The sequence below is a fragment of the Myodes glareolus genome, chromosome 7, assembly GCF_982192425.1.
Source record: "Myodes glareolus chromosome 7, mMyoGla1.1, whole genome shotgun sequence".
Taxonomy (NCBI): domain Eukaryota; kingdom Metazoa; phylum Chordata; class Mammalia; order Rodentia; family Cricetidae; genus Myodes; species Myodes glareolus.
Window position 1 is genome coordinate 1,526,644 of NC_142032.1, and position 72,089 is coordinate 1,598,732.

Sequence of the window (72,089 nt, forward strand, 5' to 3'; positions counted from 1 at the left end):
TTTAATCTGGGCCGCACTTTCTGCTGGAAGCCTATATAAGACAATGGAAGAAGGAAGGGTTTGTTCTTTCCCCTGCTTGTCCATCCATGTCTTCTTCAGGAACCAACTGAGACACCCAGCCCCGTGGCACTAAACAGCTACTAGACTCTTCCCTTCACAGCTAGCCATTGTTGGACTGCAGCAATGAATTTATATATGGAGAGAGAGGGGAGAGAGAAAAAGAGAGAGAGAGAGAGAGAGAGAGAGAGAGAGAGAGAGAGAGAGAGTGGTCTGTGACTCTAGAGCACCCCAACTAATATAAATACAAGGATAATAAGATAATAACCAGGAGTAGAATGATAATGACATATTCCAGAATCTCTTAGGACTGAAAAACACTGTTGTAGGAGGCCGCTTGTTGGTTCCCAGCTGTTCAACCCCGAAATAATCACACAGAAACTATATTAATTAAATCACTGCTTGGCCAATTACTTAAGCATATTGTTAGCTAGCTCTTACATCTAGAATTAATATTCTAGATTAATCCATATTCATTATTTTATATTTTACCATGAGGTGTGTGACCACCGGCAAGGTTTTACTGTGTCTGTCTTTGGTGGCAGTTCCATGACTTCTCACTAATTTCTCTTTCTTTCTCCCAGCATTCAGTTTAGTTTTCCCTGCCTACCTTTACTCCCTGCACAGGCCCAAGACTGTTTAATTAACCAATGGTATTCACAGCATGCAGAGGGGAATCCCACATCAAAACACCAGGTCTTTTATTTGACTGTCATCTAAAAAAAAATCTTAAGGACCTGAGTTCGGGTTCCCAGAGTTCATGTTATAAGCCTGGTGTGCTGGTGCATGCTTGTAACCTCAGCACCAGAGTTGGGGAGCAGAGATTCCTAAAAATCATTTGTTAGTCAAGATAGCTGAATAGACAATCTTCAGGATTAATGAGAATAAGAGAATAAAATGAGTATCAAAAGAACAAATCATGGAGAGTAATAGAAGACTCCTGACATTGACCTCTGTTCTCAACACACATGGTCCCCTTGTAATTTCACACACATGTACATACACCTACACCTATATTCCACCATAACCAGAGAATGATGACAGTATCATGCAGGGCTTTATAAAATGAAATTCTCTTAGGAGACGTAAATTGTCAATTGCATGGTCTGAACTGTTATATAAGAAATATCTCACAGCTTGTATTCTGTTAATAATTTACGATTGTCTCGATTACTGCTTATCATGGAAGAATTGCAAAGCAGATGTGACTATCCCTAGTCCCCAGTCTGTAAGTAGGACATCTGTGGTGTAGCATGGCATGTGACTCCCTGTAAACGTAATGGGGACTAATCTATGCTTTCCAGTTTCTACTTGAGCCATCATCATGCCATAGAAACTGTAGCAGGGAGCTCAAAGTCTCTAAATGTAATTCTGGCGTCACTGGGTCATTGGTTGGAAAGCATTGAGCATAGGGCAGTGAGCTGTAGAAAGGAATAACAGTCTTGCACCAGGGCGTGTCTCCATATCACATCTCCACCCCCTTGAAACACTTCTCAATACAATCCTCACATTAAAGGGAGTAGGGAGATGGCTCAGTGAGTCAAGCTCTTACTGTGCCAGGGTGAAGGTCCGAGTTCAGGTGCACAGCATCCATGTAAAGTCCAATGTGGAAGTGTACAGCTGTAATCCCAGCACTCCTACTGGCAGACACAGCCCAGCATCAATGTAAAGTCTGATGGGGAAGTGTACACCTATAACTCCTACTGGCAGACACAGCAGTGAACAGCAAAAGACCTTATCTCAGAAAAAATGGAAGGATAGGACTGGCCCCTAAGTTTATCCTCTGACCTCCACACGTGCACCAAGGAACATGAAAATCCATGCTCATAAATGAACAGGCATCACGCCACACACTCACTAAATGTTTTTTCTATAAAGCCAGGCCTGCAGAAACTCCATATTGTAAATGGAGGAAAGAAATAAACCAAAATAACTTTGTTTTATCGACAGTAGTAGTGAATTTTCATAATAAAAGCCTCCACATTATCATAAGGGAGAACGAATGTACCAAACTTTGAGCATTTCCACTTCAAAGAAAGAAAATCACGCCAAAAATGTTACCACTCCCTGCTTCTGCCCAGACTTCTATTCTACAGGTACTTTGCCTTACAACCAACCTAGTTCTCAGTGTCAACACTTGAGAAAGAATTCATATAAGGAAAAACTATTTTTGCTCCTACTGAAGAAAGCATAGGATGTTTTCCTAATAAGAGTTTCATTTCAAGGACCTATCCTATGGCCCAGTTCTATAGATGATATGGTGATGCTCCATCCCTGTCTAGCCAACATAACATCCATTTGTTCCCAAAGACTCTTCAGTGTAATGACCAATGACTCTTGTTGACAGAAGTTTCTGTACTGCCTTGTCCTGTAGCCATTCAGTCCCAAAGAAACAGGGAGGCTTATATCAATTATAAGCTGTTTGGTCTATTAGCTCAGGCTTACTTTTAACTAGCTCTTACAACTTGAATTAACCCATAATTCTTGTCCACATTAGCTACATAGTTTGGTACCTTTTATCAGTGAGGCATTCTTTTCTTGCTTCCTCTGCATCTGGTTGGTGACTGCAGACTCAACCTTCCATCTTCCCAGAATTCTCCTAGTCTAGTTCCCCCACCTATACTTCCTGCCCGGCTACTGGCCAATCAGCATTTTATTAAACCAATACAAGTGACAAATCTTTACAGAGAGCATTGTCCCACAGCAGACTCTGGTTTGCATCTTCTTTCTTTTGGAAATATTCTTAAGAACAAACAAGCTTGTTTCCAACAAGCATTTCCAGCATTGTGAAACCTTCCTATTAATATGAGGTGAGGTATTCCTGAATTGCATTCAAAGACTGTTAGTAACAAGCCATGCCCACACACCCTGCATTCATTGCCTTGGCCTGACCTTGAGTTGCATCAAGATACATTTATCTCTGCTCAGTTCTCGATGGGCTTTCTCATAGGGAAAGGAAAGCAGAGCTGAAACTGTGATTACACCCTGTCTTTATGGATTTCATGAAACTTTCATGAGTATCATTATTATAGAGAAAACCCAAGTAATGAGTCAGACCTAATATGGGAAACCCCAAGGAGCCGTTTTCAAGATGGCAGATGCTTCCTAAACTACAGAATCGGGTAGAGATGGTGAGCCCTTGTCTCCCAGGTTGTGTTAACGACTTCACTTCTATTTGACTTGTTCTCAGCAAGGTTTTGTGATCTTCCCAAGGAGTTCATACTCTGCATCAAAATTTTCACATTTACTTTTCAGAGTTATAGAAATGAAATCATTTTGATGATCTGTGCTTCTGGCAGTTAGATCTGTAGTTAGAGGAGGGTCAGCAGACTGACCAAGAATATGTTACTTTTAAAAACACAGTAAGGGCCACAGTAGAAGAAAAACAGCCCAAGGAAGAAGGACAGGCTAAGAATTCAGGTTTCTTATTTTTTAAAAAATAGCTGAAACCAATGACATTTGATTCTCTCTTTGTTTAATCTTGTAGATTTTTGCCATTTTCACAAACACAGATCAGTGTTTGTTTTAGGGGAAGATAAGCAAACTTACACATGGCTGTTTTACGTTGTGCTTAAGAACTGTGCCACAGGCAGAATTGTTTTTATAGGATCAGTGAATAGTGTTTCCGAAGTCCCTGTGTGGAATCAAGATATCCCACTTTTCTTAAAATGCAGGAAAGTTCCTGCTATGGATGACTTTTGAATGTTTGCCTTTGGCTTGCCAGTGATAGTTCAAAGTCTCAGTGCATGTACTTCACTAGTTGGTCACCAGTTATGTGAAGGTTGAATCTGCCTCAAGGAAGCAAAGTTCTCCTTATGGCATGTCTGCTGAGAAGGTTAAAAAGTTCATATAGCCCAGGTATGGCATGGTGGTTCTTCTTGCTGTCGTTGCCTGACCTGCCAGGCCTTGTAGCCTGGCAACACCAGAACACTTTTTGCTTGTTCCACACTTGCTGACCTATTTGGAAGGCTGATTAATTGGTAATTTGAATAGATAAAAATCGTGAATTTAGAGTTCGATCACATCCTTTAATGGAAGGAATGCCCTGACTGCAAGGTGCCCAGCATAGGCTATAACTGAGTGTGGAAGGGCATCCTTTCAAATCTGGAAGTGACTTAGAATGCCATTTCATACTCAAACCTGTAGGCTCTCTTACCCCATCCTCCAGAGAAAAGGTGCTTCACCAAGCTTTCTCATATAAGGCTACTGTGGCAGAATGCTGAGAGGATTCAGCTGGGCATATCAGAATCGGAACAGCATCCCAATAGGGATCGCTTAGGCTTTTAGTCTGGTGATGAGATTGACTTCTGCGTGACACCAACACTGAACTTGTGACAGCGCCATAGGTCTCAGGACAGACCCAAGTCAGCTGAAAATGAAGAGCAGCTATTTTCTCAAGCTCTCTCCTGGGCCCATTCCAAATTTCACCACCAGCCAAATTAAATAATCACCAAGACCCAGTGCTGTCCAGTTCTGAAGGAGAATAATTCTCCATCTTAACTAGGGCCGTAGGCTATGAATTCATTGGTAACCACATGATAGCTATTGCTCTGGCAGAGTAATCTTGATTTCTCTTCCTCAAGAAGCTGCATCTGAGGTCAGGGAATGTAGTGTGATTGGCTTCTAATTGGTCTTAATAATAAAAACCTGCGGTCAGATATTGGGGTGAAACTGAAAGATCAGAGAGGCGGAACAGTCAGCTGCTAGTTCTTACCTCTACTGAATCTTTAGACCGAATGGGCGATCCTGTCTCTACAAGTCCTCAGACTCAGTGCCTTGAGCTTGCTGTCTCTTCCTGCCTTGTATTCCTCTCTCCTCACAGCCATATCCCTTCCTGTCACCAGCTCCCTAGTGTTGGGATTAAAGGTATGGGACCCCCAAATACTGGGATTAAAGGTGTCAGCCATCACCATCTGGTTCTGTTTCTCTTTTAGACTGGATCAGTCTAGTGTATCCCAGGGTGGCATTGAACTCACAGAGATCTGTCTGCCTCTGCCTTCCTCAGTGCTGGAATTAAAGATTTGCACCACCTGTGTCTAACCTTGATGGCTAACTAGTGTGGCTAACTCTGCACTCTGATTTTCAGGCCAGCTTTATTCGTTAAAGCACGAACAAAATATCACCACATTCCTTGCTGAAGGAATATAGACACCTGTTTTATTCCTGGGCAACTTCCAAAGGGTTCTGAGCCTTCCTCTGTACACATTGATCTCCAGCTAGCAAAGTCTTCCATGCCCCATCCACTAGTAGAAATTACCGTTGCCACAACTATACGTGGTATTCCTTTGAACTTCACTTGCTACTTACTTAAATTACTTACCGACAGAGTCTTGCTAGTCAGACTAGGCTGGTCTTGAACTTTGAGAATCCTCCTGCCTCTGCACCACAGTGCTGTAATTATAGGCCAAGCGTACTTTGGCTTCTTCATGTTGTTTTACATAATACTGAATCTTTCATAGGCTTCACTTAAAGATCTTTGTTTAGCTTTCCAGTGATGTAACATAATTTTTTTGTTCAGTTTCATACAAGTATACAAAGTATACTCACACAAACAGACATATAATGTGTTGTATCAATTTCATACACATATACAAAATATTCTCACACAAATAGACATATAATGTGTTGTATCAATTTCATACACATATACAAAGTATACTCACACAGACAGACATATAATGTGTTGTGTCAATTTCATACACATATACAAACTATACTCACACAGACAGACATATAATGTGTTGTATCAATTTCATACACATATACAAAGTATACTCACACAGACAGACATATAATGTGTTGTATCAATTTCATACACATATACAAAGTACATTCACACAAACAGACATATAATGTGTTGTGCTCACACGCATCCCTCATTATGCCCTTTTATGTCCTCCCACCTCTGTTTACCCCCCCCTTCTTCTCAATTAGATCCCTTCCCCCATTTTCACGTCTTTTTTGACTGTGAACTTGCTTAGCATTGCTTGCATGAGCATGATCCTCAGCCTCAAAATTCTTTCAGTAGCAGGAGCCCTGCAGACCCCATTTGTGAGAAGAGGACCAGGTAAGGATCTTCCTTCTGGTCAGAACAGTTTTGCCCAAAATGGAAATTCCCTTCAAGATACATTGATTAGAAAAATTCAAATGATCTCTAATTACTTCATACAGTATACAAGCAGAAGTAGAAATCCTCAATGCCTTTATAGATCAGGACTGAATTTCTTAGGGCAAACACAAGGAGAAAAAGACCTGCTTAATTGTCTCCTACTGACAGATCGGTACCACACTCTGAGTGATTGATTCCTTTGTGAGTGTTACCCAGGGCTAGTGAAATATGTCTTTTAAACAAGATATGTGGCACAGAAAACATAAACACAGTTATCACAGTTAGCCAAAGAGGCCTAATTCTAGAGGATTCTTTTCAAATGGCCTCATTTCAAATATTCATTTATTGAATAGTTTCTCAAATCGAAGCCCTGTAATTGTTTATGACCGAGAATTTATCTTTCTTTCCAGTAAGGCTTAACTTACTTTGAGTTTTGACCTGACATCCCTCAATCCCAAAGAACTTTAAAGAGTTCCTGGAGGAACCACCTGAGAGCTGAAAAGCTATGAATGTATTTGCACAGAGATATTTGATTCCTAAGAACATACAGTAATGAAGCTCACTGCTTATTTGGTGTCAAGTTTGTGCCGTGTGATGTATTGTTCAGCCACCACCCTCCTAGAAGAATTGACACAGGTAGAGATCTCCCATCTGACTCTGTTTCTAATTGTGTGTTCAGGGATGCTAACATGTCTTTTAATGAAGGAAATCTTTGCTACCGAAACCTACTTCGCGTCCTCTGGAGCTAGTATCGAGAACGTGGTTTAAGATGGAAGGAGGCTTGGCATGGGCTTCTTACAGAACTTTGCTGAAGAAGTCCTGAAAAACACCCTGAAGTGTGACCATGACATCTGCATCAAGTTATGAAAAAAGGAAGGCTTGTTAGCCCGCTGTTTGGAAACCAGAACACTTTTATCAGTTCATATAATTGCTAACCCCTTATTCACTGCTCAGCACTGGAGAGTTCTTTACCTCCTAAGACCTCACTAATTGCTGACAGATTTGATTTCTCCCTGACAGCAGGAGTCCTGTTTCTGGCCTTTACATCAAGTAATTGCTTTATTTTTCTCCCTCTGCTCTAAAAAACGGAATTCCCTTCTCCCCTGCTTGAACCCCCTTAATGGCTTCTTTCTCTGTTATTAAATCCTTGCCATTTAAATCACATTTAGCGATGTTTTGAATAACTGATTCCAATTACTAAGGCTCTTACCAAGAAGCAGCTGAAAACGCAAGTCATTACTTGCCCATAGACAAGCAGTTACACCTTGCAGCCGAGTCTCTGGCGAACTGTATTGTGTTTCTCCTCACTATGGGGCAATTTATACTCATAGGAGGCTGATGCTCAGCAAATATACAGCCGCTGGAGTTCTCCCTCAACATCATTTGTGCATAATGGATATTAGATTTTATATTTATTTTATAAATAGCCTGATTCCTTAAAGAAACGATTCTCTCCTTCCCAGGGCTGGATGGGCCAGTTGGGATAACAGCGTAGATGAACAGCTGACCACCCTGTGACCTCCATCAGGGTTGCTTCAGAGAGACCCTAATGAAACCCACAAACAGGTGACAGAGACACCCTGCCTGCTGAGGACAGTGTGTCTGCTACATTTCACTTTGACACACTTCAGTTTGGCTTTATTTGCCAAAAAAAAAAAAAAAGTTTTAAAAGTACTGAGAATTCTCACCACCCTGTCTTCACCTCGTTCCTACAATTCCATCAGAAAGTGCTTTCTTCATTGTCTGCTTACTTGGCAAAGGGTTTCATCTGGTAAATCCCACAGTGTGACTGCTTCTGTGTCCTGCGTTCTCTTTGAAGGCTTTGCAAGAAGATCCTAGTTTTCAGCCATATTGGATGAAGGGGACAAAGTTGTGAAATCTGTTGGTTAGGGGAAGCAATCGGACACACTGGCCTGAGTTTCATGTATTTTCTTACCACGAACTGAGGAGACATGGTTGTGTTGGGTACCTCGGATGCAGGAAAGCCTCTGTTACACTTGCTGTTTTAGCAGGTATGGCACCACCGATGCGCCTTTGATTTTCTTATCTTAAATATCAAATAACTAATGAATTGTATAAACACGTGTGTCACCTCTGGTTTAAATGGCTCTTCAGGAAACTGACCTGGCCCCAGCCATCTCGCCTATCAGAAGATCTGACTTACTGAACTGGCAAACGTGAAGGCCAAGCTCCTGCTTCCAATTTTATTAGTCGGTTGTGCACCTCAGTCAGATCTGGGGCTAAAGAAGGTTATCGCTAATTTCAAACTTGAGAGTTCTTAGCAAAATTGAAAGGTCTCTCAATTTCATAATTACATCTACATGTGAAAATAGTTTTGCGAGTGAGGTTAAATTCAAGAGGCTTAATAAATACCACCCCTGTGAAAATAAGGGACTTGTGCCGTGATTCATTTGCTCTGCTATTCACGGCCCTGACCATTCTCTACTTTTGTGGGGGCCTAGAAAAGATTAAAGCACATTTTATACGCAATACGGCAATGGCTTTCTTCTTAAGCTCGGAATGTTTGGGTTTTCATCTTTTTGTTAAAGTAAGGAACTTAAGGAAAAAAAAACTTTTGAAACCCATTTTTCTATTATTTGACCCTCTTCAAAACACTGACCCCAGAACACAAGTAGTTAAGAGAATTTAAAGAGGTGTCACCAGGACAGAGAGCTTCAAAGGCTGCTGCTGCCCACCATATGCCCACAGAGATTCGTGGGAGACTTGGGTGCACAGAGACAGGCAACCGGCTGGGGCCCCAGGGATTTTGTATTTCCTATTCTTAAACATTGCCTCTTACATTATTTATGTGTGATATTTGTGAAAATGCTACCTCGGATGTCCCAGAATCCCCAGTCTTCCATTTGTATGTGGAGAGTGCTGGATAGGGACACTGCCCAGCCCAGCATCTGTATTATTCATGTGCTTCTAACCTAAAGGCCATTACTTCATTCCCTCAGAACCAGGGTGCTGCTTATTCTTCCACAGAGACAAAAAAAAAAAATCTTGTTATAAGTCCGGGGCTGAGTACTTAACAGACAGGAATAGCCCAGCCTTCCGGAACATCTATTATAAATAACTAGCCTTCTGCTTCTGCTCAGTCCTTCACCTGCCTGTCTCTCACCTCATCTCTTTGTTGGGAGATCCATTTGCAGAGAGGGGCTCAGTGCCCAGTCTTCTCCTGTGAAGGTCCCCAGAGGAGCCCTCTGGGGCATAAAAATGTGGAGGAGTCAATAGGGCAATGTAGCTTTGGGGCTTTTAATACCAAACACATCTCATCAGACAGATAGGGGATCAGCAAGAAGCTTAGCGCCACTTCCGTGGTGGGGAAAACAGGAAACAAGCCAGGCCGTGGCAGTGACGACAGTGTGAATAGAAAAATGGTCACTACAGTTGCCGCCGGGGACTCAGACTCTGGAGCCAGGATGCTTGGATTGGAAATGTCTGGTTTAGCAACTGTGTATCCATGGGCAACTCACCCTGCCTGTCTGTCTCTGTATTCTACGGCATGGAGTTTACTGTAATTATCTCCATTTCACCCAAAGAAGCTTCACACAGATTAAACCTGGAGACAACATAGAACAGTTCAAACGTGCCAGGAAGGCTGCAGAAGTCCGGATTTCGTCATCAACCTCAGCACTGAATTGGCCTTGAGCTCCCCTCCCAGGTGGTTTTCCTTCTGGGCGCTGGAGGACCCAAGGACTTACTCCGGTGCCCCTCCCTCCCCTTTTTGTTTTCCTCTTCAGACTCACGCTTCAAAACTATGCAACATAAGGGAGAAATGATGTCATCTACAACTGCTCTAACTAGGGATCTAAAAGTCGTGAACGAAACATCGACCATCACCTTGTAAATGTTAAGAGGTTTATTTTGAGCGAGGGAGAGCACAGACTCTCTCGTGGCCCCCAAGTCGTGCTGGTCTGAGCTATTCCTGTCTCTGTGTGGGTCAACCTGACTGTAGGACACACCATGTAAAAGAGGACAATCACCCATGGCACGGTTTTACTGAAACCCCATGATTGTAATTTTGCGTTTAGTTTTTAAGTTGCTCTATAAATGGCTTCATTGTTTTCATAAATGTGTATCATATATTTGCTTGTATGTACCCCCTGGGGTCCTTTTCTTATTCCCCATCCCCTCTTTCCTTGGTTCTCCTTTTCTCCTAAATAGCCTTCTTATAGCTATGAAGATCTAGATCCCTCAAAGAAGTAGAAACTTGAGATATTTGTCTTTTTGGGTCTGGCTTACTACACTTAACAAGATGACCCCCTTTACATGGATTTTCCCCAAACAACATAATCTCATTCTTCTTTGTGAATGACTGAAACTTCATTATTTCATACACTATATTTTATTTTATCTGTTCACTGGTAGTGGTAACTGAACTGATTCCATAACCTGGGTACTGTGAATGTTGGTGCAGTAGCATGTATATGTGAGTATATGTGTTATGCTTAAATTTCTTTGGATGCATACCTAGTGGCTCTGTGACTGGGTCCTATGGTAGTTCTATTGCTAGCTTTTTGAGGAATAAACCTCCATAATAGTATATAGGATTTCTCTTTCCCCACATCTCCTCCAGCATTGGTTGTCATTTGTTTATTCGTTGTTGTTGTTTTATCGTCATCATCATCATCATCATCATCATCATAGACATTCTGGCATGAGTGGGAAATCTCAATATAGATTTGATTTGCATTTCATTGATGACCTAAGGGTGTTGAACATTTTTCATATATTTATTGACCAATCTGTATTTTTTGAGAACCATCCATTTAATTCATTTGTTCAATTATTGATTTTATGACTTGCTTTTTTTGTTTGCTTGTTTGTCTGTTTGCCTTTTATTTTGTGTTCTTTGTAGGTTCTGGATATTGACCAAGTGTAAGATTAATATAGATGAAAAAGATTTGTATAGTTCTGCTGGCTCTCTTTTCACCCTGTTGTTTAATTTGCTGTGCACATCTTTTAATGCTGTGCAATCCTACCTGCCCGTTCTTATTTCCTGGGCGATTGGGGTGCTTTCAGGATGTTCACACCTGGGCTCATATATTGAAGTGTTTCCACATGTTTCCCTCTGGCTGTTTCAAAGCTCCAGGTCTTACATTAACGTCTTAGATTCATTCTAAAGCAGATGTTCTCAACCTGTGGGTCATGATCCCCCTTGGGGGGGGTCACATATTGGAAATCCTGAATATCAGATATTTACATTACAATTCATAGCGGTAGCAAGATTACAGTTATGAAGTAGCAATGACATAATTTTATGGTCGAGGGTCACGACAACATGAGGAACTGCATTAAATTTCCTCAGCATTAGGATGGCTGAGAACCACTGTTCTTCAGGGTGAGAGATGGGGATCTAGTTTCCTTGTTCTACATATGGAGTTCCAATTTTCCCAGCACCCTTTGCTCAAGAGGCTATCACAGGAAGCTGGCTGGGTATCAAGATTGTTTTGCTGCCATGACTCTCTCTATAGTATAATTTGAAATTAGATATTATGGTACCTCTATTTCTTCTTGGAAATTTTTCTGATGTTTGGTTTTTGAACTGTATTTTTTTTTATTAGTATGAAGAATGCCACTGGGGTTTTGTTACTGTGCATTGGATCTGCAACTAGAGACCTTCTAGGGCAATTTGAAAAGTCTGGGTAACTTCCTGGGCCTGAATTGGGTCCTATCTTTTGATGGTTATAAAAATCTGATTTGGAGTTCAGATCTCCTTCGGGGGACCCATGGTGAGGGAGAGGGTGACTTGAAATGCTTTCACTTGCTTTTCATCCTGGCAAGTCTATGACGTTTTAGCTTTGTGTATGGCAATGTTTCCTTTTTGTTTTTAAATATATTCAGAGTTGTATCAACAAGGCAGGGGAATTCACACCTCTCAGAACACACAGTAGTGTTCATGTAAGCATTGTGTTAGTTTCTTAGTTTCAGAAAGATGTGGACTCAGAAGAGTGATTGTGGTGGAGCTGGTGGCACACTGTCCTTCCTCAAGAAAGTGAACCATCCTTGAAGGTCTCAGAAAGGAGTCCTGGACTACAGACCTGGCCCCCAAGTGAGGAGCAGAGTGATTGGGGCAAGTCTTTTCAACTGCCCCAGAGTCTTCTTCACTGCAGATGGCGAAAGGAAATGATTTCTTCCGTGCCTTCCATTTTCAACAGTTAATGGGTTTTGCTGTTGGGCTACCAACAGACAGGTTCTCACTATTAATCCAGGCTATCTTCAGACTCACTGTATTTTCCAGACCAGGCTCAAATTCATAATCCTTCTTCCTCATAGTGATTTGCATGTACACGCCATTATACTTTGCTAACACCTAGTGTTTTGAACTCAAACAGTCTTCATTTTTAGGGCATATTTACCCATAATCGTTTATTCAAAAATAGCCCTACTGAGACCCTATTGCTTCTCTAAAGCCAGCCTTAGTTAGAGGTTTACAAATAGCATGCAAGAGAGATTCAAGGGCGATAAAAGTGCTTCAGAGGTACAAAGTTCTCCTAAGCACTTGCGGTAATTTATGAGGAGGGAGCTGATGAACTTTGCATCTCTGTTTCTGAAATTCTCAAAAGCAGCCCTCACTTCAAAGGTAACCTTAGGACACAGAAAAGAAGAATGCTTTTCCTCAAAGGTAAGTATTCTTATTCTTTGAGTTTAAAGATCAACCAAACATACTATCTTAGTTAGGTTTTTATTGCTGTGAAGAGATGACCACCGAAAGAAAAACATTTAACTGCGGTGGCTTGCTTACAGATTCAGAGGTTCAGTCCATTTTCATTAGGACGGGGAGCATGATTGCCTGCAGGCAGACATGATGCTGGGTCTGAGAGTACTGCTCTTGCAGGTAGCAGGAAGCCGACTGACTGTCATGCTGAGGGAAGCTTGAGACAAAGAGACCTCAAAGACCACCCCCACAATGACACACTTTCTCCAACAAGACCACACCTCCTAATAGGACCACTCCCTCTAGGGGCCATTTTCTTTCAAACCACCACACATAACACAATATAACATTTATTATTACGACTCCTCAAGATTCCGCTATACATAATGTAAATAACAAAACACTGTAAGTATAGACCAAAGTGGTTGGGTTCTATACTTACAATTACAAAGTGTCTGACAGTTCTTTGTAGCTTACTAAAACTATCAGAAATTCATGTAAACATTCAATAAGCACTCAGTGCCCTTAATGAATGGCAATTAAAACTCACAGCAGCACTACGGAGTCATTATGTACTCTCCATAGAACAGATGGTCTCTGGACCTAATCTGCCCTCTAGGTGGGTGTCAGCTCTCAGAGAAAGTTGGGACTTTCTAATTTGTCTGTGTCTAGAAGTCCAGCTACTCTCCAAAATAACTGCTAAGCTTGAGAGCCCTAAGCTTTCCTTAAACTTTCTAAAGTAGGATGGCGGGGTAGAAAAGTATCTGTGGCAGATTCTGTGTCCTGGGACTTTAAGTGGTGGTGTGATTATTCCAGGGGTAAGATATTTGTCCTTTCTGACCCTCGATTCCTAATCTGCTGCAGAGGAAAGATGACATACTGTCTAGGAACAGAGATGGTTCAGTAAGTATTTGATGCTCCAGCATCAGCTATGGTGACCAGTGACATTTCCCTGTCCCTGAGAATCCAGCACTTTTTGCCACAGCACATCTGAAGGGTCGCTTAGTGCCTTGGCCTGTGGTAGCACACGCCTGTAATGTCAGCGCTTGAGAACTAGAGGCAGGAAGATCAGGAGTTCAAGCATAGCTTTGGATACATGGTGTGTTTAAAGCCAACCTGGATATCTGAGACTCTACCGCAGCAAAACAGAACAAACCTCAGAACTTCAGTTCTTCTTGTTAGAGGATCTTGTGTCTGTCTTTCTCGCTTTGCCAGCCTTGTGGTTTTTGACCTTGGGCAACAGACTCAATCGTCTTCTGTTGCCAATGTCTCCTGCACCCAATCTTCCCCCAATCAGCAGACTCTAGTCTACAATTTGCAACAAAGTTCTTAAGTATCTTCTGCAGCAAGGAAGTGTGTCTTATGTGATTTAGAAACAAGGAAATGTAAGTCATTTATCTGGGAGACAAGTAAAGTGGGAACAAGGACACAGAGGTAATTCAACAACTGTTGTGTGATGTTTTACTCTACTCTTTTGAGGAGGGACACCACCCAGGTCCCAGATAAATCACACACAGAGGCTTATTCTTAATTATAAATGCCTGACCTTAGCTTGGCTTATTTCTAGTCAGCTTTTATAACTTGAATTACCCTGATTACCTTTTGCCCCTGGGCTTTTTCCTTTTCTTACTTCCTTAAGTCTTTCTTTCCTTCTTACTCTATGACTGTCCAGGTGACTGGGTGACTAGCCCCTGACATCATCTTCTCCTTGTTCTCTTGCTCCTCCTTTTCCTCATTTCTACTTCTATTTATCCTCTCTGCCTGCCAGCCCTGCCTTGCTATTGGCTGTTGAGCTCCTTACTAGACCATCAGGTGTTTTAGACAGGCAAAGAATCACAGCTTCACAGAGTTAAACAAATGCAGCCTAAACAAAAGTAACACACCTTAAAATAATATTCCTCAACAAACAACACCATCAACAACAAAAAAGAGTCATCAAGCAAATAACCAGTGAATACCTGGACCTCAAAACCATGAGGAACTCCGGAAGCCAACAGGGCAATGCTGAGTGCCGGGCTTGGGTGGAAAGGGAGAGGAAGTGTTGTGTACCAGCTCCCATTGGTAGCCAGTCACTAAATTTTCAGGTGCTTCCTTCCTGGTAGTGCTTAGCAGAGTGGATGTGTGCTTAGAGAAGACCCTCAGGGAGAGGTGCCAGGATTGTTCTAGAGAGACAGAGACTATGTAGGGACACAATAGCACGTTTCCCACTGTGGAGACTCCAGCACTCAATGAACTGTAATCATCTCCAAAGAGCCTAGGGATGAAAGCCCATCAAAGCTTCAGCACCAGCGTACACCCCTGACTGGTCTGTCCCCACCCTTTCAGGCCTCGTAACCCTTTGGCATTCTGAACGCATTCTTCTGCCTGTCTGCTCATCACGCCTGCTCTGAGCCTCAGTCCCATGTTTGATTTCTTTGCTCCAAAGTATCTGCCCATTGCTACTGTGTCTGCTTGCACTCTCTGTCTCTCTGTTGAGCTGATCTACTGAAAGACCAGTGGTTTCATTTTCCAATCTCTCTCCTGTGTTTTTTTTTTCCTGGCTTTGGCCTTAGGATGTCAGGAGAAATTTCAAAAAGCTCTGATCATGTAATGTCTCCCATCTGTAAGGCGCTTTAAATTTATAGAGGAATTTCATGGCACCTTCTGGAAAGAGCTCAGGGGTTGGAGTGGAAAGCGTTAGCTCCTTGATTCTCTGCCCGGTGGTACTGGGTGGACCACTTCCCCTTGTTTTGCTAAGGGTCTATTTTGTTATTTTCTCTGCTGGTAAAATAGGAAAATTCACTGTGATCCCTGCAGTGGTATTCAGCCTTTCGTTACTATAACAAATATGTAAGGTTTTCTTTTTGTTCTGTGAGGCTCCAACCCAATTCGTTGGCACCATTGCTATGGGTCTGTGGCAACACATCGTGGAAGAACATGTAGAAGAGCAAAACCACTTTAATTTGTCTATTTGGGAATCAGGAGAGAAGAGCCTGGGGTCCCATAATTCCCCTTGAGGGTATGCCTCCAGTGACCTCAGCAGGAAGTTTTGGGTCGCTGATAGTCCCCACCATCTCCAGACAACACCATTGTGATGGTTTATATTGATTGCTAGCCAATTTGTCAGGATTTAGAATAATAAATTCCTGGGCGTGTCTGTGAGAAATTAGGTCAGGTTGTTGATGTAGGAAAACCCACTCTAAATGTGGGTAGCACCATTTCATGGGCTACAGAGTGTAGTATGAGGAATGGTGGGCTGTGTCCCGCTGCCTGGCTAGCTTAGCCCCAAAATAATTACACAGAAATTGTATTAATTAAATTACTGCCTGGCCTATTATATCTAGCCTCTTCTTGGCTAATTCCTACATCTTGATTCAACCCATTTCTAATGTCTGTGTAGAACCACGAGGTCGTGGTTTCCCAGGAAAGATTCAGCAAGTCTGACTCTGGCGACTCTGTGGCAGCTCTCTCTCTCTGCCTGACTTCTTCCCAGCATCCTGTTCTGTCTACTCTGCCCACCTAATTTTCTGCCCTATCAAAAGGCCAAGGCAGTCTCTTTATTTAACCAATGAAAGTAACACATAGACAGAAGAACCTCCTACTCCAAGGGAGTCTAGTTGCATTAAAAAGGAGAAAGGGAGCTGAGCACCAGCGGACATCTCTCTGCTTCCTGACTGTGGATACAATGTTACCAGCTACCTCAACCTCCGGCTACTATGACTTCTCTACTATGATGAACCACAATAAACTCCTCCTCCATTCAGTTCCTTCTTCTTGGATATCTTGTCACAACAAGGAGAAAAATAACTAATATATCCACATAGCCTTTAACAAATAGATATATGGAAACATTCCAGACCTCAACAGAAGAATCTGTCTTTCTCATTTTGTGAAGCTTGTATAGTTGCCTGAGAGAACGTCCAAGCATTCATTCTTCTCTTGGGAATATAGATTTTCATAATGCCAGTCTTCCTGGTATCCTCATGAGAAGGTAGCTAGGATTAAAGAGTAGGGATGGCAAGACAATGCTTGCCACATTTGGGGGATGGGAGACAGAGACTCTCTCCCATATGTGCTGCCAAAATATCTGCTTCTCACATGCGTGCAAAGAATTATTGCAGCTTCGAACTAAATCACACTGAAAATACACTTGGAATGTTACATTCCTGCAGACAAAAGCAAATATACAGCATTCTTTGAATAAGTACAGTCACACCAACTGACATCTTAGTGTCACGGAAAATGTATGATACTTGAGCCAGTTAGACAAAGCTTTGCTTTCTCCCTGGAAATTAGCCACACACTTAGTAGGATCGGCCATTTGAGGTCTGAAGAGGTACTAACAGGGTTGGGCTGAGAAACCAAGCACTATGCACTTATCTGACGGTTCTTTGAAAAAGAATCCCCCAATGACTTTTAATTTCCTAGATAGGGGGCATCCAGCCTTGTGAAGAAACTCAATTATTTCAGCACCACTCTGAGTTCCTGATGTGAACGTCTTGAGGTTGATTTGGAGGACGTAGGACAAGATGCACAAGACATCTCCGCTATTGCCCGAAGTCAATTTGCATCTTTTAAAGATGAAGAGACGGAGGTTAAGCATAAGCTGAAACTCATCATGACTTACACACCACGAGACTTTTTATATATCATTTCACACAAATCCATTTTTAAAAGTTGAATGTGTGATTTTTAAAGTCAAATATCTGCAAAGGAAATTGGACTGACCCAAATCTGCCTTCAATGTTTAATGGTAAGGATGTTGTGAAATCTGAGGCAATTTTGTTTTCCATGCACACATTCTTTCCTATAAGAACAATCTTTCTTTGCTTCACATTCCTCTTTGTGCCCACAGAAACGCTCGATTCGGTTTGGTCTGAGTCAAACAAACTATTCTCATCATAAGTGGGGCAAAGAGAGAGAAGGAAAAGAAAGAGAAAGGGGTTTTTCGTTCAAGTTATGGGTCCTGGAAATTTTTCTATAAGAGCATTCTGTGTGACTGTAGTTGTTGGCCACTCTTTTGTGAATTCTCTGTAGAATAGTTATTTTTCTCCTGCACCCAGCAGGAAAATAGTGGGGCATGAAAATAAATTCAGCTTATTAAAGCATAGAAAGTACAGGAAAGTGCTTTCAGGACCCCATCCTATGAGTGTTCACACATGTCTATGGAGGATTATTTCTCTTCTCTCCCTGTGTGCCTCTTTAGCTGGTACCCTACCAGCCTAGGCAGCAGAAGAGGTGAACGCAAAGTGGAAGCTGTCTAAGGCTGAATTTCCTGTGATGATGTATAACACATATGAATCACCCCAACAGTCTCTGATTTGATCAACACACTTCAGAGAAATAATTACAATTCCCCAATCATAACATTTAAATGAGGGCATTAAAGGCTGAAAAGATGAATCAGTAGTTAAAAGCATTTACCACCCCTACTGAGGACCCAGGTTTGGATCCCAGCACCCACATCAGACAGTGTACAACCATCTATAACTCCAGTTCTGGAGGATCTGACACTCTCTTTTGGCCAGTGAGGTACCTGCACACATCCTGTCTAAAAAGATACACGTTAATTAAACAACATTAATTAAACAAATCAAGACAATGAACCAGAAGGAAGTTTAAAATGACTCAAATTTAGAAATGCCTTCATTAGTCATTTTCTCTGACACAGAAAGTTTACTAGCAAATAAAAATATAAAACAGCACTAATGATGATAGAGGAATGAAACGGAAACCTTAAGAAAAAACCCAGACAATCAGCGTGGTGATTCAGAGATAACACCAAGACTCTGAAAACCCCCACTGATCTTGCAAAGTCTGCCTTGGTGGTGCTATCCTACAAGACACCTCAAGGAGCCAGGAAAGAAAGATCATTTATCGTCACCCGGGAAGTTGGCATCAAACTACAAGTGTTATTGATGACTCTGACAGTTTTCTTGATTTCTCAAATGTGGTTCAGAAGAATGGGCAGAAGCTCTCTTGATACCTCCCACTTTTCCAACAAGCTTTGGAAGCTCTTAGGTCCTGGAGGTTCTGTCATTCTGGTTTGAGATCCTGAATGACTTAAAAACACTAGCCAACAAGTTAATGTCAAAGATGAAAAAAACCCTTCACCACATTCTGTTTTTCATAAAAATATAGATTTAATAAGTTTCTAACAGAGAACAGAATGGCCATGTTAGAACACTGCCAAACTTATAAGCTTTGACAGCCCCACATACTGAGATGAACACGAAAATGCATTTCACAAGAAATAAAATGTACATATATTTGTCTTCTGGATTCGTTGAAGAATAAGGAAAAACACATCTGTCCTGAATTTCTTTGAAGGAACTGAATAGCATTCAGCTTTCCTGAGTGAATAGACTTATTCTTCGTACTGAATCATCCTAGATTTCTACAGCACGACTTGAGGTGTTAGACTCAAACAACAATCAATATGACAAGGTACAAAAAAAAAATCTTTGTAACATCTCAGGGCTGGGAACCCAAATTCAGGTTGAGAAAGAATGTTAGTCATTCATCCACAAAGGAAATAGTTAAAAACATTTCATAGTTTTAAATGATTGTTTTCAAATGGGTATAACTTCTGCGAGGGTCGTATGAACATAAGGTCTGTTACTCAATTCATGTTTGCTTGTGATGTTGCAGAGAAATGGGTAGAAGCACGTACCATGGGCACAGTTTGTAGTTCTGGTTCCTCTTGCAAGTTTCTGAAACTGCCTGTGCCTCAGTTTCTCTACCTGTAAAAGGCAGATAAGACCTGTGTTGAAATAACCAGGTCTAGCTAAGGATGAAACAATTACAGAAACGGAAGACCCAGCCTCTGCTCGATCGTGGGGGAAGCTACCCAGAGAGAGCGCATATGGGTGGTGCACAGGTTTTTATCTCCCGGGTCGCAGAAAGCCACGCCTAAACTAGGTTCCACCCCTTAAAGTTTATTGATTAACAAGGCTTTCCCCATCAGATCTGCCTCATACAATTTTTGTGAAGATAAAATGTGTTCATGTATACAAGGGCTTAGTATCTCGCGTATGGAAAGCAGGGGGCATGCTATGTTCACTTATGTGTTGCAATTGTGTGGTCAGTAGCAGTGGTGATGGTCGTAATAGTTGTATTATAAGTCCCGTGTAGCTAGCCTTTTCTTGAGATTGCTAACGATAGCCCAAGTCACAAAGGTTATATAGATGAAAACGTCTGAAACCATTCCCAGTCCTCTTTATGTTAGAGGTGAGGAAATGGAGACCGGGCTACCTACAGAGACCAAAAGGCCCACAAAGTCGGGTGGAGGCTGGAGCTGGGGAGGATGTGCTGATGGCACTTCCAGGGCCTTGCATTCTGTTGCTGAGATTTGTGTTCAGGGGATGGGGATCCTGAGGACTTCAAAGCACCACGAATGAAGCAGTGTCAGGGAATCCTATGTGTTTACCATCTTCTGAAAAATTATAAGGTCTTATCTGGCTTTATAGACTCACAAAACATCCAATTGTGAAATCTTTATATGGCAATCCTCTAAAACGTCAAAGAAATCTAAATTTGGAGTTCATAGAAAGTCTTCTCAGCAGGTATAGACATGAGCATCCTTCCCAGATGAGTTTAGTCCTTTGGCCCACCAGACCAGCCGTGCCCAACCCAGGAGAGAGTCTTTAGGGTGAATAAACAATTGCATCTGCACCTACTTAGTTTAATTGGTGAATGCTGTGAGGAAAAGGAAGCCAGATCACTGAAGAAGGTAGTAAATCAAAGTGGCACCTTTCTTACCTGGCGCCCGATTTACCCTGACTCTTTGCAGACCAGAGCTCGGAAGCATTGATCCGAAACTGTGTGCATGGTCTATACAGAAACAGAGTATGACTTTCTTGTGCTTGCATATCAGCCTTTTCTTCTAGAAGGCTATCATTTAAAATGTAGTGGTAGGGCCAGAGAGATGGCTCAGCAGTTAAGACTACCGACTGCTCCCATGTCCAGCAGCTTGGGAGTTCCATCTCCAGAAAATCCTGCAAGCTCCTCTGGCCTCTGTGGGTACCTACACACACACACACACACACACACACACACACACACACACACGTTAAAAGAAGTAATGGGCGCTGCCCATTTTATTTTTCATTTACTTTTCTTTTCTCTTGAGAAAAAGCATTTGGAAGAAGGTCCCCTTGGATGGTACCTCACATACATTAGCAGGTACTAGGAGGCTTCACAATGCTTGTTTAACAGTTCAGATCTTTAGGTCCCATCGTACCTAAAGAGTCAGCATCTTTGGATGTAGGCAAATGTACTAGTTATTTTTTCCTTGCTGTGACAAGAAAGAAACAAAAACCAGAAATACCCTTACAGACAATGTAGTGGAAGAACGGTGGGCTTCAGCTTCCTGAGCACTGAGGGATTTCAGACCATTACTGTGGGAAAGGCCGAGGAGCCTGACCCCAGCATGAGGTAAGAGCAACTGTCCACAGAACTACTGAACAGTAAGCTGACAGCGCACACTGAGAGTAAAGCTGGGCATAATAATCCAAAGACCCACCACCAATCTCATATGTCTGTTGTCCAAGTCCTTCCTCCTGAAGCCTACACTGCCCCCAAAATTATGCCACCAACTGGGGTGAACATTCAAGGCTGCAGTCTGTACAGGACATTTTAGATTCAAGTTACTCAAGACATGAAAAATGGAAAGGAATGAAAAAAATGTATTTAGGTCAGAAATGGCTTTCCAAAAAATTAGTGATACATAGATTACTTCTTCATTAAATAATACCAAACATTATTATTCTGATGTGTATTATATATGTGCATATATGTGTATATATGTGTGTGTGACTATAGATAGAACACACACATACACACACAAGCCTAGTTCCAAAAACCAAATTCCATAATGATATTTTTGTTTCTATATTTTGTTGATTATGTAAGTTCTGTTTTTCCTTACAGTGTGAATTTAGTGTGTTTTTAAAGTACATAGTTTTATGATAAGCTGTTCTTGGGGAATTAGTATATAAAAAATGGAATGAGTGACTAAAATAATAGAAAAACATGAATGCAGAAACGTACAGAGACAGCTCTTCCCTATTTTTAATATCTATGTTTTACATAACAGGAAATCCTCTGGTTTGTTTTCAGAAGGATGTAACACTTATGCTTCAGGGAATAATTATAATCTTTCCTTCATAAGAATACAGAGAAAACCTGCTGAACTTCCTGAGTGCCACATTTCTGGAAAGTTCCCAGGAATCACAAAGATGTCCTCGGCTGAACAAAGTGAGTACTACCAGCGAGCAAATCCCTGACGATCACAACTTTCACAGTGGGGCACAGTCAGCTGCTCGAGCTTCCGAGGAGCAGAACACTTCAGTCCAAATGGCCTTCCCTTTGCCTCTATAATGCCAATCAACCCTCAGATTGGTAAAGGATGGTGGACTGAACCTTCCCAAGGGGTGATTCGTGCTTTGTGTGATTTTCTTCTTTTACCTTCCTCTTCGGTTTATATCACTTTGAGGAAGGTTTCTCTCCCTTTTCCTTCCTTTGTTATTTCCCAGCCACTGGACAGTAGTCAACATTGAGTGTGTTCTTAAACTAATAAACCTTATATATGACCTAAATAGATATAAATCTTCTCTATTGGTGTAAAATTGAATGACGGGATGATACGGTCAAGCAGAAGTAATTCTAGTGGCTCATCAAGTGGGAAAATAAAGTTGTATTAATAGGCACCACTCAAAAGAGTCATTGTTTTTTAAACAAAACCATAACAAATCACAATGAAGAGAGTGAGAGGACATGTGGTATCTAGTCCAACTGACACATCGAGAACACAATTCCTGAACCTAAAGTTTAGTGGTCACAGCAGAAAGGGGGACAGAAAGATTGTACAAGCCAGAGGAGCACAAAGTTCGAAGTGTCTCTCAGAAATGTCAGCCAGGGCACATCCATGAGGTCTTATCAACATGGCTGCTTAAAAAAGACCCAGGCTGCGACAACACCAATGGACATGCTAGCACAGAGGAGGAAAGAAAGCTCTAAGTGCTTCAATCCTAGACAAAGAGCTACAGGCAATGGGGGAAGGCTGAGCATGAAGCAGGCAGCGAAGAGCCCACAAATTGGTTATCCAATACCAAATAGTCAGCCCTGAGAAGACAGGTAATGTCCTATCACCTGAGCAGGACATATACGTGTATACATATTTGTGTGTGTGAACGTGGGTGTGTGAGCCACAGGACAAATATATATGAGTGTGGGTGTGTGAACCACAGCATGTGTATCAGGAGATATCCTCAGATGTTGGTTCTCATCTTCTACCTTGTTGAAGGTAGGCCAACTGTATCTTTTGTGCTGTGCCTGCCTATCTGGCTTGTGAGCCTCTGGGGATTTCTCTGTTTCTGCCTCCCTTCTTCCTGTGGCATCTCTGGGATTACAGATACTAACATTGCACATATGGCTGATATGTGAGTTCTGGGGATTCAAACTCAGGTCTTCATGCTTGCTTGAGAAGTACTTTTACCCATTGAGCCAACTCCCAACCCTCAGCCAAATATTTAAAGTCTCCGAAATTCATTTCCCTGGTGTGCAAAGTGAATGAATGAGATGAATCATTCTCAAAGTCACCTCTGGTTTTAAGGCTTTAAGATGAACACGAATCTTTCTGCTTTCAGGTGTGTGACACAGGCCCACAGACACTTGCATGTGAATACAGACCTGTGGACACACATAAGGCCGAAGTATCTCAAGTACCGTTGCCATATCCTGTAGTTCACTTCCTTCTGTAGATGAAGATGTTTCTCTTAAAGTCATCATTGCTCAGGCTATCTTTTCATGTGATGCCTAGAATCCTTCTGAGACATGCCATCTCAAACACATGCAGCCGCTGTTCTGAGGAGTGTGTTTCATTGTCTGGGTTTCGGAGTTGTAAAGAAGGCAGCTCAAGACAAGGGTCTCATATACTTGTAATTTTGTTGTTGTTGTGTCTCTTGCTGACCAAACCATTCCTAGTGCCTGGAATGTAGTCCTCGCTATCCCTATCTACCTCTCGATGTCCAAAATAGTTCCTTCCTTCCTTTGAACTGAGGTTTTCTCCCAGAGAGACAAAGTTGACTGTTTGCTTGAGGTTCTGATTCTTTATTACAATGTTAAAATCCTTGTGTCCCTTCTCAAATGTTGTAACTCAGTCTTCTAGATGTTTAATTTCATACCAAGGTTTTCACTTACTTCACCATTCTATTGACTGTGGCCTGCAGCTCATTAGGACTTTCAGCAAGCAATGCTGTATCATCGATGAAAATGCAATGTTATGAGAATGAATGACAGCAGATACCCGAAGATAGCACTGCTTGGAGGAGTGCACGGGATAAGGTGAAGAGGAAGGATAAAGCACTAGATAGACAGCATTAAGGAAGGGTGTGGAACCTTGGGTATGACAATAACACAAGCATCTATGATTGTCCAGGATAGGAATAACCAGAGAACCGTCATAAATGGACTGCCCATGAATGCTTCAGCACTGCGGGGGATAAATGATGATGATGATGATGATGGACACACATAAGCAAACACACACAAACATTTAAACATAACTCAGACAAACTCATTTCCTTCTTTACAAAGCTTAACAGCAAACTGTCTTTTTCTCCATGACTACCAATAAAACCAACCAACAATGATTAGAGGAGTAATCTAATTACTCCAATAATGATTAGAGGAGTAATGTATACAAATAAGGATAATAAACCCTATGCAAGTATTGATCACTGCAGTGAAATGCCTCTCATTTGTGAATTACAGGGATTGAACATAATAACAAAGTTAGACTTGTGGCACATTGGCTCCACTCACCAATTAGATGGACACAATCAGTGAGAATTTTCTTGGTCTTAACTGGTGAAATAGCTCTTCAAGGGAGAAAAGGAATCCAGGTGCTTTTCTCTGTCCAGGGTCGTTTGCAGCGGCAATGGAAAAATACCTTTAATATAGCCAAAGTCATTTTGGGAGGTTGGGGAGAGGCCTAGGTGGGGAAGAATGCTTGTTGCACAGGAGGACCTGTGTTTGGGTTTCTAACACTGAACGCCTCAGAAAACATCCATAATTCAAGCACTTCCATGCAAGATGGGAGACAGAGACAGAGGACTTTCCTGAAGTCCCAGACCAGCTACCCTGGCATATGCAGTTGACAGCAAACAATGAGAGACTCTGTCTCAGACAAGATGGAAAGCAAGGATCAACAAACACCTCTACACATACATCATGGCACACACAAGTACACGTGTGTGCACATGCACACACACAGAGAAAGATGAGAGAGACAGAGACGCAGAGACATAGAATGAGACACAGAGAATCATAGACAGAGAGAGATATAGAAAGAGACACAGAGAGACAGAAACAGAGACATAGAAAGAGACACACAGAGAGACAGGAGACAGAGAGATCAGTAAGAGGAAAGCTGAGAGTTGACCATTAGTAATGCTGAAGGTCATGGTGACCTTGACAAGACCTGCTCTTGTGGAGTGATTTATCTGCCTAGACTCATGAATCCTCTGTGTGGCTATGGAAATACAAAGATGAAGGCAGCAATCTCCTCCATCGCTGCCAGGAAACCTTCAAATCCCCCTTGGTAAATTCCCTAGGCTCTCTTAGGTTGCAAAAGAGGATGCCTTCCTGTCTAGGGTTATCCTGCCCTCTTCTGTTTCCTCTGTCTTTGCCCCCCTCATTCTCTTTTTCTCCTAGGTATTCAGTATCTTTCTCTGTTGAGCTGTTCCTCTCCTGAAGCCACTAAGGACCCTGGGCATAGGATACCTTTCTGTATAAGTCTGAAAGGCAATGGATGCATGGCCACAGAAAGTGGCTCCTTGGCTTGGTCCTCCAACAGTCCCAGGTATCCTGGCAAATCCAACGTTCTTTTTCAGCCCTCCCTTTCCCTTGAAAGTTCCTGCCTTCACCCACCCTGTCACCTACTTTTCGTTTTCTTGCTGTCCGACTTCTACCTCCACCCACATGGAAACACCTGTGACCAAGCTTACCAATGGCCTCACTGTTGATCGTCTAAGGAATTCTTCCTCTTCTGACCTTTTCCATCATCACTTACCCTTTTCCCAAATGCTTCTAGCATCTACCCTTCTTCCCTGATCCCTTTTTCCTATTTATTTTTTGTAAGCATGATCACATTATGCAGCCCTGACTATGTGCTCGCTAAGTAGCTCATGCTGTCTTCAAACCTGCAATGCCTCTGCCACCTGAATGCTGGGATTCTAACCACCATGCCCGTTCTTTGCTGCTTCTATGTGACCTGTTTCCTCTGCTTGCCTCAGGTGTTCCCTCCACCCCCAGTGTCCCCTCTGGTTCCCCCTTCTTCCTGATGCTCATCTACTTTTCCTGACTCTCAGCACCCTTCCTATGGGCTGGAGTCACAAATCCGTATCCCCAATAACCTGGTTATGCTTGTACCTTTGTTTATAGCTTTGTTCTGACTAGACTCTCTTCCCTTCCCTGTCATCCCAGCCAGCGACCTGGAACTCTAGCTCTCAAGCTGAGCTCATCCCTCACCGTCCTCCACAGCCAAGCCCCAGCTGCTCCTCCCACATTCCTCACAGCACACTGTACCTTTTTCACTGAGATCTTTTCTAGTAGTTCCTCATTTATTTATTTATTAAAATCTCATTATCTACCTATAATCCACATCACTTAGACTTTTGGCCTCACCACTGTGGGGATAAAACACACACCAAAGTCGCCATGCTGCCCTACCCAGTGAAGCATCTAACACTTTTTCCTTAATAGATTTGCAGTTATGACAAATGCTGCCTTGAAGAACTGTGTTCACATGCCCTACTGGCATGATTATGTTCTAGTTTTATCTATTCTTTTAATCTATTATTTTAAACAATGAAGCTTATGTAACTTGTTATGATATAACTTGTAACATATTATATCATACAATATTCAAATTAGAATTCTTACATCATTTCCAAACTTCTTCCTCCAGATATTCCCACTATTGGTCAATGTGCTCAAATCCACCCCAATCTTCAGCCTGAAAGCCATAAGCATCATCACTGGTTCCTCTCTCTTATTCCCATTTCAAGTCCCAACCTCTACTTAAGAAAAAAATCTACCTCAAACATTATCACTTCTTATTGAACCCACCCACAGGAGCCATTATTTCTTAAGAGACTTATTTTCCGATTTCTCCTATTCTTGAAATGCTGAAGATGAGTCTTAAATTCATATTGTACTTCATGTTGTATAAGGCTAAAAGTTTTCAGAGTTTGCCCAGGTCCTAGAACTGCAATGGATAAATGGGTCCTGAACATCCGGTCCACTGCTATTGGCCAACTTTATCTCCCATCATTCTCCAGCATGGTCACCCTGTCTCAGCCATTCAAAACCAACAAGCTGCCATCTCAGACAAGATCTTTGTCAACATTGCCCTTGTTTTATACTTCTCTTCATACTGTTTCTTTACTTTTTGCCTTAGAGCACTAATTATCTAAAATGATATCAGTCTGTAATTATTTATGAATGATCTCTCTTAATGAAATATAAGCTCCATGAGGAAGGATCAGTTTCATCATCAACAACCCAGAGTCCAGACAATATCTGGTGTACTCTCACTATATGATGATTGAATGAATGTATTTTTACCTATCTCTTTGCAAATATTCAGGGCTGACCAAAAGCCATGACACTTTGTGTATTAAATTACTGTGCGAACTCTTTCAGCCAATAGCCTTTAAGATACCAGCCCACTTTGGGCATGGTATCATTACTATAAATGCAGGCAAAAAGCATGCTTGGGCCTCTTGGGTGCTGGATTTGATTCCAGTGCCCAGCACATGCAGAGGACTGCAGACCATAGACCATATTCGTTCTGTGAATTTATTCCCAGATAAACAAGCCTTTGTTATACTCCATTCCAGGCTATTGTGGAACTCTTTTGTACGCCAACAAATTGGCACCCAATGTGGACCATAGATCCACATAAGACCTAAAAAAGCTTTAAAAAAAAGAGGGCTTCTAGATCCACAAAAAGAGAGCCAAGCACAGCTTCTTGGTAGCCATATTTTTTTTTCAGATAGAATCTGCTCACTGTCTATGAATAGTGGCATGGCTGCTTTGAAAGCCAGCTTCCTGGTTCATGCTGGCATCACGGACTGTCCCTGGCTCTTTGGGGGAGGTGCTGTTATGGAGTATTTAGATGGGGTTTGTGAGCAGAATGTTACAAGTTGCTTAGTGGCAATGTAGAGCCACTGCCTCCCTGGAGCTGCAGTGATTAGCATGGTTCACAGAACTGGTGGTAAATATAACTCAGCTATGCTGGACTGGGTGAAGTCAAATGGCAAAGCAGCCTTAGTCCTAGCCACACGATTTAGCACTACTGGTCAGAAGATGATTACAACTATGTAATAAAGACAGATTCAGACATAAAAGACCTCTAAATGAGTCACAGTGTGTTTAAAAATGAACATAGGCTTGAGAGAGAATAGAAAGAGAATATAGGCAGGTATAAAATGAAATAAATAGTCTAAAAAAATAAAACGAAGTCTTTAAAGAAGCAGTACCAAGCTGTTTTCAATACTGTAGCTCTGTAATAGAGCTTGAAGTCAGGGATGGTAATGCCTCCAGAAGTTCCTTTATTGTATAAGATTGTTTTGACTATCCTGGGTTTTTTGTTTTGCCATATAAACTTGATTATTGTTCTCTCAAGGTCTGTGAAGAAGTTTGATGGGATTTTGATGGGGATTGCATTGAATCTATAGATTGCTTTTGGTAGAATTGCCATTTTTACTATGTTGATTCTCCCAATCCAAGAGCAGGGGAGGTCTTTCCATTTTCTGGTATCCTCCTCAATTTCTTTCTTCAAAGACTTAAAGTTCTTGTCAAATAGGTCTTTCACTTCCTTAGTTAGAGTAACCCCAAGATATTTTATGCTATTTGTGGCTATCGTGAAAAGTGATGTTTCTCTGATTTCTCTCTCTGCTTCTTTATCCTTTGTGTATAGAAGGGCAACTGATTTTTTGGAGTTGATCTTGTATCCTGCCACATTACTAAAGGTGTTTATCAGCTGTAGGAGTTCTTTGGTAGAGTTTTTGGGGTTGCTTATGTACACTATCATATCATCAGCAAATAACGAAAGTTTAATTTCATCCTTTCCAATTCGAATCCCCTTGATCTCCTTATGTTGTCTTATTGCTATTGCTAGAACTTCAAGCACTATATTGAAGAGGTATGATCCCAGGTCCAAGGAGAGATCCCCAGATTGTTCTCTGGACAGAGGAGAGGGTGCCTGAACTGGCCTTGGCCCATAACCATACTGATGAATATTCTGCTTATCACCATAGATCCTTCATCTGGCGATGGATGGAGATGGAGTCGGAGACCCACATTGGAACACTGGACTTAAATCCCTAAGTCCAAACAAGAAGCAGAAGGAAAGAGAACGTGAGCAAGGAAGGCAAGATCAGAGGGAACCTTCACCGACGATGGATGGCGATACAGACGGAGACCCACATTGGAGCACCGGACGGAGTCCCCCAAGGTCCAAATGAGGAGCAGAAGGAGGAAGAACATGAAAAAGGAAATCAGGACCGCGAGGGGTGCGATCACCCACTGATACAAGGGGACTGATCTAATGAGAGTTCACCAAGGCCAGTTGACTGGGACTGAGCGAGCACGTGATCCAGCCAGATTCTCTGAATGAGGCCGGATTCTCTGAATGTGGCTGGCCCGGAGTCTTTCTGAAAAGCCATTGACAATGACACTGGGACTTGTTTCCTCTGCATATACTGGATTTCTGGGATCCAGTCTGTTTGGATACTCACCTTCCTGGACCTGGAGGGAGGGGGGAGGAGCTTGAACTACCCACAGGGCAGGAGACCCTGACTGCTCTTGGGGATGGAGAGGGAGGAGGGGAGGGAGTGGGAGGGTGTTGGGAGGAGGGGCAGAAACGGAGACTTTTGTATTTTAATAAACTTTGAGAAAAAAGAAAAAGAAAAAAAATAAAGAAACAGTAAAAGTACTATAAAAGTACAAACAGTCATAGATTAAATGAATAAAAAATAAGCCACATAAAGATGGAATATACATAGAGAGTCTGGATTATGTATATTATTGTGTTTTCTTTAAAGATTTTGACTACAGAGATATTTGATTCTGGGGACTGCTAAGCTAAACCAACTTGTATATTTTAAAGGTGTCACACAGAAACTATATTATTTTAATCAATGCTTGTCCAATCACTTAAGCATATTTTTAGCTTGCTCTTACATTGTAAACTGACCCATCTCCATTAATCTGTGTATCGTCATGTGACTGTGGTTTACAGGGTAAAGTTCTATCAGGCATCTCTGTCTCCAGCAGGGCTACATAGTATCTCCCTGACTCTACCTTCTATTTTCCAGCATTCAATTTAGTTTTTCCACCTAGCTCTGTTCTGCTAAGCCAGAATAAATTGGCTGAAAGCAGCTTATTTATTCATTAACCAATAAAAGTAACACATATACAGAAGGGCTTCCTACACCAGGGAACCAAAGACCTTCCACTTGGAACTTGTTTTCTTCTTGGCAAAACTGGCCTTTGGGAAAAGAACTGCCCCTGCCTCAACCACTGAAAAAAATACATTGTATCTAGACCAAACAAACAGAATACAAGCAAAAAGACTGCCAAGCCTTACTAAGACAGTGTAAGATGGTTTTTCAAATTTTCCTGCCTCTAAAAATGGTCTGTCAGATACTCTAAGCCTTAGCCAAATTTGAATGCCTCATTGTTGCAAATGAGACTTTGGGTGATTGCCCAAGTAGTCAGTTTTCTCTGTCATTTCTTGCACCTTTTGGAAGTTGTTTGATTGCACTTCCTGTTTACTCAAGTAATATTATTTCTCCCTTCTCAGGTCTTTGATGAAGTTGAAGACTAGATAGTCATAGTTACTTTCCTCTCATGAGTTAGCCAAGCCATTTTAAATATAAGGCTTAGACTCCTTAGGATAGGTTATCTATTAAAACATTTAGCATATGTTTCTTGCTTGATGTTGTTAATGCTGGTTGTAATTCTAATTTTTATGTATGTTTTTGCTTCTTCTTTTCCCTGGACAATACTTGATATTTGTTCTTATTGTATATAGTTTTGTAATTAGACTTAAAACTCTCTTATTTAGACAAAAGGAGGAGGTGCTGTAGGAACTCCTTCAGCAAATAGCCTTTAAGTACCAGCCCACTTTGGGTGTGGTCTCATTTACTATAGATGCAGATGAAAAGTTTTCATGGGCCTCTTGACTGCTGGATTTGGTTCCAGTTCCCAGATCACACAGAGGACTGTGGATCACTACTCTTTCTGTGAGTTTATTCCCAGATAAATAAACCTTTGTTATACTGCATTCCAGGCTACTGTGGAACTCTTTTGTATGCCAACATTAAATCAATAGCTGCACACATGAATTAACAGTATTTATGATAGAAGGTACAAGATCTGTGTAAACTCAAACCAGACAAAAATCACAACATGGACAGAGGGATGGGAATGAAGCCTCAGCCCTAGCCAAGGAAATATTGTCAATTATCAGCTGCTGGGAGGTGGGGGGGGGGTCAATTTTCTTTAAGACTGTACCTCCTAATAAATAGGCAATGCTCCAGTGGAAGACCACATATCTATGACTAGTTGGGTATCACAAATTGGCCCTAATGGGGTAAAAAAAATTAAACATAGTTGAGTGGATAGGAAGGCTTGTGGGATGGGTGAAAATAATCAAAACATATTCTATGTAATTCTCAAGGATTTCTTTAAAACTATGAAGTTAGATATCATATGGAAAAATGTAGATAACTAAAGCCAAAGATTTACACTTTCAAACATAACCCAAATTTTTTTCCCAGTGACTCAAAATCAAATATAGCTACTCTCTTCTCAAGATTCACCTTAATAGCCAAGGTCATATTCTATCTGCTCTCATATGTCTGACGTCTTCATTAGTTTTATTGAACATGTAATTTACTTATTAAGTCACAAATTCCTTTCTGACTATAAAGGAAGTCAAACAGGAAAAAGTAAAAACCAAAAACAAAAATGACAATACACTCCCAACAAAACAGTGGATGGAGGAGCGGTTGGATATACTTTTGACCAACCCAGCTGGAAGGAATCTCGCCTTCCTCTGAACTAAGTACAATATCATTTTCTAGTCAACACGTTATTTTGCTTTTGAACCCATTCATTTCAACATATTATCTCTGCTATTTGGTATAATAAACTCTTCCAGAACAAGGTTAGGAGATCTCTCATCTTTATTTCCCATGTGACACATTTAGCCATCTGTTATAGGGAGTCATAGATATTCGGTGAGTGGTGGGACAAATAAATACAGGATTGAGTGACTTCATTTTAAAGACATGGGTTACTTTACAAGAATAATGTGGAAATGTCCACGCACCCAGGAATGTGGAATCCATCCTTCCTTGTGCCAGCTTTGGTGTTACTTTCCACCAAATTCACCACTTGAAGTCTTAGAAAATCTAAACATTTCATTTTTTTTCCCTCTGAGCCATAAATACAACAGGCGGCAAGTATCAAAACCCTCACGACACCCCTGGGCCCACTGGACTCTTTTCTTGGGCCACCAACTCACTTAATTTGGTGTAGTTTAACACATTACAAGATTGTTCAAGAGCGCTATAAATGATGTCAGACATTGTCGGAAACCACTTCAGAAAATCACTGCCAGGGAGCTGGATCAAAGGGCAAACACCTGGCAGCTAGCAGGGCCAGGGAAGCAGAGTAAATCATGTTTTTCTTTTCTACCTCCTTGAGATTTGCACCTTTCGTCCCTAACTGTTGTGTGTTTCATAAAATTTAGACCACTGTAATACAATTATAAATCATGCATGTGCTTATAGAATGTTCAGTCCATGGGGGAAGAGAATTTACCCTAGATTCTCTCATTCTCTCATGTGATTATCAGGCTCGTTGGCAGTTATTTTGTTTACTTTGGTCTTTCACTGAGCTTAGTTTATTTTGTGTGATCTTAAGTAAATAAAAGAAGACACTTACTTTAATAAATGAATAAATCAGACTGCAACCACAGGAGACGACTTTATGGAATTCAATATTTTACATTATCTTTGAAAAGCAATCTGGTAGTGCCATGCCGCTGTTTTAAATGCTCTCATTCAGGAGAAACAACGCGCTCAGAGCTGATATCAAGGAAACACATGCCAAAAATCAGTTTGGCAAGGCGGTTCTCAGAGGAATGATATTAGCAAAGTGCCTAGGTATTTAGGGCGTTAATACCTGGTATTAACTGAGCCTCATAGACCGGCAAATATGGTGGAAATGATTTTATCCTGAGCCATAAGCATGCCTTGACAAGGGGACTTGCTAAGTGTCTGAATCTGTCAACCAGCATGTGGCAGAATTTAGGGGAGGGGAAGAGGAAGAGGAATAGAGAATGAGAGCATGCGGCACTCGGGGCTTCCTAGGGTCTTGTGCTTCTACGGGAAAGGAGATGAGATGTGGGAAAAAACTTTTCCTGTGTGTGTGTGTGTGCGTGTGTGTCACACACGCACACACACACACACACACACACACACACACACATATCTTGAACATGGTTTATCCGAAATTTTCTGAACTCGATATGCTGTTGTGTTAGTGCTTCAAGACTGCAGAGTTCAAAAAGGGATGGTTTGTTTGAAATTATGGAACCAAAATGTGTTTCCATTTAGAATTTTACAAAACAAATGCCTTGGAGATTCAGGGGACAGACAGCACAGAGGGGAAGGGCTTTCAAATTTTATTTCAATATTCAGCTTCTAGGATCCAGGGCAATGCAGACTTTAAGCTGCTTTTGGACTCATCAGCCCTGTGTAGAACAATTTAAAGAGGTTTTTTTTTCCTTCCTCTGAAAAGTAAACTTGCTTCATTCTGGAGACACTTCTCAAAAGCCATTTACCTCCCTGACGTGTTTCTAGGTGAGAATACACTATATACTATACTTTGGGATCTATTGTTCAAAACATGCAGGGACACAGAATTAATCAACTGAATGAAATGTTTTTATTTGAAGCTTTTAAACATTTTCTTTTAAACATACTTAAAAAATAAAACCGTACACATTAATGGGGTGCCATTCAATACACAAACATGTTGTGTAGTTTGTACGTCAGGTTCAGCATCAGATTCAAGTAATGTCATGCCTTTGTAGTGAACCCACCCAGATACGGTGTCTTTAACTTTGTGAAATGTCCTGTATTCATGGTTACTCTCAGTCACCCTGCTGTATGACAGTACCACTCACATGTGCTTTTTAGAAAGTGTGATGCCCGTAAGTTAATGTTTCCTTCTTCATCTGAAAAGACAGATTTTGTAAGGAAAATGTGTGTGCGTGTGTGTGTGTACATGTTAGAGTAAGTGTGTACCTGCATGCTAGCTGTCTGTGTATACATGCTAGAGTGTATGTGTACCTGCATGCTAGTTGTGTGTATACACACCTGTGAGTACATGCTGGACACACACTTGTATGTGTGTGTGTCCTTTGCTATCCATGAAGGATTGGTTTCAGTTCACTCCAGTATATCATGGATACCAAACCACAAACCCCAAGGACGCTCAAGCACCTATATACAATAGTTTAGTATTTACATATAGCAATTCTCTTATGTACTATAAACCGTAGAGTATTTGTGTTATACAGCCTTATCCTCTTACCTGAACAATCACCATCTTCATAATTTCCTCTGTGTCCGCTTGAGGATCTCCACAGCTGGGCTTGCTGACTGGTGATATTCCCTCAGATAAGGAAGAGATGCTGAAGGACATTTGACCCTCACTTGAGAATCCGGTCATTCCGCCTAACCAGTTGTATGCAATTCCGCTGAGAATGCACATGACCTTCTGGAGGCCTAATATATGGTGAGTGGAATTGAGAGGGTTCTGCTTGTGAGGCCATGGGAGAGTCATCATCCCCTCTGAATGTATACTTTCTAGTGTGGCTACCTTAAGGTCACAGCCACCTATGCTCCTTCCCTTAAGCCCTTACCAATTCTCTTGTAAGTCCAATAAAATCTCTGGTTCCCAGGAGAAACTCTGGTAAACTCAAACTTCAGTTTGCCTTTGTGACCTTAAATAGAGAGGAAGTAGGGTTTATGCAGACCCCCTCAGGAAGAAATTTCTGGAGATAATTTGTATTGCCTTATACAGTGTAATTGGTATAGAAATAGTTGCTAAGTTGTGTTCTTTAGGGAATAATGACAAGAAAAGAAAGTTGGTCCTCAGTCTGGAAAGACACATTTCTCCTAAATACTCTTAATCCATATTCAGTTGATCATTTGGACCCAAAGATAAGGTTGTCAACTATATACTTATTTTATAGATAGATAACTTATCTTCCTGGTCACCCTAACTAAACACAGGACAAGAAACAGGTTAAAGGAGGATTTGGAGGATTTCATAGTAGAAAGGCGTGGCAAGTGACTCCATGTTGGCAGGCAGATTCCAAGTGTTGTTCCCCATCAAAGCTGGAAGGCACGGCAAATGGAGAAAGAATAGGCCGTGGGCCGTGGTATAATCTTCAAACCAGTCCCCTAGAGATTCAATTCCCCAATTAGGTCCCACCTCCATGAGCTTCTATAACCTCTTGTCTTAGTTAGGGATTCTATTCTATTCATGGGGAAGAGACACCATGACCACGGTAATGCTCACAAAGGAAAACATTCAATTGGGGTGGCTCGCTTCCAGTTCAGAGTGTTAGTCTATTACCATCATGGAGAGAAACAAGGCAGCGTGCAGGCAGACATGGTGCTGGAGAAGGAGAGTTCTTACATCTTGATCCACAGGCAACAGGAAGTTGTCTGTTTTACTGGGTGTGGCTTGAGCATATATGAGACCTCAAAGCCCACCTCCACAGTGACACACTTCCTCCTATAGGGCCATCCCTGCTCCAACAAGGACTTACCCCCTAATAATGCTATTTCTTGTGGGTGACATTTTCATTTAAACCATCACACCTCCCAAAACAGTGCCACCAACTGAGGACCAAGTATTAAAATACATGAGGCGATGTGAGCATTTTACATTCAAACTATAGCATACATTTATAAATCTATAATTATTATATGTGGATATAAAATACATACTTGTTTTTTATTGTTTTATACATAAAACATTTGTCTAAAACATTATATATTAAGTACACACACATATATAATATTTCCTACCTAAAAGCAAAGCATTTTTTATTGAAAATTCTATTTCATAAAATGTATTATCACTATTTCCCCTCCTCGAGCTCCTCCTAGGTCCTCCCCACCTCTGTACCTAACTTCGTGGCCCATTTTACTTCCTTTTTCTTTAGAAAACAAACAGGTTAAAAAAATGAAGATGGGAGAAAGAAGAAACATACATAAACAACCCATGAAAACATAAAATCACAAGACCATAATACACAACAAAAGACGAGTAAGTAAAAAAAAATGCTCAAATAATGCAATATGAGACAAAAAGTCTACACAAACACCACTGAATTTGTTTTGTGTCCATCACCTATTGCTGAGCATGGGTCTTAAATGTGGTTGATATGCCCAATGAGATTCCATTGGGGAAACTGTATCACCACGAAGTATGATGTTAGAAACACAGAAGACTCAACATTATAGGCGGCTTGTCTCCCTGCCCAGCAGCACTTCTCACAGATGCTGCCTTGCTTGTCATGACTCCTGTCTCCCCACACCTCTGCTCCCCTCTGCCTTGATTCATTCCTGTGTCTCTTCCTATAGACTCGTTTGGTTGCCATATCTTTATTTTTTTAAAGTAAAATTTATGTGCGATCTCTAGGGGTTGGAGGGAGACAGATATGGCAACCGAAGAGATGACTCAATGATAAAGAGTGCTTCCATCTATTTCAGAGAAGCTGAGTTCAATGATCGTCACCTGCATGCAGTGGTTTGCTGTAACTCAAGTTCTAGGGGATCTGATGTCCTCCTCTAACCTCCCTGGGTACTCTTTCATGCATATGCATGCAAGCATGCACCTGCACACACACAATGAAATAAATCTTTACAAACAACTAAAAAGTCCAGGCTTGATGCCTTACACCTATGATCCGATCACTCGAGCAGCAGAGGCCGGGGGATAGATAAAGAGTTCTATAAGAGTCTGGTCTACATAGAGTGACAGGTTAGCTGGGGTGGTATAGCAAGTCCTTGCTTCAAAAACAGCATCAAGCCAGGTGTGATGGGGTGTACTAGGAAGGCAGAAGCCTGTGTATCTCTATGAACTGAAGTCCACTATGGTCTACAAAGCCAACTCCAGGCAAGTCAAGGCTACATAGTGAGACCCTGTCTCAAAAACAAAATAAAACAACATAAAAATCCATAATAATACAGCTGTAGCATAGTTCCATATCCAAGGGACAGCAAACAGCTGATAGAAAATCGCATTTCACACTGGCAGAAGTGGTCTCTTCTCCTGCTCACCTTCCTCTGGGGAATTTCATGGTAATAACCGGGGTTCACCCAAATCCTAGAGGCATGAAATCCTATTTAAAAATTACAGTTAAGATGTTTTAATATTTTCACTGAAACAATGAATTGAGGCAAATTTTTATCTTACCGTGAAGGGGTCTACACCTGTTAACAGAGGGATTAAAAGCACCCCCATTTCACCTAACTCCAGTGCACAGAAAATATCAGCTGCCTTAGATGCTTGTGCAGAATAAATTAAAATGTGTATCATTTGTGTCCTTCCATTAAAAAAATTCTTCTTAAAAAACAGCTGCATCATAAAATAGAAATTTTTTGTTTGAATTTTAATGTTTTTGAAATGAAGATTAGAATTTAAAGGTGTTTCAAAGCCTAGTAATTCTAAAGGTGTAAGAACTAAATACTTTCAAATGTTTCCTACTTAGCAAGCTCATCAATGATCCAACTGAGAAAAAAAAACTCACAGGTTTCAGCAAGATGACAGCTCCTTTTGAAATCAGCCCCAAACGAACTATTTTGCTTATAAAGTATCCAATCCAGAGACAACTGACCCATCTAAAGCAATCCTTAGTTTGTGAAAGAAGTGAGCACGAGAAGAGAGTCTGAAACTCCTCTAGCCTTAAAACTTTATGATTTTGAGGTCCTGTATTTTCCAAAGTTGTCAAATACTACATATTAGTGAAAAGAAACAAGAATAAACTGAGATATTGAGAAAACTGTGTTCTTCTTTGTTTATTAGATTATGACTTTATACAAAGTACATGTGTGTTCACGATTTTTTTAACCTTGAAATGGATTCAAAGTCCAATGACCCTTCCAACTAATGTTTTACTCTTTGTAGTGTACCAAAGGGGCATGTGGTGGGGACAAGCTCACACATCCCCTGTGTCCTGTTCTGTGTTTGACCCAGTCTGAGAGGAAGCAATGTGGCTGCAACTATGTACATTGTAGCAAGGGTGGCTCTTTCTTATTTGACACAATGTTTTAATGTTGTTACAGTGTTGTACATGTTCCTTAAACTTAAAGATAAAACCCAGCTTAGGTCAAAGTTTAGACCATGTGTCTCTGAGTTTGTTCTAGTTTCATTTCTGTTAATGTGATAAAATATCCATACAAAAGAAACTTAATGGGGAAGGAGTTTATCAGGTTCACAGTTCCAGGTCCATCAATGCCAAGAATTCAAGGTCGCAGGAACTTGAGGTAACTAATCATATCCACAATCACAAGCTGAGAGAGAGAGAGAGAGAGAGAGAGAGAGAGAGAGAGAGAGAGAGAGAGAGAGAGAGAGAGAGAGAGAGAGAGAGACAAAGACAGAGAGAGACACACAGAGAGAGACAGAGAATGCATGCACACCAGCACCAGGTCACTTTCATTTTTTTAAAAATATAATCTAGAACTCAAGACCTGGGAATAGTGCCTCTTTTAGGCGTCTTTCCCCCAACACTAAATTAAGATTGCCTGCCGTGAATACACCTACAACCCAACTTGATCTAGACAGTCCTTCACTGAGACACTCTTTCCAAATGATTTTAGATTGTGTTGAGTTGAAAATTAAAACTGACTACTGCAAAGGATTTTCCTGAACAAAGGCTGAGAGTGAAAGAAGAAAGGGCCTTATTTTGTCTGAGAAAGGGCAGATTATTTGTCTATCTGCTTAGGGTGGGGTGAAGCAGGTACTGCTGATGAGGAAACTCTTGGGAATTCTTCATGGCCCAGACTTCACGCGCTCAATTTTGAGATTATTTTAAATGAGATTAAATATACCATTATTCTATATTTTATTTAGCATCAATTTTTAGAACATAATTTGAAATGTGACAAGGCACAGGAAGTCTGCCTTTGCCATCCCTTATTCTTTTCATCTGCTCCCTCTTTCTTCTGTTTTAGGACAGAATTTCACATAGCCTAGGCTTGCCTCAAGCTCAAGATAGCCTAGACTGGCCTTGGACTCAGAATCGTCCTTTTAAGCACATGGTACCACACATTTGGCTCCATTTTGTATTGAATTTTAAACATACATTCTGAAGTCTTTAGAAATAAAAGTACCTGGGCCGTAGTTTCACCCCAAGCTTCTGAAAAAGGGTGCTTCTGTGATCACCAGAGTGTGAGTTTGTGGGAGCTGGATGTAATCTGATCCCTAGAGACTGCAGCAGTCACTGCCCCTGCCCCACAGCTGACACACAAAAGTGTTGTCAAAGAAACAGATAAAGTAAATCAGTGCATCTGTGAAGCTGTGTCCTTGGGATGCCTTCAGGAAACCCCCAGGAACTGACCCCAAACTAGTGAAGACTCACTGAACCTGGACAATGATAGGCCAAACACATGAACCCCACTCCCATGCCTCCAGCTAATTGTTAGGTCTGAAACTTCATCTCATTCCAGGCCATCTATTCTAGATATAATGGGATGGATGGATGGATGACAAAACAAAAAGGGAATGAATGAATGAACAAATAAGATTGGGAAAAGCCAACAGATTCATCTTTGTTTGTGAACTTCATGAGATCTGAACAGTATGGCAGCCTAAAAAAGATTTGCAAAATGACAGTACCTGCTGACATGCCAGTGTGAGTGGATGAGATCTCACCGGGCACCACCAGCTGAGAAACTACAGGCAATAAATACCTGCTAAGAGAGAGTAAGAGAGTCCATCTTCTCCAGTGATGAGACCCCATAGATTCTTCATCCCAATTGATCAGCCCTAAACACATGTACGTATGAGTAACACTAAATGAACTCAGTGGGTTGTGTGTATGTGCGCTCTCTCCCCCCACCCCGACACACACCAATAATAATTTAAAAAGAAGAGGTCAGTGATTTGAGAGGAGGGGGGACCATGGAAGGAGTTAGAGAGAGGAATGGAAATGATAGAAATATGGTTCTCATATGCAAAATTCTCAAAACGTTTTAAATTAAAAAGGATTGCAATGATAATCTGTACAAATATGTAAGCATTCCTATAAGGTACCTATTTTAGTGTCTGTCCTAAGAGTTTATATACATCAACACACGGAACTATCATAATTTCCATGACAGCTGATACGTTCTGGCTTCATTTTGCCAATGAGGAGTTGCAGTTTTATCCCCTCAGTCAGGTAGGGCCTGCATGGATGGAATCAGCTCTCCAGCTGCTGACTACTGGCTCTGGGGCCCTGCTGTGACTTGGCAGAGCAGCAGCTTGTGCTCCGGTTAATCCGCTGCTTCCTCTCTCTCGATTATAGCATGCCAATCAATATCCTTAGAACACAGTTTGGCCAACACAGAAGCACATTACTTCCTTGGCTTCTTCCAGTCAAGTACATGACCTTGTAAACAGGAAAAAGAGCTACGAGCAGAGAGAATCTCTGAATTTTAGTACAAAGTTGATGAGAGGGGAGTGTGATCCTCCGCAACTCTCCTAAATAATACACATTGCTTTGGTGATTTGAATTTGTGAGTTTCTAACCAAATAAATCTGAGGAAAAAGAGTTTGGTTGGCCAAACAGCATAGCATGTGATACCAAGAGGAACGGAGGATAATAAACATTCAGTTCTCTGAAGTGAATGAAACTTAAGTCTTAACGTTCATCTCAAGCCATTATAGGTGATAGAATTCTCTCAAAACCACCACCAGATTTAAATAGACCTGGTACAAAATATAATGTATGATGCTACTTTATTGTACATATCTGTGAGTGACCTCTGGTCGAAGAAATTGGATTTCCTGCCTGCCTTCCTTCCTTCCTTCCTTCCTTCCTTCCTTCTTTCCTTCCTTCCTTCCTTCCTTCCTTTCTTCCTTCCTTCCTTCCTTCCTTTCTGTTGTGCAATATTACTTTAAGTAGGTGAATATGTATTATATTTGTTTATATTGCAGAATGTTACTTTAATTGTGTAAAGATGTATTATTTTTGTTTATACTGCACGTGTTTAATTATGAAATGATTTGTTGCATTTGTTTCACCTTGACTGCCTAAGGCACCTGATGGATTTACTAAAAGGATGAATGGCCAATAACTAGGCAGAGAAAGAATAAGCAGGGCTGGTGGGCAGAGAGAATAAATAGGGGGAGAAATATAGGCTCAGGAAAAGGAGTCAGAGAAGAAGAAGAAGAGAGGAGAGAATGAGGAAGATGCCCAGGGCCAGAAGTGGGGGAACTGCCAGACAGCTAGACATAAGAAGCAGTGAAAGTAAGATATACAGAAGAAAGAATGGAAAAAAGCCCAGAGGCTAAAGGTAGACAAAGAGAAATGAGTTTCTTTACGTTAAAAGAGCTAGCCAGAAACAAGCCTAAGCTTGCCCGAGTATTCAAAACTAATAATAAGTCTCTGTGTCATGATTTGGGAGCTGGTTGATGATAAAGAAAAAGCCTGTTATACCTTCCTTCCTACTTTCCTTCCTTCCTTTATTCCTTCCTTCCTTTCTCCCTCCCTTTCTCCCTTCCTTTTCTCTACCTCAATTCTTTCCTCTCTTTCTTTTCTTTCCTGATTGGCAGGGGGTCCTATAGACCAGGCTGGCCTGAGACTCACTGTATATACCTATATACCCAGGGATGAGCTTGAATTTCTCATCCTCCTGCCTCTACCTCTCAAGGGCTGTAATGACAGGAGAGCACCACCATGCCTAGTTTAGGTGGTACTGGGAATTGAACCCAGGGCTTCATGCATGCTAGGCAAGTACAATACCAAGTGAGTTACATCCAGAGCTGCACATGTAGGAGAGTAGAGAAGACAAACTTATTCCTCTGTGAGGCACCAGGCTAGTCCCAGTCTACCCTGAAGAGCAGGGCTCAGAAAATCATTAGCTGCCCTGTGATTTCCCAGTCCACTCACCAAGAACACATTGAAAGTGTAAAAGGATGGGTGGGTGGGATGATGGATCAGCAAGACTCACAGCTAGAAAAAGAAGTCAAGGTGTCTTTTCTCATTTCTCGTCAATGCCACCTTTGCCCTAAGCAAGAGCCTTGGCTGTACAGAGGCCCCTGGATCATCCTGATGGTTTATCTTTCCTGCTGGACCGTGTGGAGTGTGACACACACACTCACAGAAAGAAGGCTTGCAGAGCTGGGACTGTCTAGGATTTTTTGGGGGGATGTTTTATTAAAATTCTGATTAATGATAGTCTGCAAGTCAGAGAGTAAGAGAATCCAGAAATACATAATCATGTTTTGTAAGTCCCAGCATGTAAACGTACTGCTAACTCTGCTCTTGTGGATGCAGAGAGCAAAGTTGACCTTTCGTGATTTCACTTCTAAGCTCTAACATTACTAAATATAAGCTTTAATGTTATAAATTGACATAACTTCTGAACAAAGGAAATAGTTCATGTTGGTGACTGTAAGGAAGCATACACATATTCATTCTCAGAATCTTTAGAGTTAAAGGTATACCATGAGATATTACAACTGAATACATAATGGAACCCTGAGTGGGCCAATGGATGGCTTGAATTAATAAAATCATAGGGAAATTATTCCTTAAGACCATGAATTCATAACTACAAAGCCTATTTTTGCTTTGCTATTATTAATACAATAAGAGGTTTGACTTTGACCCTGGAATCGTAAACGTGGAAAACATTAACAGTATTATATTGACATGTCAGAGCCTCTCTTTTTTCTGTATTAAACTGAAGCTTCTGATAAGTATGGAAGAGTCCCTGTGGCACCAAATGAAACTAAACAATTCATGTAGACTAAGATCAAGGAGGTCTAGTGGGCCCAAAGTTTCCAGCTCTTTGATGAAAGGAGGTCTGTTGGAGACCACTGGCAGTTATTAATCTGTCGAAACTATAATTTTCAGGAATCGTTCTTTAAAAAAATAAATGTTAATCTCTGAGAAAAATCTGTCCTTTATAGTAAACTACATACCAAGGTTTTCAAAAAACATTTCAAATTCATGTTGATAATATGTCTTCATATTATTGATTTGATCTATTTGCTTTAACCACAACAGGTTCAAACTGTAGGGTGAATTAGATGGCCACAGTTGCTTCAGTGTGATGGTTTATTCGCTATGACAACAGTTTGTCACAGAATATGCTATTTTTTCTTAGTATCTCATTCTTAGGATTGGGTTTAAACAACACAAGATAAAACAATATATTTTGTATTGGGATCATCAGTTAGTCTCCTTTTCTGAGAAGGGAACAGCAGTATGTTGTAACTTGTGACTTTTGCAAGCTATTCTGCAACTCTGCAAAAAAGAAAAATTGAGTCCAACGTTGCAACCAAAGACACAATTCCAATACCAAAATATAAACACTACAAAGATGACCATGTAAGAAAAAGAATGACTAGATATTCTTACTAGTCATCTGGATAGTGAGATGATAATCCAAGAACATATTAAAAATTAGCTTTCCTCTCCCAGATGGGATGGGCTGGGTGGGAGTGCACGCAGGGACTCCTGCCTTCCTAAGCATAAGTGAGCTTGTGTGACTGAATACTCGGGCAACAATACTGCGGGATAAAACTCTGTAGATCCCTACGCTTTCTGTTCAAAGCTCTGATGTGGCCAAGCTTGCAGGATGAACTACATTCCTGGAGATCATTTTTATCAGATAAATACAATAAAAGTCACTGTGAGTCCTAAAGAGCATGTTTTCTTTTTAAGGCTAATTAAAGGATATGTGATTAGACTAGCAAGATGCAGCACAATTTACAGGTCAGTATTCAGTGTCCTTCCTGGTTGCTTTTACACACTCAAAAGACTGCTTCTCTTCTTAGGTTTGAGTTTCACTCTCTTCTGTTTCTGTGAGGGGAACCTTAAAATCCAGGGTGGGTTGTGGTGTCAAAAAATCCACTAGAATTTTTGTCCATCAGCTCATCCTCCTTGATGTCCTGCTCACAAATCTTTTCAGTCTCAGGATAGCAAATGCTAATAGCTTTTCAATAAGGTTTTGATTAATATTGGGTTTTATAGTTAAATACATTTGTAGACAGAGGCTACTCATTCGTTTCCTGGCCACCCAGACCCAAAATACTCACACAGAAACTGTATTATACAACACTGCTTGGCCTACTAATTCATGCTTCTTATTGGCTAACTCTTATATTTTAAATTAACCAATTTCTATTAACCTGTGCATCGTCACACAGTTGTGGTCTACTGGTAAGATTCCATGCAGAGTCTGTTTCCTGTGGCAGCTACATGGTTTTTCCCTGAATCCACCTACTCACTCCTCCTCTCTCTGCTTGGAATTCCTACCTTGACCGGTTCTGTGCTGCAATAGGTCCAAAGCAGCTTCTTTATTAACCAATGGTAATCATAGCATACAGAGGGGAATCCCACATCACATCCCCTTTTCTGTCTAAATAAAAAGGAAGGTTTTAACTTTAACATAGTAAAATTACATATACCAAAACAGGTGTCAAGCAAAAATTACAATTATAATATTTATATCTATTTTATCTTTTATCATAACTAAAGAAAACTATAACTATCTATTCTTCAACTCCACCAAAGACCCCAGAAGGATATAATATTACCTAAGTAAATAGGAAGTGCATTGCAAACTACTTCCAAAACTCTAGAATTGACAGAGACCTCTCACTACCCAGACAGTCACCCAAAGTTCCTCCATAATGCTGTGGCAACCATCTTCAGCCTACAGGCCCATAGAATATGGCAGACTTTTCCATGAAGCAGGAAACTTGAAGATCTCTTATACCTTGTACTGGTCAAATTCTTCGGTTGCTTTCTCCTGTGTCTGCAAAATGTCTGGCAGTTTTCTCATGAAGCAGGAACCCCAAAGGACCATCTCACCTTCTTTTGGCAAGTTTAGCAGTCATTTTTCTGTAGTCCTGCATGTCCAGTCAAGAGACAAATACCATATGGACTCACTCATAAGTGGCTTTTAGACATAAAGCAAAAAAAAAAAAAAGCAGCATACAATTCACAATCCCAGAGAACCTAGAAAACAAAGATGACCTTAAGAGAGACATACATAGTTCTAATCTATATGGGAAGTAGAAAAAGACAAGATCTCCTGAGTAAATTGAGAGCATTGGAACCATGAGAAAGGGTAAAAAGGGAGGGGAGACTAAGGGAGAGGGGTAGGAAAAATATATAGCTCAATAAAAACAATTTTAAAAAAAAGCACACATATCCCTCTTGGTGTCTTTGCCCTTTTGCTTTTTGTGGTATGGATGGCCCAAACATGTTGGAATAATAAACGCTCTTATTGATTGCATAAAAAAACAAAAGAAATGAGGAGTGTCTCTGATGGGCTCCAAAGCAGACAGACTGTACACAGCTGGGGAAAATAATCTCGGAGCTTGAGATATGCAGTTAAAAACTTCCAAAGGTGAAAATCAAAGAGAAAGACGACAGAAACAAAAGCAGAATGGACCAACCAGACGATGGGACAGTGGCAGGAGATGTCCATGAGACTCTGAGAAAGAGGAGCGAGAAGGAAACATGGAACAATGATGCCTATGCATCCGCCACAAACTAGACCACCAGATCTGGAACCCAGAGAGCTGCAATAAATTAATTTGAAACTAACTCGTTAGAAATAATTTTTTAAAACACTACTGCTACCACAACAAAACAAAGTGAAATAGCAAACAAACAAACAAAAACAGACAACACCAAGGCACCGCATATTCAAACTACAGGCAAACAAAGATTAAAAATGTCTTGAATGAAGCCAGAAACATGAACTACTGATTCACATGCCAACACGGATGAACCTTAAAAATGTGGTGATAAGAATGAGTGACAGAGACCACACTGTAATTCTGACCACGTGAAAGGCTGGAACAGGAAAATTACGAAGCTGGAAAACTGGCTTGTGCTTCTTTAGGCCTGGCCTGGGTAGAGGGCCACAGGGAGGCAGAAGACGGACAGCAATAAGGTACAGGATTTCGTTCTGAGCGGACAAAACGTGCATCGGAATTGACCAGGGTGTTGGTTTGCTCTTGCTACTGACTTGTAAATTTCAAATTCTGAATTTTTGGCAAGACTTTTTAACATTTTTGAATAATTTAACCAATTTTCCAAGTCAAAATCAACTTCAGTTTGTCATCCTCATGCATCGGAATCTCCAATTTGATTCACCATGTAGTAGGTGCTTATACCTTTCTTTCTACTTTATATATCCTGCTTTATGGTTCTTTTTACAGTCTTTGGGGAATTGTCATTGTTCTACTTTTCTGCTATGATTATTGAGGGCAAATGTATTTCATCTCTGAGGTTCCACTCATTTTAAGTACAGTAATCTTTTCTCTACACTTTATTTTGCCATTGCTAAGAAGTTGCCATCAATAGTGTATACCCCACCCATCCCAGCTCAGTTATAGTTATATGTTTGTTTTAATTATGTTTTGATTCACTGTGTTTCTTTTACTCCAGTCATTGAGGTGCATGCTTCTGCACAGAAAAGTATATGTTAAGTTTGTGTGCATTTAACATTTGAAACCAGAAGCATTTCTCAATGCTTGGAGGGAACGTAGTAGACTCATTCATGTTGCACTGGACCGGCTGATTAAAATTTGTTGAAAAGTTTGTCTTATTGTTTATACATCATAAGACATTTGAGACCATTATGTTTGGAACATGCTTCTACTCCTTAAAGTTGTACTGTATTAGTTGCATTTACATGGCTGTTACCAACTATGTAATAGAATTGGCTTAAAGAAGGGAGGGTATATTAGGATGGGTTCAAGGAGATACCAACCCATCACAATGAAGCAGACATAGTAGATGGAAGGATGGAGTGGCTCAGAGAGTGTTGGCAGGATTTTCCAGTCTTCCTTACCTCCTGTCAGACCCAGAACCAGAGGCCAGAAGCAGCAAGGGCTTTAACCATCAAATGCCCACCCATGGCCTCCAGTGACCCACTTTCTCTAACCATTTCCTTCAACCCCAAAGTTCCACAGTGTCCTAACCAGCTGGTCACCAAGTATTCAAATGCATGAGTTTATTGAAGACTTTTCACCTTCAAACCCTAAAACAGTGGATGCCAAGACCTGTGCTAGCCTATTTGGCTATTCACCGGTGCCGCAGAAATACAGACATTTAAAGGGAGGATGTGAAATCACCTCCCTGACAATACTGTCGCCTTCTCTCATCTTCCACATGGTGGTTACTGAGAGGATGAGACTAAGTGAGTGGGATGGAACCAATTTGAATTTCACCAACTTGTTCATTGAACAAACTGGTTTTCCAGCTTGTTGATTTTTCTTCTCTTCTTTTGTGAATACATATGTACCAGACATGAGTTGATGCAGAAGTTTAAGAAGGGAGACAAAGACCCTCAGTCCTTGAGTGTTTTATAGCACGTGGTCTCCATCACCAAAGCAGAGGATCACACCCTCTGCCCCATCCCATCAGAGAACGCATTTACCATCTGAAGAGGTGACTTTCAAGTTTGAAGAGTTTTTAGGTTTCACCGAAATTACAAATTTAATCTCTGCATCTCATCAAAAACTCAGCTCCCCCCCATCTTTTGCCATAATATACTCACTAGGAAGAAGGCTATATTCAGCTGGACATTCTAAAGCACTTAGTAAAACAGTCACTTGACATTTAACATTTCTCCCTCTTGGAAACAGATTTATCTTGGTCGGGATTTGAAGTGATAAATACGCCGAATGTAAATGAACACCTCGCAGTGGCTTTGCGCGGTTATCTACCCTGTACCACTGAAATGTAATGAATAGATGCTTTAAATACTTCATCCTAAAGGTCTCTTCTTGAACTCAAGTGTAAGCTATCTAAACAGTTGAAAAGAGATTTATAGTTATGAAGAGGCCTCTATGTCAAGGAAAGTTTTATGATACATTCTATAATAAATTAGCAATAAATGGATACAGGTGACTGTGGAATTTATGAACTCTAATGCTTTAATACTGCACTAAAGAAAAACTAATTATTAAGGTCCTAAAGGGTAATATAAAAATATCGTCTACAAATTGTCAAATTAAGCCATTAGTCCTCGGTATTTGAGGTAGATTTTTTTTTAATATGGCTCAGTCAGAAAGACAGAAACAAATAAATTGGAAAAAAATCAGTGTTCCAACTAGCACATAAGCAATGGTCAGACTTCTTAGTGGAAACCAACAACTTTAAACTTAAATTCTAAGATTTATTTACCCTTCTACTTAAAATAATCATTCCTTCAACACATTAACAAAGTGCCATTTATGTTGCCAAAAGAAGATTAATTTCATTTGATTCTCACATAACATTTGTTGAATACTTTTCCCCAAGATGTCTTTGTACAAAAGGTCCCAGAAAAAAAGTTATCTGAGAAAAAAAGTCAAATTTAGGCAACATGGAGTTTTTTGAATGTACTTTTTTTTTTCCAAGAAATTCCAATCAAAGCCCTGATTGTAGGGAGGCATCTCCACTTTCATCTTCAGTTTGTCATAAGAAAAGAGAACTCACCCTTTTATTCCTAATTTGAACCTCACCAGGAGGCAGATGGGTTTATTTCCTGGAGGGAAGATGCTATTGTAAGAGTCTGCCTCTTAAGCGACCTTCCAGTTTCCTGTCTCTCGCCCCTTTAGAATCCTTTCTCCACACTCCACACCAGAATGGTTTCACTTTTCAGGGGGAAGTGGTGATGCTCGGAACCCTTTGATGGACTGTAACTGCCTAGTCCCGGGTCTGTAGCAAGGCTGCTCCCTCCTGGCTTTCCAGCATGGGTGCTCCTGTACAGGGGCGACTCATGCTGGGGCCATGCCCCGCTGCTTCACACCCTTTCCCCTCATTCCACTTCTTATCAGGATAGCCTCAAGTGTACAAACTACCCTGTCGCAATCAATTGCATTCTGGATGCTTCCATGCCATTAGATTCCTTCTCTTAAATTTAGCTGCCTGCACAAAGGTCAGTCTCACTACTCGGTTGGAAACTGGGAGGCAGGGATCTATTTCCCCCTCTTTTTGTTTCCACTGTCTAAGAATATTGTGAGAAAACAGTGTCAACCAGTGGTTTATTGAATCGAAATCTGGGGAAAGGATATTAAACGGGGAAGGGATTGACTGGGAGACTGGTTGGTATGCCTTCCTTGAATATATCGAAAGCTAAGGCTAAAGGAAAGTCTTAAGGAATCAAGGAGTTACCAGGGATGGGAGCTAGAGAGACCCAGAGCCCAGATGCCACATTTATCCGTGTTTCCAGGTTCATATCACTCTCCAAGAAAGGCTTCAGAGAAAGCACAAAGCAAGGAATTGGAGGAAGCTTAACCCAGAGTGAAAACACAAACTCCAGGGATGAGCGAAAGTTTCTTGAGAGAAAGATGCCTTGTCTTAGAGTTTAGATAATTTCTATGGAAAAACTTATAAGAAGGGGAGGATTATTCATGAGTTAAGGCAGGGAAGAAAAAATATATACATACATATATATGTATCTATGTATATATATACGACATCCATCTACATATACGCTATGGAATACTAGTTTAAGATGTGTTACATTCATTTATGCTGTGGAATATTTGTTTGATGATGCAAAGATGTGTTGCATTCTTTTGTATTGCATTTGTTTAACTCTGTAAAGCTGTGTTTCTTTGCCTGCCTAAAACACCTGATTGGTCCAAAAAAGAGCTGAATATATTAATGATACCAGTAAGTAAATGGATTACATCTCAGTAGGGAATATTATGCTATTGGTTTAAGATATTTTAACTGATGATTTTCATAGCTAGTGGCCTCTTAATATATTTAAAAAATGTCTTATGTTTTCGTTTTATGACAAATTCTTAACATTTTTAAAGATCAACATATGGTTAGTTTCCTCCTTCTCTCTCCTCCCTTGAATCCCATAGCCCTCTTATTCCTTCTCAAATTCGTGACGTATTTTTAAATCCCTTTTTCTTCAAGTATTGTTGATATATATGCATAAATATATAAATACAGCCTGTTGAGTTTAGTGTTGCCTGTGTAAATGTGATTTTAAGCCTGAACACTTGGTGTTGGATACACAGTTAGGGGGCATATTCTAGGGAAGATTAATTCTCCCTTTCTGGACTCTCTTTTGTCCCATTCCAGGTTGGTATGTCTGTTGGTATTGCCATTATTCAGCTCTTGTTTGAGCAACTATACTGTTGAAGTATCATGGGTGTTGTCTGCCTGTTATTTCTAGAAGATACAATCTCAAAGCAGACTTCCTTGTCCTCTGGCTTTCACAGTCTTCCTGCCCCCTCTTCTATCTTGTTCCAAGTCTTAGGTATAGGAGTTGTGTTGTAGTCGTATCCTTTGGGGTTGGACCCTCTAACTAGTTGTTCTCTTTATTTTGACCAGGTGTGGTTTTCTGTAATGGTCTCTGCTGCAAAGATAAGCATCTTTGGTGAAGGTTGAGGAATACTCTTATCTGTGGCTATGTAAGGATAAATATTTAGTATGCAGTTAGGAGTTATGCTGGTTTAGTGATGGTAGTGGGGGTAATATTGAGTTGAAAGTGTCACTACAACCCCTGGTCTGGGAATTGTCCTGGTCCAGACACCAATTCCCAGCCTGCCAAGTGCTTGGACTACTCTCAGCCTGCCAAGTGCTGACCCCTCCCCAGGGAGGGTCAGGACCACTCCCACAGGGTATTTAGGCTCCTGCCAGAAAAAGGAACATGTGGTCTTTGGGGTTTGCATGGGCTCCTCTTCCTACCATGCTGTCCCCATTCACTCAGGAGTGTGGCATTTATTAAATGTGGGCATTTTTTATTTGGTCTAATCTGGTTTGATTGGAATTCTTTGTGCCGGCAGAGAGGATCGTTTTAAGGATTATTTTTAACAGTGGGCTCTCCCCTGAGATCAACGACCTCACTAGCCCTGGGTAGTTGGCTAGATTTTCAATACCAGGCATGATAAGAATCATGCTGATTGAGCCGTAAGCATGATTAGATAGCTATTGATTACTGCCAAGATATGAGTGAGTGCCATTATTGCACCCTTAGGGATATCTTGCCATGTTGGTCACTGTTATGGTTAATAGGTATCACATCTGGTTTGGACTATTAATTGTTTCCCTCCCTTGTCAGTTTGCACAGCACCTTCTGATACTCCGAAAGCTAGTCCTCTGGGAGGATCCAACTCAAATCCTTCAAAAGTGCACGGTGTCTTCACCAACAGGGATTGACCTTCAACTTCTGAGAGATCACCAAGGGCAACAGCAATAGTTTATATTGTTTTGGGGGGTCTCTGGGACTTCTCTGACAACTCGGAAGACAGTTTCTCATATCCATCCCTGGGATCTTTGCTAGATGGTCTCCGGCATAACCAGCAAATCTTATAAGAAATTATTTTAAATGTATGATGTGAAGTGGGTATCTCAGGAGCTTTATTGGGATGGTTCTGTACAGGATAGTGAAGGCAATCACATAGCTGAATGTAGGTTAAATCTGAAGGGGTCTATGGAATATAGATAATACTACTTACCAACGTCACTTTCATTAGGTGTCATCATTGACAGGATTTTACCAATCAAAGAAGCTTTGAAAAGGGTGAGTGATACACTGAAACTGCTTTTGCAAGTACTTAGGACTCTTGAATTGTGTGTGTGCACGCACGCATGTGTGTGATTATGTATTCCCTCATCTGAATCAGTTTTCTAAAGTCTAAAGCTTAGTTAGCAGTACTGGTAGAAAACACTGAAGAAATGGATTGGTTTGCATGATCATTGGTTGCACAAGCAACGAGTACCTGAGTTGAAATCCCCAGAACTGTGCATGACTGTAACCCCAACAGTGGTTGTGTGTGTGCGTGCACATGTTGATAACTGTCTAAGCTTCTTTGGCAAATGAAAAACGAGCAATTTAAAACTACTATTCTTTCTTTTCCACCTTCTGACATCATCAATCCACAAAGTGTAGATCACATGTCTTTAAGTCATTTACATTCTAATGACCATTCCTCAGTTTGATCATTTATTCAAAACCTCCCGTTTGCAAAGCACCATCCTAGGTATTCTGGGAACTCTCCTCCAGAGGTGGAGGACCAGGTACAGAAATAATAACATAATGTGGAAGGTGAAAAGTGCTCTGTAAAGTTGGGAAGATGAACTGGGAATTTATTCTGACACCTATAAACATGGGTACGGCTGGAAAAGGTGAGAATCGAGATGTCAAGGGGCTGGGAAGCCATGGCTGTGTCTTTCCATCAAAAGGAAGCTGTGTGTCAAGATTGACAAGGGTGGAAGCTGGAGAAAGACAAAGTCTGCTGTGCTTGAAATAAATCTTCTCCACCCTTAAACAAGTGTAAAGGAACGTGCCAGGAAAGAGATCACTCATCTAAGGGACTCTTGACAACATACGAGAAATGGACATTTGTCTGTGTCTGAGGTTAACAGTGAAAGATTTTTCCACAATGAATCTGAAAGCAAAATCTATCGAGCTGAATACAGAATCTGATGATAATAGATCTTTAAAAGTTTTACCCTTAAAACCAGGGGCTAACGAAATGGCTTAGTGGTTAAGAGGGCTTGTAGTTCTATCAGAGGATCTGAGTCTGGCTCCCAGCACCCACGATGGGTGAGTAGCTTCAGGGGTTCTGACCTCCACGGGCACCTGCACTCATATGCACATATAAAGACACCCACACCCTTATAAGTACATGATAAACATATATCAATACATGGATATAAGTGATGCGTAAATTTTGTTAAAGGAAGAGAAGGTAAACGTGAAAGGAGACAAGCTCTAGTCACTGCAAAGACCAGGAGAGAAAAGCTGCCCTGCTGGGGGAGGGGCAGCTGTGCTTCTTTGCTTCTTACTGAGAAATCTTTGCTGGTGAAATGTGTAATTATGTGTTTGGGGGCTTCCTACACTGGAAAAATATCAGCAACCGGAGTCGTAGCTGCTATGCTTAGCATTGGGTCAGGTAGTTTTATACCTTGATCTGTTAGTTTCCTCCTAGTTTCTAATAGCTTCCTTTGTTATGTTAATAGCATAGTTGAGACATCTCAAGGCTGTTTTATGGGGACTAGAAACCCTTAACACTTCTGTACTGGGTGACACACTTCACAGTTTCTCCCTTCTTCCTTTTTTCCTTTCCTTTTCTCTTCCCCTTCTCCTCCCCTCCCCTTTTCCTCTGCCTCTCCCCTTCCCTCACTTTCACTCTTCCTTCCTTTCTTTTTGAGTGTGCACAGGTACCACAGAGCACATGTGGAAGTCAGCAGACAACGTGCCAAAGTCAGTTCTCTCTTTCAACCATGTGGGTTCCAGGAATTGAACTCGGGTCATTGGAAAGTGCCAATTCCCATTTATGACGCATTTTTTAAACAGGAATATTTATTGTGTCAAAGAACTAATAATTCAGTTATTTAGTTTTTATTTACTATTCTTCTTCCCTAAAGATGTTTGGAATATTCCAAATGCAGATGCCATATTTTTATTTTGTTATTTTTGCATGCTTCAAGGGCAGGCCAGTTATCTTCATATGTATGTGGTACTAGGAGTCTAGATATAGCTTCCTTGGATCTTCTGTTAAGGGCCAAAGTATTGACTGGGCTGAATTTTTATCTGAAGGCCCAACTGAGAAAAAGTCTACTTCCAAACTGCAAAGGTTGCTGGAAAAATCTGTCCCTGTGTGGTGGTAGATTGTCTCTCATTTCTTGAGGGTCCCCACAAGTCATTGTTTTTTGGACTTATCCATTGGCAGGTCAGAAAATGTCAGCTTATTATTGCAGGAACATCCTGAGGGACAGCCAGCAAGAGGGATTCTGAAATAATGTGATATAATTCAGGGAGTAACACCCAGAACTTTTCCCATATCTGTTTGTCATCAGGGAAATACAAATTAAAACTACTTTGAGATTTCACTTTATACCAATCAGAATGATAAAGACCAATAAAACAAATGATAACTCATGCTAGTTACAATTACATGTTACAATTACATGCTACAATTACATGTTACAATTACATGGTAATTGTAACTGTTAAGTAAATGTTAAGTAAGTTAAAGCACAGAGGTTAGGTATTGAGTAAGGGACTGGAGGGCAGACAGATCTCTCTAGGAGAGGGAAATAGAAGGGGGAATGTGTAGGGGTGGGGTGGGATTGGAACAGGAGGATCAAGTGGGAGGGGAAGGGAAGAGGGAGATGAGGGAGGGAATACAGGGAAAGACAGCTAAGACTAAGGGCCATTGAGGGGAAGGTATGGAAACTTAATACAGTAGAAGCTTCCAAAAATATATATGAAGGTGATCCAAATGAAATTGTCAGATAATGGAGACAGAGTTGGACATCTCTTGGCACCAAATGAAGCTTCCAGTATGTGACGGGTTACGTCAAATTGAATCGTTGGCCAAAGGGGTTCCTTGGGAACCCTCAAACAACCCAGACTGTTGCTAAGACTTGTGCAAGGCCCTATTGCTGAAGATAACATCCACATAACTCACTGAACACTGAGAAGTTAGAGAAGTTAAGCTGTTGCTTACACAGAGCCTTCACCTCTATCTTCTAGTGTCTGTGGTACAAGAAGGTACTCTGTATGCTGCCAAAGAAGAAATGGAAACAGCACACCAGTAACAAACCATTTGATCTACAATGGTGTCCTTCTGGCTAGATATACCAGGGCAATAGTGCCACAAAGCTTGTGGGAGTAACCAACCAATACCTGATCTGATTTAAGGCCCACTCTACCAGATGGAACCCATAGCCAGCACTGTCTAGGTGACCAAGAACCTGAGACTAGATAGACCAGGGACCCAGGATAAAACCAAAACAAACAAAAACCCCATAGCAATAAAATGAGTCCTAATGGCATTCTGGTATACTTACAGATCAATGCTTTGCTCAGTCATAATAGAGAAGCTTCCTCCTGTAGCAGATGGGAACAAATAAGGAAACCCAGATAATATGCAGAGGGGGAGAGACCTAGAACACTCAACCCTAAACGGGATGTCTCTATCAAATTCCCCCTTCCCCCCGCCCCAGAGCTCAGGGAACCCTGTGGAACTTGAGGTACAAAGAATGTCACTACCTTTAATTTTTCAGAGGCCATAACAACAACCAATCAGCAAAGTCAAGTAATTACAGAATATGAAGATGATCTGGAGAATCACTTGAGTTGAGGTGGGAGAATTGATGTCTTTTAAGTTTCAACACTGGATGCTTTTAGGTACTTATGATGCATCCCTTGGCTCCTCTGGTATTCTATCAGTTGTGCAATCTGAGGTTGATGGGCATCTATACTGTTTGCATTTTGAGGCACTCGTGAAAAGACCATAAATGGAAACGGATCATGAGTAGCTGCTAATGAGTGTGTGTTGGTGTCTCCTCAACAGCTACCCTACCGCAGAGTCTCACCATCATGAACGACATCTTCACGGAAGCTGCGTCATGGAGTCCTCTTTCTGTTGGTTGTCCACTTCTTATCTACTACAGCATTTCATGAGTCCACTTCAGTCTGAAGAGCTGGAAGTTTCTATCAAGCTGAAGGTAAAATGCTCATTGAAGTTCTGCTGGTGGACTCTTCGTAACTGAAACCATGATGATAGATAGCTGTTGTGGCTGGAGTGTAGGTGAAGATGAACTTACATACAGATATCCAGGAGCAAAGACCAAGTAATCTCCATGACTGTGATCAAAGGACCCATGGCCCTGTGTGGGGAGAAACCATATTTTTGAGAAAATACAGATCTTTCTCTTTTTCTTCCATGAATTATATTTTAATAATAACTTTTATATCAGAAAAAAGGAATGATAAACAAGTTTCAAGGAAGTCAATTTTGCAATTGCCTCAAAATGCCTTTTAAACCCTTACTGTTTGGCCCATCAATTCCATTTCTAGGAAACTGAAGGAAAACCTTTACTTTTCAAGATCATACAAGCAGAGAGTAAGATTTTTACAAACAGTGAAACATTGGAAGGTGCTTTAGTGAGCAAGAATGGAGAATTTAAATAGGGCATGTGAGCGCCTTGAAATTCTATTGACCAAAAAAAGCAAAAAACAAAAAACAAAAGAAACTCACAGCATGCCTTGTGGTACACTGAGAAGGAGCTGAACAACAGATGAAGTGTGATCTTTATATAAACAAGCCCTGTGAAGAAACATGCACATAAGGAAAAGGCTGAGACCTGAGAGCCTCAACTGCTCAGTTTGACAGACAAAAGAGAAGGGAGGGAAACAGGCTAGACATAGATATGGATGCAGTACCACCACTCTTTCTGTCACTTAAACAACAATAAAAATCAGAGACTGGGGAAATGACTCAGTGCATAAAGGACCTATGTTCAAATCCCCAGCACCCACATGAAGCTGGATGTGGTAGCCTGCCTGCAATCACAGCATTCCTAGGGCGAGGTGGGCAGTAGATTGAGAGGCACTGCAGAAAGCTGGATGGCCAGCTAGCCTGTATTAAGCATCAGTGAGCCACAGAGAGACCCTGCCTTAAACAAACTGCAAAGAAGGAATACTGATGATCTCCTCTGACCTTCACAGGAATTTTCTGACACTAGTGCCCCACACACGCACATACACACACACACATACACACAATATACACACACATGTACACACACAAACACACACACATACACATACACACACAAACACACACATACGCACGCACACACATGTATACACACACATACATACACATTTATAGTATCAAACACCGAAATTTAATATCTTTTCTTGCAAATTGATTTCTAAGTCAGTTGTCTGTCTGGTGAGAGATGTAAATAAGAAAGTCAGAACTCTCCACACTGCTTTTTTTTTTCTTTTTCTTTCTTTTTTTTTTCTGTAGCGTTTCTCCATCCTTGCTGGCCATACTTTCAATAGTCCTCAATCATTGATACTACTTTTCATTCCAAACCTAACTTTCTACCTTCTCTCTCCCAAAGCATTTCTTTTTCATTTTTTAAACTTAACAATATAACAGGAGAGTGGAGACTCATGAGAACTTGTGCTTAGGACTCAGAAGCATATGGAGGGTGTTTTTTGCCTTGTTCTGTTTACTTCTAGGAAAGATTCTAGTTGCCCTGCTTTCTTAGCAAAAAGATAAGCTGTAAGGAGTCTGCTCTCCAGTTGGAACCTATTTAATGTCACCTCTTGTCACTTTGTGTTGTCAGGGATCTTTGCTGGTGTAATTGGTATGTTTTATGATAAACCCAGCTTTGTGGACAACACCAAACAACATTTTCTAAAACCTTCATTGTGCTTCTTTTACATTGAAAAAAAGCAACAGAAGATCTTAAAATTAATATAAAAATTAAAAATATATGACTCAGTCTGGGCCTCACATTTGATTGGGCAAATGTGTATATAAATTATACTTCAATCCAAAGGTATCACTTGCTTATTTTTAGTTTATGATTGCCTCAAATCGGCATACAGCCTTGTAAAAGAATATCCATGCAGTAGTCATTCATTCCATACACTCTATGAAATAAAACCCATCTTTCAGGCTCAATGAAGCTCAAAAGATCTGGGTCTTCCCTCCCATAAACGTATCACATTGCATTTACTGCCTAATAAAGTCTCAGAGAACAAGAGTTGCCCTTCTTCTCACAGCTTGATCCTTCACAAATTTACAAATGTAATGCTTTAACCTACTTGAACCCCACACTGGCTCCCCGAGGGAAGACGCTGGCACGTGAAGGTGTCTGTTCCCAGTTAGCTAGACCAAGTTAGCAGTAGTCAGTCAGGGGAGGCAGGCTCATGCCTAAGGGGTGCAGTTTGTCTCTACCGAAGGACTGTGTAGCTGGAGCTAATGAGGTTAATGCTTCAAGGTCACAGTAAGAAGACAAAGGGAGAAAGTGGGTACTGAGAAGGCGGGCAGCAGGGACTTGACACCAGAAGGCTGGGTCAGGGGCAAGGGCGAAGACTGTTATCAAGCTGGAGACCAGCACTGCCTGTAAGCCAAACAGATCAAAGCTGCTAGGTGGGGACAGGTGAGGTTGTTCTCCTGGAGTGTTTGTTGTTGCTCAGTCATCACATCTAGGGGGCATTTTCTCTGCAGAGCTTCTTGCTTTTGGCTCACCTTACCTAGGAAGGGGTTGTGACACCACACAGCCCCAGGACACATTACAGTAATGTTTGACAAGAATTTACTCCTCTAGACCCACCTAGGGACTAATAGTTTTAGTTCATTGTTTTTTTTTTTTAAAGTATAGCTTGGAAACAAACTCCCAAAGAATTAAATATGTAAAGAAAAGGAACATCATAATCTTATATGTTACTTGAATGTGACCTTGGTTAAAACTGGAATTTTTAGAACAAACAATAATGTATTTTGAGTGCACAATTTAGAGCCTTCTGAACTGGAAACAGCAATACAGGAAGCTTATACAGGAAGTATAGGATAAGTGGAGAAAAGGAAAATCAGGAAATGACCCTCAAGATGACTCTGTGGATAAAGGTGCTTGCTGCACATGCCCTAAGACCTGAGTTCAATTCCCAGAACCTAGGTAAAGGTGGAAGGAAAGAATAAGTCCACAAAGTTGATCATATGTATGGCATGGCACATGTGTCCACACCTAGACATCATGTGCACACACATATGCAATAATAATAAACGAATAAAGAAAAAGAGAAACCAAAGAGGGCTAGATATGTACCAAGTTGGCAGAGTGCTTGCCTACTAGCAGGGGTGAGGCTCTGGGTTCATTCCCCAGCATGAAATATTAGAGTATCTTGGTGCACATCTGTAATCCCGGCAGTTGGAAGGTTCAAGGTCGACCTTTAAAGCATATGCAGTTCAGAAATTAGTGAGGCACTGTCTCAGTAAGAGGAGGGAGATGACAATGAAGAGCAATGTGTGCAGGAACAAAGGGAGGGGTCTTGTGGTGGGGAAGTGGGAGAATAGGATGTTCTTTCAGAAACCAGGGCATGTGTCTCACTCAGCACGAGACTCAAGAGGTGTGCTTCCATTCCAGAGGCTTGCAGCTTCTCCTTATATAAGGTTGGGTATTTTCTAAACTATCTTGATGTGGCATTCATTTAGTTAAAACATATTAAAGACTAAAATAATAAAAGCTGTTGTCTGGACAACTTAAGGAATTGTTTCAGTGCTGAAGAGAAAATGCAGTTATGAGCAGTAAGGGTCTAATGACACCAGCTCATCTGAGAATACAGACTCAGAAGGTGACACCAGTCTATCCTTGTCTTACCCATCTTCAGAATAAACTGCGGAAAACACTCAGCAAACTCCCAGTGACCTTGGGTTCACTTTTTCCATTTTCCAACAACTTGGCATTTTATAGAGAGCAAGCCATTCTAATCAAAATGCTGGTAGTGCTTTCTCAAACTGAAAATGTGGCCCCTGGAGACAACACTGCACAAGGGCCCCCTTAACCAACATTTAATCCAGGTGAAGAACCAAGGAGGGTGGCTTTCTATGGGCAACCTAAAGTCTCAGAGGAAATCAGTCTCAAGGTGAACTGTGGGGAGGGAGGGCAGGTAAGGGAATGGGGGTAGACTGGCGTTCATGGAAAACGTTCTCAGACAGCTCAATGTCCTGCCTTGTCTTTCACACAACTCTACTCCCTGTGATGTGAGATTTTATCTTTTAAACATGTAGGTGAACCACACCCACCACCTTATGAAACTGCTTTAGTACCAGAGGGTAAGGAGCTGAAACACAATCCATTCTAGGTCTGGGGATTAAAATGCTCGTTGGTTTTTTTTTTTTTTTTTAGATGGCTCTGGAGATGTCTCTGTATCTTTGATGCATATGAAAAACCGTAATCCCCTCTTCTCCTCTTTGGCGAAGACTTAAACAGAAAAGCCTGCCAGTGAAAAGTCTGTTTGCAGTGGTAATGTGCTTGCGTGAACATTTTGGGAAATATTTGCTTATTCCTCACAACAAATATTTGGCAAAGCCACTAAGTCTAAAATAGTAGCTAAAACCGGCATGGAGGTATTGCAGAGGCAAGCTGTAAATAACGCATTTCAATGCAATGAAGCACTGAGCATGGAGTTTACACTGGAAGTGTAAAACACACGTTTCCAAGAGAAGAGATAGAAATATAGAATCACAGACAGTTTGTAATTAAACATAAACATGAGTCATGCCAAAGACACTCTTGTTTTAAGCCCTGAAGGAAGAATTTCTTTGTATCAAAGCTCTACTAAGAAGAGTAACTTTTCCTTACCTTGTTTAGAAAGCTCTGTGTTGTAGTGGGGTATTAACATGGCCCAACACCAATCTGGTCAGAGGGCTACAAATATTTCATCTTTACTCAGATCTCTATTTGAACTCCAATTCCTTCACTCATTAATTTTGTGACCTTGGGATGAGTTTGTTTTTGTTTTTAACCCCAGTGAGCATCCCAGTCCAAAAGAGGACAATGACATGGTGCGATTAACTTATTCAGAGCCTCAGTAAATTGGGACTACCAACAGGAAATGGCTTTTGTTTTTGTCTGCTTTTTACTTCTAGAAATGTTTGGAAGGAAAACAAACCTACTTTTCTCATTCAAGACCCAGAGCCTTCCTTCATAATGTTGTGTCTCTGCGTTTAAACAACTGAGGGACTAGGAATACTACTCTCCCTTTGTGTTCAGATACAGTGAGGCTAGAACAAGCAAAATAACTGAACTGTTTAGTTCAGAGAAGAGTCTGCTTTAGAAATAACTAACTAGTAAGGATTGTTATAGAAGATAAGTTGATCAACTGAACAACTAGCTGATGATTGGCTGACAACTTGAGGACCTTAGTCTTGATTTATACTTATCCCATGCTATCACGCCATGGCCTAATCTCACTCACTGGCTCCACCTCTGTCTTGCAGCATCTGCTCTGAAGTCACCAGCCTCTGTTCCACTCCCTTTCTAAATTCCCCCACTTTGAGACCCTGCTGAAACTCTATTATGATAGTTCTCTTTCAGTAGATCTAAGAAACAGCTCTTGGCTTTACTAGTCGATATCTTGGAGTTTAAACAGAATTAAGACTCATGTTCTTATCTCCAATAATGTGTGATTCTTCCATTGCAGCAGGCATCATTGGAATCTAAAATTTACAGATTCAATGCAATGCCCACCAAAATCCCAGCAAAATTATTCACAGACCTCAAAAGAACAATACTCAACTTCATATAGAAAAACAACAACAACAACAACTCAGAATAGCCAAAACAATCCTGTACAATAAAGGAACTTCTGGGGGCATCATAATTCCTGACTTCAAACTCTACTACAGAGATACAATACTGAAAACAGCCTGGTATTGGCATAAAAACAGACAGGAGGGCCAATGGAACCGAATCGAAGACTCAGATATCAATCCATATATCTATGAACACCTGATTGTTGACAAAGAAGCAAAAAAATATAAAATGAAAAAAGAAAGCATATTCAACAAATGGTGCTGGCATAACTGGATATCAACAAATAGAAGAATTAAAATAGATGTATATCTATCACCATGCACAAAACTCAAGTCCAAAGGGATCAAAGACCTCAACAGATAACCAACCACACTGAACCTCATAGAAGAGAAAATGGGAAGTACACTTGAACACATTGGCACAGGAGACCACTTCCTAAATATAACCCCAGTAGCACAGACACTGAGAGAAACTGGTGTGGAAGGTCCTTCTATCTATGTGTTGCTTTCATTGGTTAATGAATAAAGAACTGCTTTGAGCCTATGGTAAGGGCAGAAAAGAACTAGGTGGAAAAAGCTAGGCTGTATGCTAGGAGAAAAAGGGCAGAGTCAGAGAAACACCATGGAGCCACCGCCAGAGATAGACATGCTGAAACCTTAGCCAGTAAGCTACAGCCATGTGGTGATACACAAATTAATGAAGATGGGTTAAATTAAGATGTAAGAGTTAGCCAATCAGAAGCTAGAGCTAATGAGTCAAGCAGTGTTTTAAATAATATAGTTTCTGTGTGATTATTTCAGATCTAAGCTAGCTGGGTAGCCTGAAATGAACAAGAAACCCCTTCTCCAACAAATTGGTTCTCCAACGTGATTGACTATATCCACGTAAAATCTGAGAGAGCTTGAAAAGGAATTCTAGATACAAAAATAGACTTTAACACACCTTCTTGCTGTTTGCTGGCAGTGTGGTGCAGCTCCTTTAAGAGAGGTCTTACTGATTCAGTGGTAGCAGCCTTGCAGGGCAGCTTTCTGGCCATGGGCTGTGCTAGCATGAACTCTGACTCTTTCAGGCTGGAGGTCTCACTGCAGAGCATTTGAGTGGGGTTTGTGAGCAGACTGCTGTAGCTTGCTTAATGGCAGCAGAGACCTGCTGTGTGCCTAAAACTAGAGCAATGTGCATGGCTTGTAGAGGCAGTGAACAGACTTCCACCATGTTGGACTGTGCAGAGTGAGCAGGAAGTACTCTATATATCATAGTAATGGTGCAGCTTAAGCTTTAGACTGGGTGGGCAAGCAAGCAGTACCATATATACCTTAGAAATGTTGCAGCTTAGATTCTTAAGCACTTAGCATTTTAAAAAGTGCTCCTGGACAGTAAAGAATTACAGATATGCAATATAGTCAAATCAAAATGAGTCATAGTGTTGGATAAATGTATGTAGGCTTGGAAGAGAGAAGAAAAGGAATATAGAGAGTTATAAAAAGGGTAAAGTCTTTAAAGAGACAGAGTACAGATAGTCGTAGATTAAAATGAATAAATAAAATAAAAAATAAGCCACATAAAAATGGAAAATTCACAGAGAGTCTGGATTATGTATATTATTGTGTTACCTTTAAATTTTTTGACTGTGAAGGAGCTAAGTACAGAGAGACATTTCTTTGTATGGGCTGCTAGGCTAAACCATCATATGTGTTCTAAAGGTAGCATGACTTCCAAACTTGAGTCTAAGGATATGTTGCTTTGGAACAGAGGTTCTTCTCTTATTTCCACAGAGGATGAGAGTCTGTGGATTGCTTCCAGACTGGTGTGGTTTGATGAACCAAAACCCCCTGAAAGGTTGCCTTGAACACCTCCAAAAATGAAAGACTTGATTAACAGTGCCCCCATATGACAGGAAGCAGTTTGGATGAAAGTACGCCCATATTCCCAAATATTGTTTGTAAATGTTTCTTTATATTGAAAGCAGAATATGATATAGAGATGAATAATTTGCTTTGGTATGGATCTTGTTTATTGATACAAATTTAAGGTCAATTTTCTTATATGTATATGTATTTCTGATTTTGATTAAGGTATTGTGTTTTTGTAGCTCATTTAAAAATGTAATGCATAATTAAGAAATATAAGTTAATAGATATTCATTTATAATAGTCAAATTTGTAGTCATGTTAGTTAGATTTTCTAGATGTATAGAGATATATTTTAGTTAGATCAATATTCTTCAAATCTTTCAGAGACCTTCAGTATGTGGCATTTAAAACGTTTAAGAACTTAAGACTTTTCATGACAACGAGACACATCTGCTCCTGGCAGCACCAATTACTTCAAGAGGAAGATGGGCATCGAAGAGGCCCTTCATAGAGTTTGATAGCCATTTGGGCAAGAAACTGCTCTTACCTGGACTGTTTGTTAACTGGACATGCAGGACCTGTAGAGAAATGACTGCTGAACTTGCCTAAAGGTGAGATGGTTCTTTGGAGTTTCTGATTCATGAGCGAGTCTGTCAGACATTCTGCAGGACACAGAAAAAAAGTGACTGAAAACTGCCAATATAGGCAGAATTGTCCTTGAAATTTCCTGCCTTGTAGAAATGTCAGGGGGATACTATGGGACTGTGGGCTAAAGATTGATACCTCAATGGTACAGAAGAACTTTGGGTCACTGTCCAGGTAGCAAGATGTCTCTGTCAATTCTAGAGTTTTGGAAGTTGTTTACAATGCAATTCCTCTTTAGTTAGGTAATAGTATATCCTTGTAGGGTCTTTGAGGAGTTGAAGAGTAGATTGTAATAATATAGTTTTCCTTAGTTATGACAAAAGATAAAGAGATATAAATATTGTAATTGTAATTCTTGCTTGATGACAGTTATATGTAATTTTACTATATTAAAGTTAAAGCCTTCCTTGTTTAAACAGAAAAGGGAAAATGGTGTGAGAAGTCCTTCTGTCTATGTGTTACTTTTATTGGTTAATGAATAAAGAACTGCTTTGAGCCTATGGCAAGGGCAGAAAAGAACTAGGTGGGAAAAGTTAGGCTGTATGCTGGGAGAAAGAGGGCAGAGTCAAAGAGATGCCATGGAGCCACTGCTGGAGATAGATATGCTGAAACTTTAGCTGGTAAGCCACAGTCACGTGGTGATACACAAATTAATGAAGATGGGTTAAATTAAGATGTAATAGTTAACCAATAATAAGCTAGAGCTAATGAGCCAAGTAGTGTTTTAAATAATATAGTTTCTGTGTGATTATTTCAGGTTGAGCTAGTCGGGAGGCGAGGAATGAACAAGTGGCCTACTGCAAGAAATTAGTGCCCAGCAGGCCCTCCTCCTACAAGAAACCATTAATAAATGGGACCTCCGAAAACCGAGAAACTTCTGTAAAGCAAAGAACACAGTCAACAAGACAAAATGGCAGCCTACAAAATGGGAAAATATCTTCACCAATCCCACATTAGACAGAGGGCTTATCTCCAAAATATACAAAGTATTCAAGAAATTGGTCATAAAAAGAATAAATAACCCAATAAAAAATGGGGCAAAGACATAAACAAAGAGCTTTCAGCAGAGGAATCTAAAATGGCTGAAAGACACTTATTGAAATACTCAACATCCTTAGTCATCAGAGAAATGCAAATCAAAACAACTCTGAGAATCCATCTTACACCTGTACGAATGGTCAAGATCAAAAACACCGATGACAACTTATGCTGTGTTTTTGTTTTTTTAATCTGTGCCTTAAAAGTAGATGCTTAGCCATTGACTTGGCTAGGCACTATTTAAGGTTGTGAAGTTTATATATGCCAGTACAAATGGGGGTCATTTCTCTTAACACTTTCCATGATACTTCTTAAAGACCATTGCCATATTGGGAGGGATCCAAAAGGCAGAGTAAAAAATATTTATAGCATATGAGTGTAATGAAAAAAATGTAATCATGCACCAACAATACACTAAACTGGTAGGACACAGTTTACATTAGATCATAAGAATGAATATCAAAAATACAGGCGATGTTTTTGAAAAAAAAACAACCAGCAGTAAAAAATTTATTTATAATATAAACCAGATACTCCAAAATAATTTGTGGTTTACTTAATTCTTACCGTTCATCCTATATTCTTTTGAATAAGCTGAGGGAAGGCACCCGAGTAACTACCTCAGCTGGTTTTGATTTTGATTCCAGAGTTTCCAGTGAGATGAAGACTCTAGTCTATGTAACAGAAAGAGATGGCATGTTGTTTTTAGAAATTTAGATTCCCCACTCAATATAGCTACTTATTAAAAAAGAAATGTATTACAATAAATTTCTATATTCCAGAATTATCTTATTATTTCTGGGCAAGCAATAATTGCACAGAAATTCCAAGTAGAGCTGTCCCCCTGTATGCTCAGCAGTGTATACTCACAGAAAATCATTACAGTAACAAAACCAGCTGCGTAGAATAGAAAGTAAATGATTTACAAGGTTACTATGAGAAACTACTTTACTTCGTATTATCATAAAAAGAACAGAACTGAATATTTGCATGACAAATTGAAGAATCCAGAAATTCCAAGTGCAACTTGGCTTTTAAAACGAAGTTAAAAAGATACTAAGGCTGGAAGGTGATCTAAAAAAAGCCTACTTCACTAAAGAACATTTAAATTTGAGAAGTTATCATTTGCCCAACAGTAGAGATAGGGAACACTACAAGCAGGAATCTAAATACTTGGATAAAGCGTGTTCCCATTGTAAATGTTGAAGACGTTAAGAACGCAGTGTTAGTCTGAACTTTATTTCACTTAAGCAGAGAAGTAGAATGCATTTTTGTTCCTAAATGAAGCTTGACCCTGAAATTTGAACCACACCAAAACCCTTAGATGTCTGTGTTTTAATGTGTTTTATATATTTATCAATCAAAGCATCTGCCTGCCAACAGTGCAGTTCAAGAGAACTGGCCCTCTTACATCCCGACTCAGCTGGGAAACCAAGGCCTTCACTAACTCAGAACCCCAGGTCTCTCCCTCTCCCCAGACAGGGCCACGGGGCGTGGAACCATAGCTTCTAGGATGGCCTGCACCAGGAACAAGAGCTTGGTTCGTGAAACTCCATCTCAGCCGTGAGTGAAAGCTGAAAGCCAAAAGTTAGTGCTGTGGGAGTCCAGACAAAACTAACAACCATCGAGAAGAGGCACAGGTCAGAAACAGAGGAGAAAGAGGAGGTGCCAGGAGACAGTGGGTGGAGCGAGGGGTGGGAGGTGGGGAGACGAGCCACATCAAAGGTGGGTCAGCCAAGCCAGGCACGAGTTTCTGCTGCTTAGACCCTCACGCTCTAGCTCAGGTCTCCAAAATGTGTAACTCAGGATTGCAATTTGGTTTAGGCAACCGTGAAATTTCTTGTGTCTGATTTTACTTCACTTATATCAATATAATAAAACCATTCTAAACAAATTAGTAGCTATAATTCTCTGGTTCCTGGAGCTAAAGAACCTCTAATTATATACATGTGTGTTAATTATACATAGCCTATACAAAGCATAACAATAGATTATTATGTAATTATATACAATACATTCATAAATTATAACATAATAGTTTACTATGGAGTATTTATAAAATTGTAATGATATAGTAAACATGTAGAAATTACATATAGTATGTATGTTTTATATTATACTCTATGCTTATAAAATTAGAGGTTTTTATATATGTCACTAGCTCAAGAGAAAGGTCCCAGAACACAAACTTTTATGACTGAGAGGCAGAACTGGAGTCTCTTCTAGAAGCTGCTGCGTTAGCATTCTCTTTTGCCCTTATCCTTTTCTTAAAGAGGCTACAAATACAAGATACCCAGTGAGTTTAACATTGGGTACACTGGACGAATACGGAATGTATTTAAAGCGCAGTTGAAGAAGTACATAAATGAGTGCAGTAGAGCAGCTTTTGGTTTCTGTTTACACCCCTTTGCACCATTTGTCACGGCAACACTACGCAGCGATACACCAGACATGACACCGCAGAGGCCCCACACTCCAGACCTTGGGCTTCTTCTGTGGTGTCTTTGTTTTGCAAACGTAAACATCAATTTTTCCAATGATGAACAGTATTAAGTGAGGCTGACTGGCTGAAAGAAGATGAGGACCAAAATATCGGTTTGGGTGGTATACAGATATGGGATGAAGACAGGAAAACCTCATTGGGGCTTGTTCAAGAGAGTCTGGGGAGACTGCAAAAGCATGGGCAAGTCTGCCAAGAATGTTTGCTCTTAGGAGAAGGTAGCTACAGAGGATGAGAGATGGGGCACATGTGAGCACGCATGCGCACGTGTGTGTGTGTGTGTGTGTGTATGTGTGTGTGTGTGTGTGTGCGAGCCTGTGTGTGTGTGTGCATGAGCGTGTGTGTGTGTGTGTGCGAGCCTGTGTGTGTGCGTGAGCCTGTGTGTGTGTGTGCATGAGTGTGAGCATGTGCGTGTGTGTGTGTGTGTGTGAAAAAAGTTCAAGAACAGTGCTGGTTTTGGTTTTTCAAATGCTGTTGTATTTTTCCTTTTTGAGACAGTTTCACATTGGTTTGCAACTCGCCGAGATAAACAGGCTGGCCAGAAAGCCCTGGAGATTCACACAGACCTGTATCCACCTCTCTAGGACTGGAATCACAGGTGACTGCCACCATCTTTGTTTGTGGGGATTAAGAGCTTCATGTCTGCAAGGCAAGGACTCCACTGACAGAGCTCTCTCTCTGTGTCCTCTTTCTTTAAAAAAAAATATAAGTGTTAGAGACTGCATTTTTTCTATGAGATTGAATCAGTAGAATAATAAACCCTTCAAGATGGGGGAAAGAGAAAGAATAACTTCAGTTGCCAACAGTTGGAGAGGAAGGAGTGTGCCCCATGGCCTGCATGCATAAATTGTCCTCAGAGGGGAATGCAGACAGGTGCTGGTATTCCTTCGTGAAATACACTACTATTCCTGCAACTCAGAAGGGGCACTGATTTTGTAATGGACCTCACTAAGTAGTTCTTACCACAGTTGTAATCCAACAAGAGCCTAGATATTTTTCTGTTATGCTGTCAAAATTGAACTCAATTCACACGCACTTAGTTCTCAGGACAAGGTCACTAGAGTTATCAAGTTTTGAGCATCTGTAACATTTAGTCCTAGCCTATGACTAGGAACAGACAGAACCCTCCCGTCACCTCATGCCAACATAGAAAGCCCTTCAAGTCCTTGGGATCTGGCTATCACTCCACTTAGCTTATTATGCAATGTCTCTCATGCTAGCAATACTAACTTGGGTCACACAATCAGGTGCTAGATAAGAAATGTGTGGCTATTGTTCTACATATGTGCCAACACAATTTCTATTGTGATCCCCATTTCTCCTCCTGTCAAATCAGTCCAGAAAAATGCCAAATTGGATACATCCAATTATTCAGGACTTAAAGCATAAATAATAACACAAATGTAGTTTTAGGTAGTTTCTTTCTCCTTATGCTCTTTGGAACTAACACTAAGGTTTATGTCAGGGCTGAAGCTGAGGGCTCAGGTAAAAGCTTGAATAACAAGTGTTTGCTGGCATCTGTCCCCACAGGTAGAAGGAAACTCACTGTAGTCAGTCTCTGTTCCTTGATTCATATCCTGTGAATTTTACCAATCCCAGCCAGAAGGGTCCTGTATGTCCTTCTGTGGGGGTCCCTGCAAGGACCAGCAGTGAATTGATCCACAAGGAGAAAGGTAGGAAAACACAGCTCAGCCAATTTATTCAGTGCTGGATCAAACTCCTGGAGTCTGTTGCCAAGTGGTTTATTACCAACATTTATAAACATAGTTTTGAAAAAGTTACCTGGTGTAATACAAGCCCTGATGCACTGAGAGGCATAATTATGTTTAAACTTAACTCAAAGTACATGTCATTTCTTCTAAGAAGATGGGTGCTAAAGACAGATTTTCTGTGTTAGTTTAAGGGCCTAGGGAAGGATCTAGCATGACCTTGGTCATCCAGATAGGATAGAAGTCATTGGGGCTATGAGTCACCTCTGGTACTGGTTGTGGGAACCTGGGAGAGCTCCTGGCTATACAGATGATGTAAGAGCCAGTTTTACTACTACTATTCACCTCTGGTCCTGGTTGTGGGAGCTTGATATGGCCCGATCTTACAGAAAATGCAGATCATCAGGCTGTTAATTACTTTCAATTCCAGACCTTCTGGGTGGGAAACAGGTTATCTGTCCTTCCCTTTGAAAGGACAGTCCTGCACGCATAACGTTCCTGGTTTTCCCAGTGGTCTGTGGGTACAAGAACCTTTATGCTCCCAACACCCAGTAGCTCTCTCTCCATCACTTTCACAACTGTGGGGGAGATGAACTATTCAGAGGGTCTCCTGTGAGACTCAGCAGGATGCCTCAAACCTCTACAGAGTCTTAACATTCTACTCCACCAATACTGTGGCTGCCTCAAGCAAACATGGTACTTGGGATTGGGAAGCTACCATACTTGATTTGCTTTCAAAGTCCTTTCTGGGATGCAAGATACTGTGAACTTTTTAAAGCCTACATTTATCTGGAGTTTCATTAGTTTGCCCATCTGTGAGCTCATTTTATCTATCTATCTATCTATCTATCTATCTATCTATCTATCTATCTATCTATCTATGTATCTTGATATAGATATCTTGATCTTTATCAATCTATTCTTTACCCTGTGCCTCTTTTATTAATTACATTCTCTGTCCCATCCCCAGACTAGATCTTTCATGGAAGTACAGGCTGGCCTTGAACTTACTCACCGTGTAGTAAAAGGCAATCCTTTTGCCTTGGCCTTCACATTACTTATTGCAAAACTCTGGCCATTACCTCTTTTCTTATTGTCTGCTTTGATATAAAAAAGTGGGAACTGATTCTTTTGTCCACACTGGCTTTCCTTATCTGAGACTCTAAGCATAGCTCACCTTGCACTGGCCTGAAACCAGAAGGTCACAAGACACTGCCAATTACTGGGAATGAGAGAGGTATAAACGGCATAAGCTGTTATCAAGTCATTATCAACCTTATAACTGCATGAGCTTGTTAAGGCATGTGTTTCCAAGAAAGCACCGGGTTTACCTTCCCAGAATACATTTAAATTTAGCCTCAGTTTATGGTGTTTCCTTTGGTTTGCAACAGACATCAGTTTCAGTCCATCACAAGGATTTATCTACGTAGCCACCGAGTTAGGTTTTGATTCTGTAAGTGCCTTTCCTTATAAAATTGAGTGGGCTTTGATATAGTTTGAATGATGGCAAACTAGAATTTTCTTGCTTTTTAAATCTGTGCAACTTGTATCATTTTAAGCAAACATTGATGCTTGAGAAAAATGTGTGAATACTAATGCCTACATATTTAATAGATACAAACCTGAACCCATGAAAAAATTTCATAGTTAATAAATTCTTTCTGTTTATAAAAGACTTTTCCATCCGGCACTGTTCTCTGTTCTGCAACAAATGTTTAATGTTGATTGAGGTGGAGGGTCTGCTTTGATCTCCTGAACAAACCCAACATTTTTTCACAGAAGACAGTCAATTAGCATTTCATTTTTTTGTCATGGAAGCAGAAGGGGTTAGTGAAGGCCTAGATGGTTCTTTTTCCATGGATAATGTCCATTAATTCCCTCTGGTCTCTCTGCCATTTATGGATGCCAAACATCACAGTACAGATCTCTGCTTTCTGGAGAATACCATGACCTGCAAATCAGTCACTTATCTTTGTTTATCTCCGTGCTCTCTCTGAAGCAGAGTTAGGCCCTGGCATCACGTCAAGGATGCTCAGGTAATGTTTACAGTCAATTGAGGTACAAGAGTTGTTGAAAAGATATGGAGGAGCTGCTTTCCAAGTGTCCTGTCTTATCTTGAAATGAACAACACTGAAGACAATCTTGTGTTTAATCTTGGCTATCCAGATGGTCTATGATCCTTCTGATTGCTACAGAATGATTGTAGTTGAAGTTTTCAATAGTATGTGCTCTGAAAGCGACCTGACACAGAATGTGCAAAAAGATAAGCACGTGCTACTGAGCTAAAATATGGTTGCTATCAAATACTCAGGCGGACCAAGTCATTGTTGGGTTCAGTTGAAAATTGCTTCAGGAGAGATGGTTTGAAGCCTGACCCTGGAACAAGAAAAACTTGCCCTCTTCCTCAAAATAGCTTCTCCACCAGGCTATATATAAAATGTAAGAAATAAGAAAAAAGTGTAACAAATACCTTTAAAGATTCAGTAAATAGAAATGCAAAAAGGACCTGTAGGGCGAGAAACAAAGCCATTGCAGTTTTTGAGAGTAGCCTGTCAGCTAAAAGCTCTCCAAAATAACCCATATCCTAGAAATACATTTCACTCAGATCATAAAATATTCTGCTTATGAAATTATTTTTTAAAACAAAGTACAAGAACAATGAACCAATCCTTTCAAATTTTATTTACTTTTGGTGTGTGTGTGCATATATGTGAAGGTCAGAAGACAACTTAATGGAGTCTGCTCTCTCCTTCCACCTTGACTAGGTTCTGGGGATTGAACTCAGGTCAACAGGCTTGTACAGCAACTACTTTACTCATGAGCTATCTTGCCAGCAAAGTCACTCTGATAATAATCTTTCAGTAATAATCAATATTCCAATTATTGCTAAGCTCTATCTAAACCAATGTAAGCAGTAACATTCTGAAGAATTTAAGATAACTCATGGTGAGACAGCTGAAATTGGAAGAGAAATAATTTCACTGTTTGGCAAAAACAATAATTATTACTTTCAGCAAGTAGGACTTTGAGAATTCTACCGTAAGAAGGGCTGAGGCACGGGGAGATGATGGTTTGCCAAGCCTACACCTGATAGCATTGTAGATACAGGCGTACAAC

General features: G+C 40.7%; 1 long non-coding RNA gene across 1 annotated transcript in view; it reads right to left on the reverse strand.

Annotated features, from left to right (window-relative positions):
• Window positions 1–71,631: 71,631 nt before the first annotated feature.
• The window catches only part of LOC146893700 (uncharacterized), a 4,375-nt gene continuing 3,917 nt past the window's right edge, over window positions 71,632–72,089 (reverse strand). The window contains exon 2 of the long non-coding RNA XR_015003362.2: window positions 71,632–72,089. This exon is cut by the window's right edge and continues 1,517 nt beyond it. This is a non-coding gene — a long non-coding RNA (uncharacterized LOC146893700).